Here is a 72,089-nt window from a genome sequence, read left to right on the forward strand (position 1 = left end):
TGGGATGGAGGTGGAGACCATGTGCAGGTTGGTACAGTCAAGGTCTCTCTCACATAGCAAAACGTGGTTGTAGTAATCACTGGTCAGGTGCATAGGATAATTAAAGTGTCAACCCCCTAACCTAGTCATTGATGCTTTCCCCTCGTCATTGATGCTTTCCCCTCTGACCAGGTATAAACTCCCGGTGGTCATCATCGTGGTCAACAACAACGGGATCTACAGCGGCGTGGACGCAGAGACGTGGGAAATGATGGGGAAGATGGGAGATCTCACCACTGTGTGAGTACAGAGTGGTTTGGGTTTAAAGGTCAATTTGGGACTGGGCCTACTCTGACTGGTTATGTCAAGGTCAGGATTCCCTCTTGTGAAAGTATGTTGGTCATCTTGTCCTCGGTTCTCCCCCCTCTTCTCTCCAGAGCCCCCCCTGTGACCCTGCTACCTGAAGCCCGCTATGACGAGGTCATGAACGCCTTCGGAGGACGAGGGTTCCTGGTGCGGACAGAGGAGGAGCTACGTAGTGCCTTACAGCTCAGCCTCAGTGACTGGGAGAGACCTAGTCTCCTCAACGTCCTCATAGACCCCTCCTCAGACAGGAAGCAACAGGTAACTACAGGACAAATCTGACATGATGCCCCATTCCCTGGTCTACACCATGCAAATTCAAATCTGGACGTCAAAGCCAGTTCGACTGACTGTCCATGGTCTGTCTCTGTCTGTGTCTCTTAGGAGTTTCCATGGCTAACTCGCTCCAACCTGTAGGCCCGAGAGGAGAGGTCTGCTGTATGGGACAGTGAGGAAGACCTGCTTTCTTCTGCTACCTGATGGAGAAATTGGGTACATCCCAAATGGCAACCTCTTCTCTATAAATGTAATTCTCTATGGGCCCTGATCGAAGTAGTGCACTAAATAGGGAATATGGTGCCATTTGGTATGCAGCCCTTGTCAGTGAAGTTTCTCTCTATAACATGGTGTTTGGAGACAATGACAGCTCCTCTAACATGAGAAGGCTGCATGTGTTTTTGTATCTAAAAAATAATCATGTTTCTATGAAATGTTTTAATCAAGTCACATTTACTACACGGTAGTATTACATTTTCGATTTTGGAAATTTATACCATGATTAAGATGTAGATTTGTGAGAAAATGTCAGGTATAATATTTGTCTTTGGCTTGTTTACTATATTTGTACAAGTGTCCTTGAAAATAAACTTTGTTGCAGACAAACTGAAAGATATTAGTAGTTATTTTAGAAAATTATAAGTGATGTCAATGTCTTTCAGAGCAGTAGACTAGATGACGCTTTGCCACTTCCTTTCGGAGTAAGGGAAATTATTGTTATCTGTGTCCTGTTCATCTCCCCAGTCAGTGTGACTTGTCTCCAACAATACCCATGTAACTGCTGATATTACAATGGTATGGCTCTCCAGCTGAAAATAAGCACATGTGTAGCATGTGGTCAACGCAACTCCTTCCTCAAACTAACCTCTTACCCCTCTTCAGGGTTCCTCTGTCAAGGAAACATCATGGCTGACATTGGTTAATGAGAAATGTGTGCCATGTCAGTCTGTTTGACATTGGGTTGGAATCAGTGGAGGCTCCTCGGGAGGAAGGGGAGGACCATCCTCCTCAGTGAATTTCATAAATATAAACAGTGAAACATTAAAGTGAACCTTTTTAGATAAAACTATACTAAATATCACCAAATAGTCTATTAAAACACAGTTTTGCAATGAAGGTCGACAGTAGCCTTAACAGCACTCTGTAGGGTAGCACCATGGTGTCGCTGGAGGACAGCTAGCTTCCTCCTCTGGGTACATTGACTTCAATAGAAAACCTAGGAGGGTCGTGGTACTCACCCCTTCCATAAATTTACAGAAATTCCAGAGGACTTCCTTCAACCTATCGGAGCTCTTGCAGCATTAACTGACATGTTGTTGACACAATCAAAGGATCAGAAAATTAATCTAGTACTGAAAGCATAAGCTACAGCTAGCTAGTAGTGCATAACATGTGGTGAGTCGTTGACTCAAAGAGAGAGACAGTAATTGAAGTTAAACAAAGGAAATTCTTTAAAAAATTAAACGAGAGAGCTATATCGTTTTTTCCACTTTCACTTACTTCGCTAGCTAGTTTAGCCTACTCAAACACCTGGCTCAAACAGAGAGGGATGCTATGTTACCTAGCTAGCTATGGCTATCCAACACTGGAACTCTTCCAAGTCAAGGTAAGCTTTTGGTTTTATTAATTTATTGCCACTGGGGCCGCCAGTGTAACTGCAAAACTGCTTGCTGACTATACACTGTAGTGCATTATTGTAGCGGGTTTACTAAAGTGTTAGTTTTAGTAGCCATGTTGACTTGACGTGAGCTAATATGGTGACAACGATGTAGGCTGTATGTAGCGGTTATGATTTGAAGGTTTGGCTTGGAATGTTTTTTTTTTTGCCTGACAGCTGATGTGTTGTGCACTGGAGTCCACAAGTGAAGGGAAAAGGTGAGAGGAGGAGAGCGCATAGATGCGAGAAGGAATTAGCCAACGATCAAAGTCACACTGTGTGTGTATGGCTGCTATGGAAGTGAACTGTGTTTGTGTGTGCGGGTGTATTCATTCCGCCTACTCTGTTGAAAAACATTTCCCAAACAGAACGAAAAGGGGATAAACATACCTGAATTTCTCCAATAGAACTCTTGTTTGCAACTGTTGGACTAATGATTACACCCTAGATCAGCTAGATGCAGCCAAGAGTGTGCAAGGCGGTATTGAATGTGTCACTGTCTGTCACCTTGATTACTGAAATTTCTCTCGACCTACATTGTTAGCTTTCCCTCATAGGCTAGGTTGTAGCAACCTCATGATGGCTATAGGGAAAATGTGAGTAGCCTAAACCTATCAATGTTACATTGAGATAGGTGAACGGAATATGAATGGCAGTCATCCAATATGCTGTAATGGAAAGAAAAAAAATCATTCCTCATCTTAAACAGCATCGACCGCCACTGGTTGGAATAAGGCCTGTGTGTGTGTGTGCGCGTGCATGCGTGCATTTTCAATGTGTGGCCGTGTCCCCGCCTGGCCCACAGCACCCTGCATGCCTGTCATTCCTCTTTATAGGTCAGGGATTTCCACTGGGACTGGGAGGACAGCTGGGTCCCTGCCTGCTTCCTGCCCCGAGGCCTCCCCAGCCCAGCGTCACCACCCCCCCACGCCCTCCTCCCCTTACAACCTTAACTCCACCCCAACATGCACTCAAATAACACATTTTCTCTTTTGTGAGGAAAAAATGATGTATTCACCTTGTTGGATATGTAACAATTGTCCTGCTAATGCTGTGTTTTATGGCCTCCACTCTAGCACCCTGCAGCCAGTCTGGGTGTTGAGGACATGGGTTCTACTAGAGACAGCTTGAAGCTGACAATTGACTTGTGTTGGTGATAAAAACCTAAAAGCTAGCATTCTATAGACAAGATGTGGTGTGTGTGACTCGAGATAGAGAGCCTGGAAGAATTAAGAATAATGCCTCATTGTCTCATCTTCCTGGCATCTGGGAAACTAAGTAAAAGACCATCCTGTGTAGATAACCAAAGTGGCTTATGGGAAGGTTAGAAGTGACTGACTAAGCAATCTTGGTATCAGCTATATAAAAACTGTGCATCGTCTGTAAAGGCTAGACTATCAGCCTAACAGTCAGTCAAGACTGGTGGGCTAACGGTCTCATTATTGCAATCATTAATCAATATTATATAAAGATGATTGTTTGAAGAAATGACTAAGACCAAGTCTCTCTCAGTACTGAATTTCCACGACACTTTTCTCTGGGAATGAAAAGCCAGTGACTGTGTTCATTATTTCATGACCCGCCACCACTCCTGTCTCACTCAGGCATCCTGATGGGTCAGAGGTCAAAGCCCCCCCCCCCCACCCAGGATAAACTGATGAAGGTCACCCAGACTGTCCGTCTCAAATGATATTTTAGAGTCACACAGAGCACAAAATGGCTTTAGGGAAAAATGTCTCTGTATTCTTTTGTCAACTTCAGAACTCTTCATTAAGATAATAGAATGGGCTGCATTTGCCGCTTCATTTCTAAAGGCATCTACAGAGACATCGGTACTCTGCCCACAAATCACATTGGTCTGGTTAGGGAACCCAGAGTGGTAGGACAAAGAAAAGCATAAGTAAGCTTTTACTTGGGCATCTCTGCAGGCAAATGAACCTTAATGAAATCATGGAGTGAAATATGACATGGTAATTGAGTTACGGAGAGGGGAGGGCAGAACTGCAGCCAACTCCTACCTACTCCTGTCCTGCACCCATGGCTCCCTGCCACGACCTGAGCCCTCAATCTTCTGCCTCAGGTGTGTGTGTGTGTGTGTGTGTGTGTGTGTGTGTGTGTGTGTGTGTGTGTGTGTGTGTGTGTGTGTGTGTGTGTGTGTGTGTGTGTGTGTGTATAAATATATACACACACACACACACACACCCCTCTCTCATTCTGAGAGATCATACAATATAGTACAAAATAGTCCCAGAATAATGTTACTGCTCGTGAGGTAGACCATCAGGCTGACTATAGAACACTAGGCCAAATCTGGGAGGGTTGATGACAATTCTAGCTGTGGTGTGTTCAATTCAAGACTCTGTCTCTCTGAGGATATTTATGCCCTGCCAATACATGAAACAGTACAGACAGACACAGCACTTTGTCAGCAGCTGCCTGCTGACAGCGTCTTTTCTCTGCTTGATGTAGGTCCACTGCTGTGCAGTGTGTTCTCTTCCTTCCTGAGAGAACGTCAACAGAATTTCCGGAACTGTCAGTCTGCTCCCCACCACACACCAACCATCCAATCACTGTCAACGACCGAGGAGACTCCTCTACTCAGGGATGCTGACAAACCTCTGACTCCCAGCCCCATGTCAGACCAACCAGATGCCCTGACACTAACTAGAGAGTATTGACTCTGGTCAAAAATGTGTATGCAACCAATTTTTTACATTTGATTTGAGCATTTAATGTGAGTTTCTAGGCTGAGTAAATAGCTTGTAACAGTCAACAGCTTCCATTTTCTCATCTTTATTTTGTTCTCAATAATGCATGACTGTGTCAAACATGTCTGTGTCAAACATGTGTTAATTATGAAATCAGAGGAGTTGTGAAATGCTGATATGCGAGCGCATTGACCACCACCAAGCGTTGTGTCATGTTACCACATGCTACCAGTGTACCTACAGCATACAGTACACTCATATTAGCCAAACAAATGGATATTTAATGTGTTTATACACGGTGCAATGGATAATACAGTTATACCTGTCATATAAAAGTTGACATAATATTCAGTCATTACAGTTATACAGTTACATTAACAAGAACCATCAATATTTCTTTAAAAGCATATACCTTGTCGAGAGTTGACTAATATTTACTTACAGCATGTAGGCTTCATTCACAGCCTCCTTTGGCAAATGGGTTGCATTTTCAACTTGTAAGTTACAGTACCACTAACATGCAGATGTAACATTTAGAACAGTCTTGAAATTACATATTTTCATACATCCACTTTTACATGAGCAACAATATTTTCCTAAGTGTGGGTGAGGTTAAAGGTTGGCCTCCGTTGGCACGGCGACCTATAGCTTGTGGTAAAGAACAGCTTATCCTGAAATGTTATCTTAAACTACTGAGGGAATACAGGAAGTAATGCAGACTATAGTGTTCAGTTCTCCACTGAGTGGTGCAGTAGTTCTGCTCCAGTTATTTAAGCAGGCGGGCTGGAGGTATCAAGAGGAGTACTGCTATAAATACCAGACAGAAAGATGTCCAGAGCTGATGCACCGTAGACTGTCATAAGGTTTCCCACCCTAACTATCGGAATTCACTTCCCACCAAATAGCAGCTAAAAACGCTTCCTGTTCTGCAATGAGGAAATGATTTAAGAACATGTAGTAGTAGCAGTCATAATAACAGTTTGCCAGCCTTCACGTGTCATTTCTCCCTGCAGACAGTAGTTCACTGGTCCTCCTCTTTACCTAGAGGACTGATGGCATGAGTCATCAACGTGTACAGTAAGCACTTCTGAGTGAGAAGAGGGATAGTGTAACAGTCAGTGTGCAGCACAGACTGGGTGGTCTCATCTGTGTTCTACAGTGGATATGAGGGAGGATTTCTCTGAAAACCGCAAGCTACATTTTGTTAGTGGTTCCTGAGTTAAACCGTGGAAATGTCAATCTAAACTAAAGCAAAGCTGACCTTGTCCACAATGTCCAGATTCTGAACGGCCCTCTTCAACTACAGTACAGTGCCATCAAAAGCTAATAGAGCTCACGGGCCTGGCTGTCCAAATGGCACACTATCCCCTATATAGTGCACTACTTTTAACCAGGGCCCATTGGACTCTAGTCAAAAGTAGTGCACTACATAGGGAATAGGGTGTCATTTGGTACAAGTCCACTGTTCAGTTCTACCAGAAGGTGAGGGTTCCCGGTCTATCAGCTTGGCTGCTATTTCCACAGGCAGCCATCTTGGCTAAATGCTACTACTGTACAGTACATAGCTTTACTGTTCTTCTGAAGAGGATCTGACCAAGGCTTAAGATCTGCCTCTTCAGGACAGACTGACCAAGGCTTAAGATCTGCCAAATTCAGTACAGACTGACCAAGGCTTAAGATCTGCCAAATTCAGTACAGACTGACCAAGGCTTAAGATCTGCCGAATTCAGTACAGACTGACCAAGGTTTAAGATCTGCCTCTTCAGTACAGACTGACCAAGGCTCTCAGAATCCTCCTGAATACTGTATTATTATAACATGCCCCTCCTGTCCTGATTAGTAAAATTATGATATACAATATACTCCCTACGTACAATTGGAGACGTATACCTACTATATATACACAGTACGAAGCTCATGACAACGATAGTAAGTATTGTGATTGGTTAAATGCCCAGGTAGTGACATCTGTAGCCATGGTCACACAGCAATTTCAGCCTCATGCAACTGCTACAGTACATGACGTCATTGACGTTGCAGTAAAATACACAGCACCCTGCTTCTGATTGTTCAGACCTGGTTCTCTTTTCTTTAACAGTGCTACGTCGAGGTAAATATGGCTTCCGGCTCCACCCACGAGTCGCTCACTTTATCAGAGCTTTCCCATTGGCTGTCTCTCACTTCCTGGCTGTCTCTCATTTGACCGCCTCTCATTCAGCGGCTGGTCCTATCAGGTGGGCAGAACCTCTTCAGTCTTGGGTTGAGTTTTATTTAAGACAAAGTGAAATTGTCCAGTGCGAATGGATGAGGGGGCGTTTTACTGGCCCCGGCCCCCCTCCTCGGGAGCTACATGGCTTCAGCAGCGATACAACAGAGTTAGTGTGTGTAGTTTTAGTTATTTTGTCAGGTTTAGTCCAGTTTGTCAACACTTCCTTTTTGAGTCTCTTGTTTGCAGTGTTGTTGTTGATCTTTTTTTTTGCATTACCGTCATCCTGTTCAGTACCAAAGCAAACAAGACAAGAAGCATCCCACTGCTGTGTCCAGGTTCCTCCTCATGTGAAATACTTGCAGTTTGTAGAGTCAATGACACAGTACGGAGTGCATCTGAGACGACCATAAGACCTGGGAATCAAGGAGAATTAGAACCCTCTGTCAACTAATCATGACAAAAGCAGACAGTTACTGCTTGATAGGGAACACAAAGTTACATACAGTAAGATATGGAAAGCAGACAAGAATGGATCAAGCCAGTCAGCCTACTAACCCTGGGAGATATGAGTTGCATGTCTGATAGCCAAAGTCCTTTCCATCACATTCCTCGGCACCGTCATAGCGATAACCATCTCCACAGTAAGCATGTTTACACTCTGAGGAGGAAGAGAGGGGGAGAGAGAAACAAAGGGAGAGAAAAACAGAGACACACGTAGAGAGACAGACACAGAGAGACAGATAGAGATCAATAGCCATCCAAACCAGACCGGTGCTTCTGTATGTCATCAATAGCATTATCATTTAACAAGTTCATTTATTCAAATCAACTTCCCATGCGGTAATCCAACCGACAACACCAGGATTCAACAAACGGAACCATCAGCAGAACCAAATCACGAATCTGGTTCATCCACTCTGATAACGTGACTTACTGACGCAGCCGTCGGTGACAATCCTATTCCCGTCGTCACATTCCTCCCCGTTGGGAATCTGAACGATCCCGTCGCCACAGTAACCCTCCTGTTCCGGAGCATTCTCCGTAGACTGGAAAGGCGTCAGCTGGAAGAAAGAAGTCTTTTACAGAGATTAGAAACTAAAACTAAGAAAATGAAATAAAACTGTAACTTAAAGATGAACCTTGCCAGGCAATACTGTAAGCACTTAGACATATCCCGTTTAGAAGATAGCGTATCAAGTGAGGTACCTGAATGGGCAGCCATCCGTTGGTGTCTTTGAAGTAAAGCGATCTCTGGTCTTTCCGGAAGGCTAGGGCATTGTCTGTATGAAGACCATCTAGTTCTTCTTGATTGTTTACCACAAATATCTGTACGAGAAACAACAAAAGAAACATCTGGGTGAGACACAAAGACTAATTTGGCCTATTAAGTGCCTTAGCTGAGGCAAGTTTCTGATTGGCAGTAAATGTTGATCATGTGTTAGTTGTGTTGCGTGCTCACCGCTGGCACTTTGGCGTAGTCGCTCCTGGAACTATGTTCATCAAACTGTGGACTCTTAACACTAATGGAGTTACAGCTGCAAGGTCCAGGAAGACCTGGTAGCCCCCTCTCACCTTTCGTTCCAACCACGTAGAGTCCTGAACAAGAAATAAACATTTAGATTATATATTATCAATGCAGGCATATGTACAAAAAGTGATGTACACATGACACCATCTCTATATCACAGAGAACCACATTCAGAGACAGCCATGAGCGAGGTCACAGGGACTATATGTTATAAATACCTCAATTGAATTGCACTATCCTGGCCCCCTCGTCTATCTATCAAGTTGGTAAAGCAATCAACTTAATTTGTGCAGACACCTGAACAAGACACCGGCTGTAACAGTTTAATTACATGGTGACATAATGTTTGTAAATATGTAAGAAGCTTCTTGGCCCACTATGAATTCGTTTTAAGGACATGATGTCATGGCTTTAGCATCCGTCCCATCCCAGTCACCCCCGCCACCCCCCTCATGGTATCTGTTTCACCTCAGGAGGGGGGGAGAGGGGCGGTGATCAGGTTCCTCTGAACCTAAATAAGCTCTCTGGTGTTACCTCCTGCTGTGTTTTAATGTCTGCTTCCTTTCACTGATGCTGACACGGGAGGCTGCCTGCCTGAAGCTTCTCACACCCATCCCTGAAGCTTCTCAGACCCATACCTGAAGCTTCTCACACCCATACCTGAAGCTTCTCACACCCATCCCTGGAGCTTCTCACACCCATCCCTGAAGCTTCTCACACCCATCCCTGAAGCTTCTCAGACCTATACCTGAAGCTTCTCAGACCCATCCCTGAAGCTTCTCAGACCCATCCCTGAAGCTTCTCACACTGACAGGACCCCATATTAAACCTCAAAATGTACTTTCCAGTGAGATTCTCCATTGGGCATTTCTTTTAATTACAGGACAAGGTTTAATAATCTAGGTCTGAGAAACTAGCCTTCAGAGTCCAGAAAATGGGCAGAGCCTCCAACAAAGAACAAACCAATAACTCTAAATCTGACTCGATGTTCTTCCCTAGAATTCATCCAGCTACACACTCAGCCTGCATATACACAGACTGGCAACAGATTAGCATGTTAGCCCAGCCACACTCCCTAGCCCTACAGCGGTCTCTAAAGAAGCGAAGCTCAGATGGGAGAGCCTATGTAGGTGGAGTCCTTACCTGAGGCTGGGAGACCTGGGGGACCAGGGTGGCCTGGGGGCCCCTGAGGACCTGCTGGACCTAGAGGGCCGATAATCCCATTGTCGCCCTTCCCTCCCTGATTAATCAGACAAGATAAACACCACATGTAAAAACATCAACTGACAAACATATGGTAAACCTTCAGTGGTCAAAACATGTCACCACATCATAGTGATTTGAAGTTATAGTATGTTGCTCAAAGAGGGCGGCAGGGTAGCATAGTGGTTAGAGCGTTGGACTAGTAATCGAAAGGTTGCTAGATCAAATCCCCGAGCTGACAAGGTAAAAATCTGTCGTTCTGCCCCTGAACAAGGCAGTTAACCCACTGTTTCTAGGCCGTCATTGAAAATAAGAATTTGTTCTTAACTGACTTGCCTAGTTAAATAAAGGTTAAAAAAAATAAAAGATCGGAATAACTTTTTTAAACACAGCTTCTAACAGCATATGATATTATATCATTAAGATCCAAGTAAGATCCTAATACAGTACCTCTCACCTGTTTAATACAGCTTCTAACAGCATATGATATTAGATCATTAAGATCCAAGTAAGATCCTAATACAGTATCTCTCTTACCTGTTTACTAATCAAGTATATCTCTCACCTGTGTACTAATCTAGTATATCTCTCACCTGTGTACTAATCAAATATATCTCTCACCTGCTTACTAATCAAGTATCTCTCTCACCTGTTTACTAATCAAGTATATCTCTCACCTGTTTACTAATCAAGTATATCTCTCACCTGTTTAATAATAAGATATATCTTTCACCTGTTTGCCCCTCTTCCCTGGTCTGCCCGTCGGTCCTCTATTCCCTGAGATTCCAGGTTCTCCCTTTGGACCCATTTCACCCTGAGGACATAAACCACAGCACTCCATCAACAACATATTCCGGTACATCATATAAATAACTGTGGTCCAATTTAGAATTGTGTTCTTGAGTTATTATGGAGGGCCAGTTGATTCTGCTTTTATCCTGTTGTTCAATGAACCTCCAATACACGTCACCCTACAATGACCTCCTCCTGCTCCTCCTGCTCCTCCTCCTTCTCCCCTTCCTTCACATCAACCCCAGCAGCGGATAAACATCAGATAATGTCTAGATCAAGAGATTACAGATGTATGTCTCACTTTCTGTCCAAGCATTCCAGGGAAGCCCATTGTGCCCTTGTCTCCCTTCATCCCGCTCTCACTACGGTCACCACGGGAACCCTGATGAGACAGACAGGAGACAAAACAACTGTAAACAAAACATCCATAAACAGGAGACCTGATCAGGCAGATACACTAAAAACACACACATGTTGTTGAACCAACCCAGAGGAACTAAAATATGGTTTGTAATGTAATAGAATAAAAGAAAGCAGTCAAAAGCATCAGCCTCATCACCCACCTTTTCTCCTTTGTATCCAGGTAAACCCTAGGAAGGAAGATCAGAAGTCTGAAGTATAGAAATTATGAATAACATTATGGTTGAAATCAGACAATTTTCTTGGTGAAAGATGAAGGGTCACAGACCTTAGGTCCAAGAGGTCCTCTTGCTCCAGGTATTCCCATCAATCCACCATCTCCCTTCTCCCCCTGCCAGACACACACACATACACACACGGCTCTCCTTATTTAGACAACACAGTCTTCATCTACCTTGACAAATAATATCATACAGACGTGGTATCTTAATTTGATCACTCTGTTGTCACAGAGAATTTTCCTGCACCGTAGGAAATTCAAATGAGCCTCATGATTGACATAAATTCACTGAAAATCCACAGTTCTCTTTCTCTTACTCGATCTCACTCCTAATATATAGCCTGCTGTAGCCTATCAAAACTACAGTCCTTTCTCATTAGAAATTATCACTTAAAAAAAATAATCAAATCCTCCTGCTGCAAGATTATTTTACTCCTGCGACGAAACTGGTCAAATTAAGATCTAACACCTGTAGGTACAGGAACACACATACCATCTTATCTTATTACATAATTTGTTTTCTATCATTTTTTCCCACCATACTATGGTACGGTATAATAATCATATTGACATATGGGCACCATGAAATAGGACTTACTCACCTTGGGCCCATTTGGTCCTGGCCACCCGGCTGGTCCCTGGCGCCCCGTGAGACCTGGAGGACCCGTCCGACCCTAATGGGCCACAACAGCATTTCTTTAGCACAGGGTTCCCAAATTGTTTTTTGCATGGGGGACCCCTTTTGTGATAGCAAATTCATCAGCGAACACCTCATAATATCAGAACACAAGTCCTACTTCAGAGTGGACTATAAATAGCATACAAGCAGTTTTACTATGACTTCAGGTCTTGGGCCCCGGGAAATACATCTTTAAAGGCCCCCCTATTAGCATCAGAGAAGAAAAGCTCATTACTTGTAATTCTACACATGTTTCCTTTGTGCATAGAGGCCCTTTTGCCACTTTAAAGCTAACTTCTTGCAATTCTAGCACCAGTGTAAATTTCGGCAACAATAACTATGACAAAAAATACTTGACGACTTATTTTTCCTGACTAAAGCTATGATAACGAGACGCCCTGGGAAGAAAACGATAACTGTAACAAATTAGTTTTCATTTTAGTTGACACAAATGTGACCAGATGAGAATTCCACATGAGACTAATGAATATTTAATTTGACATGAAGCTCCTTTTCATCTGTTTTGTCCAATCAGAAGAATGCAGAATATTTCATGCAACCCTCTCATTGGCAGAGTTGACATCTTTCAGTTGTGCGATCTGATTGAGCTGATCTGTCCGTCTCTCCCACAAAGCTCCCAGGTGGTCTCTTCAGTCCATCTTTTGAACTGATGTGAAGCCAGGACACTTCACTTGTAACTAATCTTAACTAGAAACAATCATGTTTATTCTCTCTCTTACTTTCATGTAGAATATTTTTACTTTGATATCATCAGAAGCTCTATTTTCCTAAAACAATAATATTTCTGGAAAGCTAAAATTCTCCCCTTCAATGAAACAATTGTTATTTACCCCTTCAAAAGTCATGATGGGGAGAAAATCAGAGCTGTACATTTGATTTACCTGCAGTTAAGCCTTTATGGTTAATTATGGCTGGCTTTGGTTACAATCTGCCACAATATCAATGTAGCCAGCTAAATTATACGAGGGGATAGTAGGCCTAGTGGGACAAGGCTACCTGAATGTAATCTACACCTCGATTAGGTTGATATAAGCCAGTCGCATTCCGCTTCGCTCCACAGGTAGTATTACCATTTCATTTTCATTTTCATTTTCATTACAGTACAACGGTTTGATTTGTTTGATCTTAGCTAGCTACATAGCCGTCTTTGTATCAAACATAATTGTGTAGTTATTGAGGTTCGCTAGCCAGCTATTTTCGTCCTAACGTAACGCAACGTAGCCAACACTGCTAGCTAGCCAGCTAGCCACCGAATAGCAGCATTGTAGAAGCGAGTGCATTACAACGGAACGACTTGATTAGTGTAGTGTTAGCTGGCTACACAGTTGTCTTTGCTATCTTTGATTTGTTTGATCTTAGCTTGCTACTTAGCTGGCTACATAGCCGTCTTTGTATCAAAGATAATTGTGTAGTTATTGAGGTTCGCTGAGGTTCGCTAGCCAGGTATTCTCGTCCTAACGTAACGTAACGTAACGTAGTCAACCCTGCTAGCTAGCCAGCTAGCCACCGATTAGCAGCACTGTAGAAACGATTACATTACAACGGAACGACTTGATTAGTGTAGTGTTAGCTAGCTACATAGTTTTCTTTGCTATCTTTGTATCTAAGATAATTGTGTAGCTTTGAGTAATTATCGGTTAGCTAGCCAGCTATTTTCGCCTGCCGCGCTGCCGTCCTCCTACCTAGCCAACACTGCTAGCTAACACTGCTAGCTAGCCAACTTATACCGAATAGCAGCACTGTAGAAACTTACATTACAACGGAACGACTTGATTAGCGTAGTGTTAGCTAGTTGTCTTTGCTGTCCTTGTATCCAAGATAATTGTGTAGTTTAGAGAAATTTAGAGAAAGTGTCGAGGTTACCTAGCCAGCTTCACTTTCAACAACGCAGCCACTGCTAGCCAGCCTACTTCACCAGCCAGCAGTACTATATCATTTTAGTCAATAAGATCTTTTATTTTATTTTTTTGCAACGTAAGCTTAACTTTCTGAACATTCGAGACGTGTAGTCCACTTGTCATTCTAATCTCCTTTGCATTAGCGTAGCCTCTTCTGTAGCCTGTCAACTATGTGTCTGTCTATCCCTGTTCTCTCCTCTCTGCACAGACCATACAAACGCTGCACACCGCGTGGCCGCGGCCACCCTAACCTGGTAGTCCCAGCCCGCACGACCCACGTGGAGTTCCAGGTCTCCGGTAGCCTCTGGAACTGCCGATCTGCGGCCAACAAGGCAGAGCTCATCTCAGCCTATGCGTCCCTCCAGTCCCTCGACTTCTTGGCACTGACGGAAACATGGCTCACCACAGATAACACTGCTACTCCTACTGCTCTCTCTTCGTCTGCCCACGTGTTCTCGCACACCCCGAGAGCTTCTGGTCAGCGGGGTGGTGGCACCGGGATCCTCATCTCTCCCAAGTGGTCATTCTCTCTTTCTCCCCTTACCCATCTGTCTATCGCCTCCTTTGAATTCCATGCTGTCACAGTTACCAGCCCTTTCAAGCTTAACATCCTTATCATTTATCGCCCTCCAGGTTCCCTTGGAGAGTTCATCAATGAGCTTGATGCCTTGATAAGCTCCTTTCCTGAGGACGGCTCACCTCTCACAGTTCTGGGTGACTTTAACCTCCCCACGTCTACCTTTGACTCATTCCTCTCTGCCTCCTTCTTTCCACTCCTCTCCTCTTTTGACCTCACCCTCTCACCTTCCCCCCCTACTCACAAGGCAGGCAATACGCTTGACCTCATCTTTACTAGATGCTGTTCTTCCACTAACCTCATTGCAACTCCCCTCCAAGTCTCCGACCACTACCTTGTATCCTTTTCCCTCTCGCTCTCATCCAACACTTCCCACACTGCCCCTACTCGGATGGTATCGCGTCGTCCCAACCTTCGCTCTCTCTCCCCCGCTACTCTCTCCTCTTCCATCCTATCATCTCTTCCCTCTGCCCAAACCTTCTCCAACCTATCTCCTGATTCTGCCTCCTCAACCCTCCTCTCCTCCCTTTCTGCATCCTTTGACTCTCTATGTCCCCTATCCTCCAGGCCGGCTCGGTCCTCCCCTCCCGCTCCGTGGCTCGACGACTCATTGCGAGCTCACGGAACAGGGCTCCGGGCAGCCGAGCGGAAATGGAGGAAAACTCGCCTCCCTGCGGACCTGGCATCCTTTCACTCCCTCCTCTCTACATTTTCCTCTTCTGTCTCTGCTGCTAAAGCCACTTTCTACCACTCTAAATTCCAAGCATCTGCCTCTAACCCTAGGAAGCTCTTTGCCACCTTCTCCTCCCTCCTGAATCCTCCTCCCCCTCCCCCCCCCCTCCTCCCTCTCTGCAGACGACTTCGTCAACCATTTCGAAAAGAAGGTCGGCGACATCCGATCCTCGTTTGCTAAGTCAAACGACACCGCTGGTTCTGATCACACTGCCCTACCCTGTGCTCTGACCTCTTTCTCCCCTCTCTCTCCAGATGAAATCTCGCGTCTTGTGACGGCCGGCCGCCCAACAACCTGCCCGCTTGACCCTATCCCCTCCTCTCTTCTCCAGACCATTTCCGGAGACCTTCTCCCTTACCTCACCTCGCTCATCAACTCATCCTTGACCGCTGGCTACGTCCCTTCCGTCTTCAAGAGAGCGAGAGTTGCACCCCTTCTGAAAAAACCTACACTCGATCCCTCCGATGTCAACAACTACAGACCAGTATCCCTTCTTTCTTTTCTCTCCAAAACTCTTGAACGTGCCGTCCTTGGCCAGCTCTCCTGCTATCTCTCTCAGAATGACCTTCTTGATCCAAATCAGTCAGGTTTCAAGACTAGTCACTCAACTGAGACTGCTCTTCTCTGTATCACGGAGGCGCTCCGCACTGCTAAAGCTAACTCTCTCTCCTCTGCTCTCATCCTTCTAGACCTATCGGCTGCCTTCGATACTGTGAATCATCAGATCCTCCTCTCCACCCTCTCCGAGTTGGGCATCTCCGGCGCGGCCCACGCTTGGATTGCGTCCTACCTGACAGGTCGCTCCTACCAGGTGGCGTGGCGAGAATCTGTCTCCTCACCACGCGCTCTCACCACTGGTGTCCCCCAGGGCTCTGTTCTAGGCCCTCTCCTATTCTCGCTATACACCAAGTCACTTGGCTCTGTCATAACCTCACATGGTCTCTCCTATCATTGCTATGCAGACGACACTCAATTAATCTTCTCCTTTCCCCCTTCTGATGACCAGGTGGCGAATCGCATCTCTGCATGTCTGGCAGACATATCAGTGTGGATGACGGATCACCACCTCAAGCTGAACCTCGGCAAGACGGAGCTGCTCTTCCTCCCGGGGAAGGACTGCCCGTTCCATGATCTCGCCATCACGGTTGACAACTCCATTGTGTCCTCCTCCCAGAGCGCTAAGAACCTTGGCGTGATCCTGGACAACACCCTGTCGTTCTCAACTAACATCAAGGCGGTGGCCCGCTCCTGTAGGTTCATGCTCTACAACATCCGCAGAGTACGACCCTGCCTCACACAGGAAGCGGCGCAGGTCCTAATCCAGGCACTTGTCATCTCCCGTCTGGATTACTGCAACTCGCTGTTGGCTGGGCTCCCTGCCTGTGCCATTAAACCCCTACAACTCATCCAGAACGCCGCAGCCCGTCTGGTGTTCAACCTTCCCAAGTTCTCTCACGTCACCCCGCTCCTCCGCTCTCTCCACTGGCTTCCAGTTGAAGCTCGCATCCGCTACAAGACCATGGTGCTTGCCTACGGAGCTGTGAGGGGAACGGCACCTCAGTACCTTCAGGCTCTGATCAGGCCCTACACCCAAACAAGGGCACTGCGTTCATCCACCTCTGGCCTGCTCGCCTCCCTACCACTGAGGAAGTACAGTTCCCGCTCAGCCCAGTCAAAACTGTTCGCTGCTCTGGCACCCCAATGGTGGAACAAACTCCCTCACGACGCCAGGACAGCGGAGTCAATCACCACCTTCCGGAGACACCTGAAACCCCACCTCTTCAAGGAATACCTAGGATAGGATAAAGCAATCCTTCTGCCCCCCCCCCCCCCCTTAAAAGATTTAGATGCACTATTGTAAAGTGGCTGTTCCACTGGATGTCATAAGGTGAATGCACCAATTTGTAAGTCGCTCTGGATAAGAACGTCTGCTAAATGACTTAAATGTAAATGTAAATGTAATGATATACACTGAGCGTACGATACATTAGGAACACCTTCCTAATATTGAGTTGCACCCCCCCTTTTTTCCCTCTTAACAGCCTCAATTCGTCAGGGCATGGAGTCTACAAGGTGTAGAAAGCGTTCCACAGGGATGCTGGCCCATGTTGACGCCATTACTTCCCACTGTTGTGTCAAGTTGCTGGATGTCCTTTGGGGGAGTGGACCATTCTTGAAACACACAGGAAACTGTTGAGCGTGAAAAAGCCAGTTGTATTGCAGTTCTTGACACAAACTGGTGCGCCTGGCACCTACTACAATACCCCATTCAAAGGCACTTAAATCTTTTGTCTTGCCCATTTACCCTCTGAATGGCACACATACACAATCCATGTCTCAATTGTCTCAAGGCTTAAAAATCCTTCTTTAACCTGTTTCCTCCCCTTCATCTACACTGATTGAAGTGGATTTAACAAATGACATCAATAAGGGTTCATCACCTGGTCAGTCTATGTTATGGAAAGAACATTCTTCAAACAAAAGCATAGTATTCTTTCACTGTAATAGCAACTGTAAATTGGACAGTGCAGTTAGATTAACAAGAATTTCAAGTTTTCTGCCAATATCAGATATGTCTATGTCCTGGGAAATGTTCTTGTTACTTATAACCTCATGCTAATCGCATTAGCCTACGTTAGCTCACCCTTCCCGAGGGGGACCCACCAATCCTGTAGAGGTTATGGAAAGAGCATAATGTTTTTCTGTAATGTTTTGTCCACTCAGTGTAAATTCTTATTATGTTGTTTGAGTGTCATTTGTAAATAGCCTAGACTTTCTCATTCAGAACCTCTGACAAGAGGAATGGATGTGGCTTGGTGAACATGACCACATGAGCAGCTGCCTCTCACCGATGTGACAGCTCTAACAGAGTTACACCTCTGACACTGCCAAAACATCAGCTATGCGGGTGTCAGCTATCGCCTGATCTGATTAAATCTAGGTCTAAGACTAAAACAGCTGACCAAATTAGTTCTACCCATTTTGCCATGGACACAGAGAAAATGTTGCAGTTTTTGGCTTAAATTACAGCGCCATTATGTTCAAAACAACATTTTGGGGAATACAAGACGAATTTAGTTAAACAAATGTATAATTGATGGAGAACTGTGGATACCTACAGTGGGGAGAACAAGTATTTGATACACTGCCCGATTTTGCAGGTTTTCCTACTTACAAAGCATGTAGAGGTCTGTAATTTTTTATCATAGGTACACTTCAACTGTGAGAGACGGAATCTAAAACAAAAATCCAGAAAATCACATTGTATGATTTTTATGTAATTAATTTGCATTTTGCTGCATGACATAAGTATTTGATCACCTACCAACCAGTAAGAATTCCGGCTCTCACAGACCTGTTAGTTTTTCTTTAAGAAGCCCTCCTGTTCTCCACTCATTACCTGTATTAACTGCACCTGTTTGAACTCGTTACCTGTATAAAATACACCTGTCCATACACTCAATCAAACAGACTCCAACCTCTCCACAATGGCCAAGACCAGAGAGCTGTGTAAGGACATCAGGGCTAAATTGTAGACATGCACAAGGCTGGGATGGGCTACAGGACAATATGCAAGCAGCTTGGTGAGAAGGCAACAACTGTTGGCGCAATTATTAGAAAATGGAAGAAGTTCAAGATGACGGTCAATCACCCTCGGTCTGGGGCTCCATGCAAGATCTCACCTCGTGGGGCATTAATGATCATGAGGAAGGTGAGGGATCAGCCCAGAACTACACGGCAGGACCTGGTCAATGACCTGAAGAGAGCTGGGACCACAGTCTCAAAGAAAACCATTAGTAACACACTACGCCGTCATGGATTAAAATCCTGCAGCGCACGCAAGGCCCCCCTGCTCAAGCCAGCGCATGTCCAGGCCCGTCTGAAGTTTGCCAATCACCATCTGGATGATCCAGAGGAGGAATGGGAGAAGGTCATGTGGTCTGATGAGACAAAAATAGAGCTTTTTGGTCTAAACTCCACTTGCCGTGTTTGGAGGAAGAAGGATGAGTACAACCCCAAGAACACCATCCCAACCGTGAAGCACGGAGGTGGAAACATCATTATTTGGGGATGCTTTTCTGCAAAGGGGACAGGACGACTGCACCGTATTGAGGGGAGAATGGATGGGGCCATGTATCGCGAGATCTTGGCCAACAACCTCCTTCCCTCAGTAAGAGCATTGAAGATGGGTCGTGGCTGGGTCTTCCAGCATGACAACGACCCGAAACACACAGCCAGGGCAACTAAGGAGTGGCTCCGTAAGAAGCATCTCAAGGTCCTGGAATGGCCTAGCCAGTCTCCAGACCTGAACCCAATAGAAAATCTTTGGAGGGAGCTGAAAGTCCGTATTGCCCAGCGACAGCCCCGAAACCTGAAGGATCTGGAGGTCTGTATGGAGGAGTGGGCCAAAATCCCTGCTGCAGTGTGTGCAAACCTGCTCAAGAACTACAGGAAACGTATGATCTCTGTAATTGCAAACAAAGGTTTCTGTATCAAATATTAAGTTCTGCTTTTCTGATGTATCAAATACTTATGTCATACAATAAAATTCAAATTAATTACTTAAAAATCATACAATGTGATTTTATGGATTATTTTAGATTCCGTCTCTCACAGTTGAAGTGTACCTATGATAAAAATTACAGACCTCTACATGCTTTGTAGGTAGGAAAACCTGCAAAATCGGCAGTGTATCAAATACTTGTTCTCCCCACTATATATACCCATGAACCTCCCAGTCCCCGGCTCTAAATCTAAGATTTAACAGAAATTGTGGTTGAATAATACATTGTATTGTATTGCACCCTCTAGTCTAAGCACTTTTCACAGATCCCTTCTGCAAAATGTGTTTAACCGGTTGTTGCCAGCAATATTAATTGAAAAACATTTTATTAAATTAATGTATTATTATTGTTAAAAAAATAAGAATCATGCCGCAGACTCCCTGCAGTACCTCCACTTTGGGAATGCCTGATTTAGCAGACTCCCTGCAGTACCTCCACTTTGGGAATGCCTGATTTAGCAGACTCCCTGCAGTACCTCCACTTTGGGAATGCCTGATTTAGCAGACTCCCTGCAGTACCTCCACTTTGGGAATGCCTGATTTAGCAGACTCCCTGCAGTACCTCCACTTTGGGAATGTCTGATTTAGCAGACTCCCTGCAGTACCTCCACTTTGGGAACGCCTGATTTAGCAGACTTTTTACAGTTATCACAGTACCACAGGAGGTTGGTGGCACCTCAATTGGGGAGGACGGACTCGTGGTAATGGTTGGAGCGGACTTTGTGGAATGGTATCAATTACATCAAACACACGGTTTCCATGGTTTCCAGGTGTTTGATGCCATTCCATTTGTGCCGTTCCGGATGTTATTATGAGCCGTCCTCCCCTCTGCAGCCTCGTGTGTACGGTACATAGGGTGTGTGTGGGAATAGCTGAGCCATATCAGAACCGTTAGAACACTACTTTAACCAGACCACAAGTTCTGAACTGACTAGAAAACACAGGGCATAAAGACGGCCATATAGAAACAATGACCAGCTGACCTAGCATCATTTAAAAAAGCATTATTGAATGAATCAGCAGCTATCCATGTAAGCTGTGTAGTGTACAGTATCATATGTCCATGTGTAATATCATAGAAGTAACATACAGCAGGAGTTACAAACATGGCTGTTCTGAATAGTTAGAGAATTCCATAAGCCGGCCAGGATGTTGACATGACAACCTGTGTTCTGTTTTTACCCTGGTCCGCCATGTGGAGAGAGAGAAGGACTTTAACAAGGTCTGTCACTCTGTCCTCTTTAATTAAATGATAGGCCGTATATATAGAACAGGACGGCCCTCTGCTTGTGGGAAATAAAATGATTTATGGTCTGGCTCGAGCACTAAGCTAAATTGCACTGCAATGCTGCTGCTGTACACAGCCAGCCCTGCAGCTCAGACAGAGCAGGGCAGTGACTGATGGGCCCTGGCCAAAAGCAGTGAACTATAAAGGGAATAGGGTGCCATTTGGGACGCAGGTTGAAGCTCTCCCAACGGAACTGTTTTAATACATAACTGCAGCCACCAATTGATTAGGACCACACTTCTCTTCTGACAGGTCTCACTCCTCCCCTGTCCCTCCGACAATCATCTATTTTCTATGCTATACATCTCTATGTGAAGGTGCTGTAACGCTGCACCCTCCTGAACAGGGCCCAGTGAAGCTGGATAGGTTTCAGGAGCTAACAGGGTGACTATATGTTCCTCATCTGTTGGGGATGGGGTGGGAGGTTCATCCACTCTCCTCTCCAACTCAGCAGAATGATTCTATCCATCTTCTACCTCAGCGGCTCTCTCTGTATCCTAGCTGTCCTGGCATCATGTCCAGGTTGTGCTGTTTGTCTTTCTCTCTCTGTATCCTAGCTGTCCTGGCATCGTGTCCAGGTTGTGCTGCTTGTCTTTCTCTCTCTGTATCCTAGCTGTCCTGGCATCGTGTCCAGGTTGTGCTGCTTGTCTTTCTCTCTCTGTATCCTAGCTGTCCTGGCATCGTGTCCAGGTTGTGCTGCTTGTCTTTCTCTCTCTGTATCCTAGCTGTCCTGGCATCGTGTCCAGGTTGTGCTGCTTGTCTTTCTCTCTCTGTATCCTAGCTGTCCTGGCATCGTGTCCAGGTTGTGCTGCTTGTCTTTCTCTCTCTGTATCCTAGCTGTCCTGGCATCGTGTCCAGGTTGTGCTGCTTGTCTTTCTCTCTCTGTATCCTAGCTGTCCTGGCATCGTGTCCAGGTTGTGCTGCTTGTCTTTCTCTCTCTGTATCCTAGCTGTCCTGGCATCGTGTCCAGGTTGTGCTGCTTGTCTTTCTCTCTCTGTGTCCTAGCTGTCCTGGCATCGTGTCCAGGTTGTGCTGCTTGTCTTTCTCTCTCTGTATCCTAGCTGTCCTGGCATCATGTCCAGGTTGTGCTGCTTGTCTTTCTCTCTCTGTATCCTAGCTGTCCTGGCATCATGTCCAGGTTGTGCTGCTTGTCTTTCTCTCTCTGTGTCCTAGCTGTCCTGGCATCGTGTCCAGGTTGTGCTGCTTGTCTTTCTCTCCCTGTGTCCTAGCTGTCCTGGCATCGTGTCCAGGTTGTGCTGTTTGTCTTTCTCTCTCTGTATCCTAGCTGTCCTGGCATCGTGTCCAGGTTGTGCTGCTTGTCTTTCTCTCTCTGTATCCTAGCTGTCCTGGCATCATGTCCAGGTTGTGCTGCTTGTCTTTCTCTCTCTGTGTCCTAGCTGTCCTGGCATCGTGTCCAGGTTGTGCTGCTTGTCTTTCTCTCTCTGTATCCTAGCTGTCCTGGCATCGTGTCCAGGGTGTGCTGCTTGTCTTTCTCTCTCTGTATCCTAGCTGTCCTGGCATCGTGTCCAGGTTGTGCTGCTTGTCTTTCTCTCTCTGTATCCTAGCTGTCCTGGCATCGTGTCCAGGTTGTGCTGCTTGTCTTTCTCTCTCTGTATCCTAGCTGTCCTGGCATCGTGTCCAGGTTGTGCTGCTTGTCTTTCTCTCTCTGTATCCTAGCTGTCCTGGCATCGTGTCCAGGTTGTGCTGCTTGTCTTTCTCTCTCTGTATCCTAGCTGTCCTGGCATCGTGTCCAGGTTGTGCTGCTTGTCTTTCTCTGAATTTCATAATGCTCATAACCAGGCAGCGGGGGGACAGGCAGGCAGCGGGGGGACAGGCGGGCAGCGGGGGGGACAGGCGGGCAGCGGGGGGGACAGGCGGGCGGCAGGCGGCGGGGACGTGAGTTACAGCCCACCAGACAGACTGAGGAGGGACTGGATCTCATTTTTCAGCAAATCCACTTAGCAGAGCTAATAGAATGATCAATGGGTGCTCTCACCTTTTGTCCAGGTCGTCCCAGTTCTCCCTGGCAACAAGTTCGTTGGATGGAGGTGGAGAGAGAGAGAGAGAGAGAGAGACAGAGAGAGAGAGATATAACTGCTGCTATTTTATACAAGGCCTTTCCGCTTCGTATAATGGTAGTTTTCAATCATTCACTAAACATCTAATGTAAAAAAAACTGTTTATAAATGACACTTACCTTTTCACCTTTTGGTCCCTTCAGACCTGGTAGACCAGCTGGACCCTGTAGAAGGTCAACAATAATCAGATATCTAACCAATCGGAACATGGGCTTTTTCTGTCTTTATGCCATCAACTGATTATTTACAATCCCAGTAATATTCTAAGTATTATTTCCCTTCACAGTGTCATTTCAATGAGCAGGTACAGGATCCATACTGACACCAAATGTGTTTGTTGTAGTGCCATACTGTATAGGCTAAATTGTGTATGAATACAGATGTGAAAAACATATCGGAAGAGTCTACCAATCCTGCTCTCCTCTCCCTGATAGAATGCCATCTAGGCAAGCGGCCATTTATAGGACTCTGGAATTACTATAGGATCTGCTGCATTACAACACCACCACCACCACCCACCCAAACTCCATCCACCCTCCTCACAGCAACACCACCACCCACCCAAACTCCCTCCACCCTCCCCACAGCAACACCACCACCCACCCAAACTCCTTCCACACAGCAGCACCACCACCCACCCACACACACGGCAAAAACACCACCACCCTCCACACACCAACACCACCACCCTCCACACGGCAACACCACCACCCTCCACACGGCAACACCACCACCACCCTCCACATGGCAACACCACCACCACCCACCACACGGCAACACCACCACCACCCACCACATGGCAACACCACCACCACCCTCCACACGGCAACACCACCACCACCCACCACATGGCAACACCACCACCACCCTCCACACGGCAACCACCACCACCCTCCACACGGCAACACCACCACCACACTCCACACGGCAACACCACCACCACCCTAAACACGGCAACACCACCACCACCCTAAACACGGCAACACCACCACCACCCTAAACACGGCAACACCACCACCACCCTAAACACGGCAACACCACCACCCTCCACACGGCAACACCACCACCCTCCACACGGCAACACCACCACCACCCTAAACACGGCAACACCACCACCACCCTAAACACGGCAACACCACCACCACCCTCCACACGGCAACACCACCACCACCCTCCACACGGCAACACCACCACCCTCCACACGGCAACACCACCACCACCCTAAACACGGCAACACCACCACCCACCCTCCACACGGCAACACCACCACCCTCCCTCCACACGGCAACACCACCACCACCCTCCACACGGCAACACCACCACCACCCTCCACACGGCAACACCACCACCCACAATTCACACGGCAACACCACCACCACCCTAAACACGGCAACACCACCACCCTCCACACGGCAACACCACCACCACCCTCCACACGGCAACACCACCACCACCCTAAACACGGCAACACCACCACCCACCCTCCACCCGGCAACACCACCACCACCCTCCACCCGGCAACACCACCACCACCCTCCACACGGCAACACCACCACCACCCTAAACACGGCAACACCACCACCCTCCACACGGCAACACCACCACCACCCTCCACACGGCAACACCACCACCACCCACCACATGGCAACACCACCACCACCCTCCACACGGCAACCACCACCACCCTCCACACGGCAACACCACCACCACACTCCACACGGCAACACCACCACCACCCTAAACACGGCAACACCACCACCACCCTAAACACGGCAACACCACCACCACCCTAAACACGGCAACACCACCACCACCCTAAACACGGCAACACCACCACCCACCCTCCACACGGCAACACCACCACCACCCTAAACACGGCAACACCACCACCACCCTCCACACGGCAACACCACCACCCACCCTCCACACGGCAACACCACCACCACCCTCCACACGGCAACACCACCACCCTCCCTCCACACGGCAACACCACCACCACCCTCCACACGGCAACACCACCACCACCCTCCACACGGCAACACCACCACCCACAATTCACACGGCAACACCACCACCACCCTAAACACGGCAACACCACCACCCTCCACACGGCAACACCACCACCACCCTCCACACGGCAACACCACCACCACCCTAAACACGGCAACACCACCACCCACCCTCCACCCGGCAACACCACCACCACCCTCCACACGGCAACACCACCACCACCCTAAACACGGCAACACCACCACCCTCCACACGGCAACACCACCACCACCCTCCACACGGCAACACCACCACCACCCTAAACACGGCAACACCACCACCACCCTCCACCCGGCAACACCACCACCCTCCACACGGCAACACCACCACCCACCCTCCACCCGGCAACACCACCACCCACCCTCCACACGGCAACACCACCACCACCCACCACACGGCAACACCACCACCACCCACCACATGGCAACACCACCACCACCCTCCACACGGCAACACCACCACCCTCCACACGGCAACACCACCACCACCCTACACACGGCAACACCACCACCACCCACCACATGGCAACACCACCACCACCCTCCACACGGCAACCACCACCACCCTCCACACGGCAACACCACCACCCACCCTCCACACGGCAACACCACCACCACCCTCCACACGGCAACACCACCACCCTCCACACGGCAACACCACCACCACCCTCCACACGGCAACACCACCACCACCCTAAACACGGCAACACCACCACCCTCCACACGGCAACACCACCACCACCCTCCACACGGCAACACCACCACCACCCTAAACACGGCAACACCACCACCCTCCACACGGCAACACCACCACCACCCTCCACACGGCAACACCACCACCACCCTAAACACGGCAACACCACCACCCTCCACACGGCAACACCACCACCACCCTCCACACGGCAACACCACCACCACCCTAAACACGGCAACACCACCACCCACCCTCCACCCGGCAACACAACCACCACCCTCCACACGGCAACACCACCACCACCCTAAACACGGCAACACCACCACCCTCCACACGGCAACACCACCACCACCCTCCACACGGCAACACCACCACCACCCTAAACACGGCAACACCACCTCCACCCGGCAACACCACCACCCTCCACACGGCAACACCACCACCACCCTAAACACGGCAACACCACCACCACCCTCCACACGGCAACACCACCACCCTCCACACGGCAACACCACCACCACCACCCTAAACACGGCAACACCACCACCACCCTCCACCCGGCAACACCACCACCCACCCTCCACACGGCAACACCACCACCCTCCACACGGCAACACCACCACCACCACCCTAAACACGGCAACACCACCACCCACCCTCCACACGGCAACACCACCACCACCACCCTCCACACGGCAACACCACCACCACCACCCTCCACACGGCAACACCACCACCACCACCCTCCACACAGCAACACCACCACCACCACCCACAATTCACACGGCAACACCACCACCCACAATTCACACGGCAACACCACCACCACCCTCCACACGGCAACACCACCACCACCCTCCACACGGCAACACCACCACCACCCTCCACACGGCAACACCACCACCACCCTCCACACGGCAACACCACCACCACCCTCCACACGACAACACCACCACCACCACCCTCCACACGGCAACACCACCACCACCCTCCACACGGCAACACCACCACCACCACCCTCCACACGGCAACACCACCACCACCACCCTCCACACGGCAACACCACCACCACCACCCTCCACACGGCAACACCACCACCACCACCCTCCACACGGCAACACCACCACCACCACCCTCCACACGGCAACACCACCACCACCACCCTCCACACAGCAACACCACCACCACCACCCACAATTCACACGGCAACACCACCACCCACAATTCACACGGCAACACCACCACCACCACCCTCCACACAGCAACACCACCACCACCACCCTCCCTCCACACGGCAACACCACCACCACCCTCCACACGACAACACCACCACCACCACCCTCCACACGGCAACACCACCACCACCCTCCACACGGCAACACCACCACCACCCTCCACACGGCAACACCACCACCACCCTCCACACGACAACACCACCACCACCACCCTCCACACGGCAACACCACCACCACCACCCTCCACACGGCAACACCACCACCACCACCCTCCACACGGCAACACCACCCCCACCACCCTCCACACGGCAACACCACCCCCACCACCCTCCACACGGCAACACCACCACCACCACCCTCCACACGGCAACACCACCACCACCACCCTCCACACGGCAACACCACCACCACCCTCCACATGGCAACACCACCACCACCACCCTCCACACGGCAACACCACCACCACCACCCTCCACACGGCAACACCACCACCACCACCCTCCGCACGGCAACACCACCACCACCCTCCACACGGCAACACCACCACCACCCTCCACACGGCAACACCACCACACGGCAACACCACCAACACCACCCTCCACACCGCAACACCACCACCACCCTCCACACGGCAACACCACCACCACCACCACCCTCCACACCGCAACACCACCACCCTCCACAAGGCAACCACCACCACCACCACCCTCCACACCGCAACACCACCACCCTCCACAAGGCAACACCACCACCACCACCCTCCACACCGCAACACCACCACCCTCCACAAGGCAACACCACCACCACCACCCTCCACACCGCAACACCACCACCACCCTCCACACGGCAACACCACCACCACCACCCTCCACACCGCAACACCACCACCCTCCACAAGGCAACACCACCACCACCACCCTCCACACGGCAACACCACCACCACCACCACCCTCCACACGGCAACACCACCACCCTCCACAAGGCAACACCACCACCACCACCACCCTCCACACGGCAACACCACCACCCTCCACACGGCAACACCACCACCCTCCACACGGCAACACCACCACCACCACCCTCCACACAGCAACACCACCACCACCACCCTCCCTCCACACGGCAACACCACCACCCTCCCTCCACACGGCAACACCACCACCCTCCCTCCACACGGCAACACCACCACCCTCCCTCCACACGGCAACACCACCACCACCACCCTCCCTCCACACGGCAACACCACCACCCTCCCTCCACACGGCAACACCACCACCCTCCCTCCACACGGCAACACCACCACCCTCCCTCCACACGGCAACACCACCACCCTCCCTCCACACGGCAACACCACCACCCACCCTCCACACGGCAACACCACCACCCACCCTCCACACGGCAACACCACCACCCTCCCTCCACACGGCAACACCACCACCCTCCCTCCACACGGCAACACCACCACCCTCCCTCCACACGGCAACACCACCACCCTCCCTCCACACGGCAACACCACCACCACCACCACCACCCTCCACGCGGCAACACCACCACCCTCCACGCGGCAACACCACCACCCTCCACGCGGCAACACCACCACCCTCCACGCGGCAACACCCTCCACGCGGCAACACCACCACCCTCCACGCGGCAACACCACCACCACCACCCTCCACACGGCAACACCACCACCACCACCACCCTCCACACGGCAACACCACCACCACCACCACCACCCTCCACACGGCAACACCACCACCACCACCACCCTCCACACGGCAACACCACCACCACCACCACCCTCCACACGGCAACACCACCACCACCACCCTCCACACGGCAACACCACCACCACCCTCCACACACCAACACCACCACCCTCCACACGGCAACACCACCACCACCCTCCACACGGCAACCACCACCACCCTCCACACGGCAACCACCACCACCACCCTCCACACGGCACCACCACCACCACCCTCCACACGGCACCACCACCACCACCCTCCTCCACACGGCAACACCACCACCACCCTCCACACGGCAACACCACCACCACCCTCCACACGGCAACACCACCACCACCCTCCACACGGCAACACCACCACCACCCACCCTCCACACGGCAACACCACCCCCACCCTCCTCCACACGGCAACACCACCACCCTCCACACGGCAACACCACCACCACCACCCTCCACACGGCAACACCACCACCACCCACCCTCCACACGGCAACACCACCACCACCACCCTCCACACGGCAACACCACCACCACCCTCCACACGGCAACACCACCACCACCACCCTCCACACGGCAACACCACCACCCTCCCTCCACACGGCAACACCACCACCACCCTCCACACGGCAACACCACCACCACCCTCCACCCGGCAACACCACCACCACCCTCCTCCACACGGCAACACCACCACCCTCCACACGGCAACACCACCACCACCCTCCACACGGCAACACCACCACCACCCTCCACACGGCAACACCACCACCCTCCCTCCACACGGCAACACCACCACCCTCCCTCCACACGGCAACACCACCACCCACCCTCCACATGGCAACACCACCACCCACCCTCCACACGGCAACACCACCACCCTCCACACGGCAACACCACCACCCTCCACACGGCAACACCACCACCACCCTCCACACGGCAACACCACCACCACCCTCCACACGGCAACACCACCACCCTCCACACGGCAACACCACCACCACCCTCCACACGTCAACACCACCACCACCCTTCACACGGCAACACCACCACCCTCCACACGGCAACACCACCACCCTCCACACGGCAACACCACCACCACCCTCCACATGGCAACACCACCACCACCCTCCACACGGCAACACCACCACCCTCCACACGGCAACACCACCACCACCCTCCACACGGCAACACCACCACCACCCTCCACACGGCAACACCACCACCACCCTCCACACGGCAACACCACCACCACCCTCCACCCGGCAACACCACCACCACCCTCCACCCGGCAACACCACCACCACCCTCCACCCGGCAACACCACCACCACCCTCCACACGGCAACACCACCACCCTCCACACGGCAACACCACCACCACCCTCCACACGGCAACACCACCACCACCCTCCACACGGCAACACCACCACCACCCTCCACACGTCAACACCACCACCACCCTCCACACGGCAACACCACCACCACCCTCCACACGGCAACACCACCACCACATGGCAACACCACCACCCACCCTCCACACGATAACACATTGCAACTAATCACATGCAGCCTAACCAGGTTGTTGTGTACACAGGGCGATACAGGAATTGAGTCGCTCCAGTCAATATGTCTTTCCAAGCAGACCGGGCTGTTTGGGTTGTTTCTAAGAATGGTGTGTGGAGGGACGGAGAGTCGGCAGCCAGTGGAAAAAGGCTATTTGCGTCGTGTCTAAATGTGGAGCATTAATGGGCTGCTGTGTTGCAGAGCTCCATGTAATCCCCGTCCCCGTCCCCGTCCCCGTCCCCGTCCCCGTCCCTAGCTCTAGAGGTACAACAGGAAGGGAAGAGGAGGAACTGACACGGGTCTCAGATGGTAAAGAGCTGCTAGAGGCCTATAGAGGACTTAACCAACCCCCAACACCTGTATACTACCATTACTGACAAGTAAGGAAGCTCAGGCAACTAACTATTGTCTCCACCTGATAAACCCTGATTAAATACTCTTCCAAATATCTGCATTATAACTGCATTATAACTGTATTGGCCAAAATCGGCTTAAAAATATATATTGAATTGATGAAGCCAGTGGGATGACAGAAGACTCCGGGGTGGCGCAGTGGTCTAGGGCACTGCATCGCAGTGCTAGCTGCGCCACCAGAGTCTCTGGGTTCACGCCCAGGCTCTGTCGCAGCCGGCCGCAACCGGGAGGTCCGTGGGGCGACGCACAATTGGCATAGCGTCGTCCGGGTTAGGGAGGGTTTGGCCGGTAGGGATATCCTTGTCTCAGTATGTAAAATGCAATAAAATGTATGCACTCTACTGTAAGTCGCACTGGATAAGAGCGTCTGCTAAATGACTAAAATGTAATGTAAATGTAAGACAGTTGGAGGTGGATAGGTTTACCTACCTGAGGACCGGGGGGTCCGCTGGGGCCAGGGGGGCCTGCGACACAGCTGGGACCTTTCAGCTCCGTCCCTGTTTCTGGATCTTCTCTGTGATTTCCCCTCTTACTGGACTCCTCATTCTAAACCAATCACACAAAAACACTTCCATTCAATCATTGCTTTATTTTATAATAAAATGATCAGTAGCCGTTTGTGGTACTGAAGTACAATTACAATGCAGTTAAGATTGTGGATCACTTGTACACTACTTGCCAATCAAAATGACAGCTGTGTGTCATGTCATCTGTCAATTTGAATTTCAGATTCTACACAATCATTCAGCGTCAACTTCTGCTCATCACCCCTCTTGAGTTTACAGTCTAGGCTCTAGACCAGGGGTGTCAAACTCATTCCACGGAGGGCCTAGTGTCTGCAGGTTTTTGGTTTTTCCTTTCAATAAAGCCCTAGACAACCAGGTGTGGGGAGTTCCTAACTAATTAGTGATGTTAATTCATCAATCAAGTACAAGGGAGGAGCGAAAACCCGCAGACACTCGGCCCCCCGTGGAATGAGTTTGACACCTGTGCTCTAGACTGAGGGTTGTATCTCTGGGAAAGGGAAGGGGAAAGGGTGATACCTAGTCAGTTGTACAACTGAATGCATTCAACTGAAATATGTCTTCTGCATTTAATCCAACCCCTCTGAATTAGAGAGGTGCGGAGGGCTGCCTTAATCGACATCCACGTCATCGGCGCCCGGGGAACAGTAGATTAACTGCCTTGCTCAGGGGCAGAACGACAGAGGACCCTCTAACAGGATAGACAGAGTTGTATCTCTGAGAGGACCCTCTAACAGGATATACAGAGTTGTATCTCTAACAGGACCCTCTAACAGGATATACAGAGTTGTATCTCTGAGAGGACCCTCTAACAGGATATACAGAGTTGTATCTCTAAGAGGACCTTCTAACAGGATAGACAGAGTTGTATCTCTGAGAGGACCCTCTAACAGACAGAGTTGTATCTCTAAGAGGACCCTCTAACAGACAGAGTTGTATCTCTAAGAGGACCCTCTAACAGGATATACAGAGTTGTATCTCTGAGAGGACCCTCTAACAGGATATACAGAGTTGTATCTCTAAGAGGACCCTCTAACAGGATATACAGAGTTGTATCTCTAAGAGGACCCTCTAACAGGATAGACAGAGTTGTATCTCTGAGAGGACCTTCTAACAGGATATACAGAGTTGTATCTCTGAGAGGACCCTCTAACAGACAGAGTTGTATCTCTAAGAGGACCCTCTAACAGACAGAGTTGTATCTCTAAGAGGACCCTCTAACAGACAGAGTTGTATCTCTAAGAGGACCCTCTAACAGACAGAGTTGTATCTCTAAGAGGACCCTCTAACAGACAGAGTTGTATCTCTAAGAGGACCCTCTAACAGACAGAGTTGTATCTCTAAGAGGACCCTCTAACAGACAGAGTTGTATCTCTAAGAGGACCCTCTAACAGACAGAGTTGTATCTCTAAGAGGACCCTCTAACAGACAGAGTTGTATCTCTAAGAGGACCCTCTAACAGACAGAGTTGTATCTCTAAGAGGACCCTCTAACAGACAGAGTTGTATCTCTAAGAGGACCCTCTAACAGACAGAGTTGTATCTCTAAGAGGACCCTCTAACAGACAGAGTTGTATCTCTAAGAGGACCCTCTAACAGACAGAGTTGTATCTCTAAGAGGACCCTCTAACAGACAGAGTTGTATCTCTAAGAGGACCCTCTAACAGACAGAGTTGTATCTCTAAGAGGACCCTCTAAGGTCGTTTCCCCTCATCAACCCTGATCTGCAGTCAGCACTCGTGGGAGACACGTTAATCCATTGCTTCCTGCACACACCTACTATATCATCAGAAATCCCTACTGCTCTTAGTCAGTGGCGGAGGAGGGCAAGAGTGAGGCTAAGTCACAAATGACACGCTGTTCCCTATACATTATAGTCCACTACTTTTGACCGCAGCCCTATCAAATGTAGTACTCTAAATAGGGAATAGGGTGCCATTTGGAACGTAACCAGGGAGTGAGGTTTGGACAGCACCCAAGGACAAATCAACAATCATACACTTGTCACATGGGCAAGTCACATGACTTTGGACTCACATGACCACCGCGGTGCCACAGTGAGGGAGGAGGGAACAGGGGGGGTGGGGGTGGACTCAGTAAACAGCAGGGGTTGAATTTCCTCTGCTGGTCCAAGGCAGGTTGTTGTTGGAGAGCTGAGGAAAGTAGTGGACAGTACGGTAAGTCAGTCACATGGGAAATAAATACACACCGACGCTGCAGAGGATGCCCTTGTAATAGAATATTACATTTGTTTGTCATGTTGACATCAGTGGCAAATGAAATGAATAGAGTCAAAACTAGTTGAAGGGGCTTAAAGAAAACTCAATGTTGGCTTATTTCTAACAGCATCAGAGTGGATGGTAAGGTGTGTAATAGAATCTGTATGTTACTGCATCCTGCAGAGGCAGAGAGCAGACAACACCTCACTAACAAGCCATAAAGTAAAAGCTCCTGCATTGAGGCATTGCCAAAGAAGTGGTGTTGCAGCTGCCAAGTTCAAATCCACTCAATCAGCAGATCCTCCCCTTCACAACAAACATCAGCTGAACTGAAAGTCATCTGTAAATGTACGGTCTGGTAGGATATTGACAACACTAGACGCTACAACTGGTATCTACATAGATATACAGCAACAAGTAAAATAGCTCTACAAATCTAACACATAATAACTAGAATACAATAAGAACAGCAGAATATTCAGACTGGGAGCTGTAACATGATACGTGTGGTCCTCCACACTGGAGAGAGCTGCTCCTGGCTCTGGCTGAATACACATATGAAGCACCATATGCCCGCCTCCCTGTCAGGAACTGTCGACAGAGGCTATTTATAGAGACATTTCCATTCTGACAGCATTTCGTATTCCATAAATTAAGGGAAAATACACAGGAACACACACTTCTTCAAAGTGCAAAGACAATCAGGATAAGACATGACATGGGGTTTACCCAGGGTCGGACTGCAGCTTGTCAAAACCGTGCATGACATATTCCTGCACGCACACACATAAACACACACACACACATAAACACACACACATAAACACACACACACATGCATGAGTATGCGCATGTACACACACACAATATCTTACCTGCTGGGAATGAAAGAATATTGTCCAGGAAAGAGGACTGAGACAAGACATAACAAAACAATAGTGGAAGATAGAGTCCAAATGTGATAAGGATCATGCTGCTGTCAATACAATGCCCTGTCTGTCTCTAACTTGGGTTTACTGAGGAGCCACAGCAAAACGACTCCACTCTCACTCTCTCTGACTCTCTCTTGCATACTGCCCTCAACACCCCTCTCTCTCCTCTCTCAGTCTCCCTGCGTCTTTAGGAGGGGGGTGCTTGCCAACCATTGCCCGTTAAATCTATCTCCTGCATCAGTGTGCGCTAAAATTACAGGAGGCGCAGCCTGTCAGCTGCCCTTTGTGACAATATTAGAATCTTACTACTGCAAGGGATGCCTTAATAGTTTCCCCTCTCCTCTCATAAGGATACAAGACGACAAAATATACTACATGGCTGGAATGCCATTGGACAGACAAAGACCATACTATGGGGTCACTTCACAACTGTAGAAAAATAAACAGAACACATTTTCACAAGCTGTATGATCTTGTACATGTTGCACAACACAAGGAAAAATAAACACGGTTCTGTCATGAATGCCTGCAAATCGCAATGCACCTGTGGCGGGTTGTCACCGTAAAAATATATAATCTAAAACATTTGTTAGATTATACGATTATTATCATTAAAATAAGGTTTAGGTATTAGAAGCGCACCACATGGATACGCAATGAATAGGACTCCACTTGTGTCACACAGCATTCACTACAACATCGGTCTATAGGATATATCGATTAGACCACCACATCAACGTATCAGCCTCTACCGCAACATTAATGGCCAGGCATTTACAAAGAGGCACTTGGATCTTGGGCTGGCAGGGGAGCAATATAGACGCCAGTATCAATTTAAATAAATTAATCTAAAAGTTTGGAATTATATTTGACATTTTCTCCCAATTAGAGCAATCAATTATTTGCACATGTAGGTGATTGCCATGACTTGAATTTTACGTTCAGTTTTATCGCCCCAAATTTCACGTGCACAAATAAATTACTCTCACAAATGGACATTTCCTCTTTCCATGCCTGCTTGGTGTAATTTATTTCCTCTGTTATAGCTAAACTATCTACACTCTTTGAAGAAGAGGTAGATAAGTGTCTAGTTAACTAGATAATTAGCCCAATAATGAACTAAAGGAGCCTGTCGATACTCCTTATAGTCCACCTTACATGTTCCGTTTAAAGATGAATTGTCTCGAAGCCAAAACAGCAGTCAGGGAAATGGTTCCTATCGTTTTTCCACTAGTGGATTTTAGAAACACTTAAAATAAGGGTTGTGCTTCGTGAAGGTTTACCCTGGTGTGTAAAATCTCTCTCAGACAAGGTGACTTTTATCAATATATTGCCTATATTTACCCCCAACGAATGAAACGCGAATTAGCTGGTAATGTGGTTATCATAAAGAACTCCACATGCCATGATGATCTGGCCAAGACTACCGAATCGAGGCAAAGGTAAGAATCTCTTACCTATAATGTTACCTAAATGTAGTAAATGAATAATTGGCTACGTTTCTTTAAATTGACAATTCTGTGAAGTGTCTGGGGCAAGTTTTAAATTGATACAATACCTGTTAGCAAAGATGTCGGCTACAGATGTTTTGCATTATGTCTACATTGATGCTAATTAGCATTTTCAAATTAGAGTAAACAGAGCCGAATATGTTGCTAAAAGTCACCTTGTCCATGAGAGATTTACATGGTTATAAAAATGTTACACCAGGGTAAACCCACATGAAACACAGCCCTTGTTTTAAGTGTTTCTAAAATCGCCTATGGGAGGGAGGGGGGAACGATTGGAATCATTTCCCTGTTTGACCTAGGTTTTCTGGGTATTCACCCCCCCACTGTGTGGCTCTGTGGAAATATGGCCTTGTGGGAACCCTAACCCTACAAAGGGTGTGTATCAATTTAACCTTGTTTGGCAATTATTTCTCACTGATATGAAACGTCCTTATGCTTCCAAAACCATGCTCTCAACAAACTCAGTGTCAGGACTCTTAAGAAAACCCCATGGAGAAGATGCCTTCAGCCAATGACTTCTGTGTAATGGAGAGTCATCATCAAGGGCTAGGAAGATATAGGTTGATAGAGAGTGTGTATAGGAGGGGAACCCGAGTCTTAGAAGGTTGGGATTCCACAGGGTTGGAATGGAAACTGAAATGCCCAAGGTAAAAACACCATCCAAATGACCAAAACGTACCCATTCATCATTTCATCAAGTTTAATACATATGTAAAAATGCCATCTTATGTACATTCGTATAAATTGTGTTCTGAAATTGTGAGATACAATAGCATAGCAAAAACATTGGCATAGCAAAAACATTGGCATAGCAAAAACATTAGCATAGCAAAAACATTAGCAGTAACAGCAGAAATGATTCACAACAAGGAATCAGCCTATTGCACATCGGTCAGATCTTCCTGCTTTGTTCAAATGGCTCAGTGCATCTATAACAAGACTGAATTCATGTCCAGAATGAAGAGGCCAAAGTTAGACTGCCTCTGATAACCACTGTATTATCATTAACCCACACCATCAGTTAGGCCATCAGTCACAGAGAGGAAAGTCAGCTAATAGACTAACAATCTATCCATCATCATGATTGTTAATACATTTTCAATCAAGGCCTTGCTATATATATATTCCACTTCAGTTGGCACCTCAGTCGAACCCTATACATTAAAACATGGACATTTCCATCCATCCATATAGAACATGGTTTATTCCATAAGTTACTCAAAGACTACATTTAAATGATTAAAATAACGAGGAAAATACTAGTTCATGTTAATGTCACTTGGTAAACAATACATTTGTAGATGAGACAATATGCTAGAATGAGAAGGGTTCTAGAGGGAGGGAGGAGGTGGGTTCTAGAGGGAGGGAGGAGGTGGGTTCTAGAGGGAGGGAGGAGGTGGGTTCTAGAGGGAGGGAGGAGGTGGGTTCTAGAGGGAGGGAGGAGGTGGGTTCTAGAGGGAGGGAGGAGGTGGGTTCTAGAGGGAGGGAGGAGGTGGGTTCTAGAGGGAGGGAGGAGGTGGGTTCTAGAGGGAGGGAGGAGGTGGGTTCTAGAGGGAGGGAGGAGGTGGGTTCTAGAGGGAGGGAGGAGGTGGGTTCTAGAGGGAGGGAGGAGGTGGGTTCTAGAGGGAGGGAGGTCATCCATGTAGATACAGTATATTGGTGTATGAGTTCAGCAGGGATCAATACTAACACTGCTACATTACTCTTCAGTGGTGTATGCAGTTCATTACATACAGCCTATGTAAGCTGTCAAATAATGCTGTCAATTATAACAATATCAGCCTCAATTTAAAGTAAAAGTTCATATTTGTGCATTCTCAGCAACCAATGGTGCAGCTGTTCATAATGGAAGTCACAGGAGGGAAAAGAGCCTGAGTCTAAAGTACTGTACACTACATCAAGTACAGTCAGTCACTATAACGAAGTGAAGTGTGCATCCGTCGTCAGGAAATGTGCTCCGTCAGAAGACCACCATTTGTACAACAGTGCACCCTTTGTAATTGGAAGTACTAAGCGTAAACCACTAGAAGGAAAACCTGAAAAAGTCCTCCCTCCAAAACCTAGTCCCTCTACGGCCATTAGGCCTTGCATTGTTCCAGAGTTAGTAATGTGAGACAATACCTCATCTTACACCGAGCATGCTCACACTCAATCACGCCCCTCCATCCTCCGGATGGCTCCGATTGGCTAATCTAGTGAGCAGGCTACCTGGGGCTTGACCCTGTTCTCGGGGAGCAAACCAACTAAGCCTACACCTCCAGGGTTAAAGTTTCTGCATCCTGAAGAGGGTTCTCCTCTCCCTCCACACCGTCCTCCTCTGTCAGTGTATCCCAGATGGTCTGAGTCTGAGGGCTCTCTTCCTCCTCTGGTAGTGTCCCTCTCAGGCCACCAGTTGGGATCTCGTCTCCTCCTCTCAGGCCACCAGCTGGGGTCTCGTCTCCTCTTCTCAGGCCACCAGTTGGGATCTCGTCTCCTCCTCTCGGGCCACCAGCTGGGGTCTCGTCTCTTCAGGCCACCAGTTGGGATCTCGTCTCCTCCTCTCAGACCACCTCATCTGACTCCAGGTTGTATTCTTCATACAGGGCATCCAGGATGGCCAGTTGGTTCTCCATGGCAGGCAGGTAGACCCCCAGGTCCCGGTGCATGCCTGTGTTGAATCCTTCTTTCAGTTCATCCCCCTCTCTGGACACCAGAGCCGCCGCAAAGCTGCTGTATGATGGCGCTGCTCGGAGGGCCAGCTGGGAACGGAGAGATGAAAAATGTCAATAAGTCTCACACACGAACACACCAAGGTTATTATAGGTTTGTACTTAAACTACTGGCCAAAAGTTTGGGGTCACTTAGAAATGGCCTTGTTTTTGAAAGAAAAAGCACTTTTTTGTCCATTAAAATAACATTGTTTATGTTGTAAATAACTATTGTAGCTGGAAACGGCAGACTTTAATGGAATATCTACATAGGCCCATTATCAGCAACCATCACTCCTGTGTTCCAACGGCACGTTGTTAGCTTATCCAAGTTCATAATTTTAAAAGGCTAATTGACCATTAGAAAATCCTTTTGCAATTATGTTAGCACAGTTAAACTGTTCTGAATAAAGAAGCAATAAAACTGTCCTTTAGATTAGTTGAGTATCTGGAGCATCAGCATTTGTGGGTTTGATTACAGGCTCAAAACAATGTGCTTTTCTGGAATTTTGTTTTAGATTGTCTCTCACAGTTGAAGTGTACCTATGATAACAATTACAGACCTCTACATGCTTTGTAAGTAGGAAAACATGCAAAATCGGCAGTGTATCAAATACTTGTTCTCTCCACTGTATACTGTACAAAAATAAACGCAACATGAAATAATTGAAATGATTTTACTGAGTTAGTTATAAGGAAAATCAGTCAATTGAAATAAATTGCTCATCTTGCTGAGTCATGAAAAAGAGATTAAATCTCAATGAGCCCGGTTAAATAAAAAATTCATTAGGCCCTTATCTATGGATTTCATGTGACTTGGGCAGGGGCGCAACCATGGGAGGGCATAGGCCCAGCCACTTGGGAGCCAGGCAAACCCACTGGGGAGTGGCTGGTTTCAGACAATCCCACAGGTGAAGAAGCCGGATGTGGACTTCCTGGGCTGGTGTGGTTATACGTGGTCTGCGATTGTGAGGCCGGTTGGACGTACGGCCAAATTCTCTAAAATGGAGGGGGCTTATGGTAGAGAAATTAAGATTAAATGCTCTGGTGGACATTCCTGCAGTCAGCATGCCAATTGCACACTCCCTCCGCTTGAGACATCTGTGACATTGTGTTTGACAAAACTGCACATTTTAGTGGCCTTTTATTGTCCCCAGCACAAGGTGCCCTTGTGTAATGATCATCCTGTTTAATACGCTTCTTGATATGCCACATCTGTCAGGTGGATGGATTATCTTGGCAAGGGAGAAATGCTCACTATCAGGGATGTAACCAAATTTGTGCACAAAATTTCAGCGAAATAAGCTTTTGTGCCTAGGAAAAATCTCTGGAAACTTATTTCAGCTCATGAAACCAAAACATTACCTGTTGCATTTATATTTTTGTTCAGTATACTATTATTTCAGTTTGTGTGATATGGGTTATATACATTATAAAGAAAACATTTTTTATAAACAATGGCAACACTGTCATGTTGATCTGAGCCTGTTAGAGAACTACATTAGTGTCCGACTTTCGGCTGTCGCAAATGCGATTGACTTCCATCTACAGTTGGTTGTTTTAGACTTACCACTCAAACCCCCCCTTGACTTCCATCTACAGTTGGTTGTTTTAGACTTACCACTCAAACCCCCCCTTGACTTCCATCTACAGTTGGTTGTTTTAGACTTACCACTCAAACACACCCAATATCTGCAGTGCTGCTCCTCAGTCTCCCTTTGACTTTATAATTGAATCTCAATGTGATCCACCAGATTCAGAAGCTTGAAAACACCATTAGAAAAAAATCCTTAAACCCCATTTTTGCCTCCCCAGAAAAATGAACATAATTCATGTTCTTATTGTAGTTGGTTTTGGAGTCAGAGATAAGTTTCAGTATAGTTTTTCAAACAGGTTTGTTAATTATTTTATTTCTGTTTACTAAATAGTTTTTTTCCTTGATTACTTTCTTTCAGTTGACTATAATAGCCTTAGTGCCCGCCCGCCCAAGTGGGCATGATCTTATGTTGGGATACTTTTTCCAACTATAAACTGCTTCCTTAAAAAAAAAAGAGCTTGAAGACTGATTATCAAGTATTACTCACAGCAAATACACCTCGCACAACCCATCCATGATACTGCCGCAGACTCCGTCCATAAGCATTACCTGAATGAACGAGGGAGGGGAGTGTGTTAGGAATACAGAGGACATCATGTAATACACTATATGACATCAAACCAAAAGAGGACTATCACCTAACCAGTGTGTGTGTGTATCACGGTGTTGCAATGCTAACTCACCCAGCGCTCCAGGGATATCCCTTTCCCCAGAGTTGACCAGGGACAGGAACTCCTTGAGGAACTTGAGTCCTCGTTTGAGCCACAGCAGGGCCTCGGTGGCTGAGTTGCGGACGCGGGCCACACCGGTCTGCACCTCATGGAGCACTATGGTCTGCAGTGTGGGGAAGCTGCCCGGGTCCGACGACAGCTTCTGGTGGATCTTCTACAGACAGCCACACAGAGAGACAGAAGGACTTGTCGTCATAAAGACAATGTCTGCCGACCAAATGGCACCCTATTCCCTTTATAGTGCACTGTGTGCCCTGGTCAAAAGTAGTGCATAGGGAGCCGTTTGTTCGCAGCCCCAGCAGTTCTTATAGGTTTCTAAATCTGGTTGGTCGTGTTGCCACTTAACAGGTTTACTTGTTCCATGACAACACTGGGAACCATAGCTTGTTATTTCTTGGTGGCGGTAGAGTAAAATACTTCTGTTAAAGCTCTGCTAGTGAAATGTTCCAGTGCTTTACACACAGCACTGCCTAATGACATATCACTTTCCCCTTCCAGCACAGCAACTGTTAGAACAGTCTTTGTTTAGAGTGTATTCTGCCCAACTGAAGAGCTCACAGGGCAGGTTAAGGACCCTATTCCCTCTGTAGTGCACTACTTCTGTACTACGCTACCGTATATAGGGAATAGGGTGCCATTTGGGACAGACCCGGTGGGTGTAAAAGTCAATTTGGTCCCATTGTAACTGCATGGAGGGAGGAGAGTCCCTCTTGTGGTAATTTAGAGAACTGTTGATACCAGACAGGCTTATACAACATCTACATCCGGAATGTTATGCTGATTTGAGCAGCTTTTTAAAAAAGGTAGGCTTTAGTAAACTTAATCTAACTTTAATTTCCTGTAATGTAAAAATCTAACATTGTTCTAAACTCAAGACAACCTTTCCTCTTACCTTGATGTTGCCCGTAAAATCCATTTTTACTGGACCAAATACTGTGGATCCTAGTTTGTCTGAGGAGAGAGAGTCCAATGTCACTTCAATGCTGGATATTTTTGTTACACTATTGTTTGTCTTTGTGGGGCGGTTTCACGGACACATATTAAGGCTAGTCCTGGACTAAAAAAAAACAGTTTGACAGAGAATCTCCATTAAATGCTTTTGCGTCAAGAATGTGTGTTAATCTGTGTCCGGGAACCCCACCCCCACCCCGGTGTTTTATTCCCCAGTAACCTTTACAAACTGATGTAGACTTCAATAGAAGAGTAAATTGACAAAACAACTAAGTATAACATGGAAGAGATCGTAAGCCTGGAGGATCCAGAGCAATGTGTATAACATACAATACATACCAGTAGCTGTCTATAGTTTATCACAGTGACATGCATTACGGTGGGTCGGATCACACGAACAATGGACAGAGAGAGGGATGTTGTATGACTTCAAGATGGATTACACACTCCAGACTCACATACAGACATTGCATTTCCAAATCATGTCCAATCAATTGAATTTACAACAGGTGGACTCCAATCAAGTTGTAGAAATATCAAGGGTGATCAATAGAAACAGGATGAACCTGAGCTCAGTTTTGAGTTTCATAGCAAAGGTTCTGAATACTTATGTAAATAAGGTGTTTTATAAGGTTTTTTATTTAGTAAATTATGAAAAAATTATAACCTGTTTTTGCTTTGTCATTGTGGAGTATTGTGTGTAGATTGAGGAATGTATATTATTACTTGATTAGTAAGAGAAGAAATGCCTCCAGTCAACCAGAGAACACATCCAATAGGATGATCAATTAGATGCAGACGAGGAGAGAACAGTATGAACGTGTGAGAGGAGACTGAAGGAAACATGATGGATAGAGCATGCACCACCAGGTGGAAAAGATTATTGACAACATGTTTCAGGAAAGATGGTATGATTGAAAAAAAAAAATGAAAAAAAGATGGACGAAGAGACAGATGAGTGAAGTGACCATCCTACCTAATACAGGCACTATCGCATAGCATGAGTCCAAAAAGGCTTGTGTAGGAATACCACTGTCACCGTCCAGTCTTATATCACTAAATCTAAAGGGAAGTCAGAGAGATTCAAACAAGGGGAGATATTAGTGAGGTCCAGCATCGATAACCTTTATTTCATTCAATCAAACCAAAACAGAAACAGATACAACCAAAGCCAAAGACAGCCTCCACACAAGACCATGCTGTCAGGCTATTAGGTGATTTGATACTTGTTTTGAGTTTGTCTCTAACTAAGATACACCTGTATCATAAATAATTCTAATGTATCAAAAGCATATCTGCTATGTTCCCCAACCTCTACGGCATTGTTCTAAGGATTTAATTTACACTAGTTCTGTGTTCGATGTTTACTGCACTTAAACACGTTAACACTGCTTACATTGTCTCTCCCCGTCACTGGAATACTGTAATATCACAACATCATGGTTATGATCATTCATATCACAGTTATGATCATTCAAATCCTATCTTAATGCTGAATAACACTGTTAAATAGGTGCTTTCAAATGTCATCCAAAAGAAAAGAAAGCGTTAAATGATTACCATTTTTTTTTTTTTTTTAAATCAGATGAGGGCATCTGTAATAGTCATGTGATCAACAGAGAACACACCAGTGTAAAACTTGTTATATGTTCAAATGGGTTTAAAAAGTCATAAAACTTGCTATGTTTTAACCTAGTCAGTCATTAACAGCAACAGAGTTGGCAAGAGCACAAAGATCTGGGACCAGGCTAGTTCTCCCTTTTTGTTTTCGCACAGGCATGGAAAAATGACCTTTGCCCTTTCATACCCAAAGCATTAGCATTGGACCTAAACAGTATATATCAGAGTAGCACAATTCACAGCATAATCTGATCACACTAAATACATTAATTTCAATAATAAATACCTCATTGTGTAATCAACATCATTACAGTACCTAGAATAATTATAGGAAACATGGGGATTAATCGATTAGTGTATGTGTTGGCCCTTGTTCTGTCTAGTTACTGCTTGTGAAATATTAGCATTGACCGCAGTAGTAAAACACCTACACTCTGGGGTGAAGTTTTCCCCGAGTTACAGATCTAGGATCAGCTTCCCCTCCCCCAATCCTACAATGCAAAAAGTGAAATCTAGGCAAGCCTAAATATCTTACGCTGACTTTTCCTTCTTTTTCCCCCGTACCAGTCTAATTGTGCATATTCTAACCAAAAACATGCTTAATACAAGTCATTTCTCTTATTTCAAGATATTTAGCAAAATATTTGACCTTAATACAATGTCTATGCGTTCAATATGAAGGAAGTTGGAGGTAGTTTCATGAGCCAATGCTAACTAGCTTAGCGCAAAGAAAATGTCTTCTGCAGCTAGCATGCTAGCAGATACCCAAGCCTTCCAGTCTTTGAGCTAACGCTACATTGCCAAAATCCCAAACTATCCCTTTAACCATTAGCGGGGGAAATGCAAAACTGACCACAGATCAGCATTCTAGGGTCAACTTCACCCTACACCGTAAGGTCTACAGTATGTGTCCCTCCTGCGGTGTGTCCCCATACCTGTGACTCATCGTACTGAAGAATGTGTCCACCTGCTCTGTCTCCTCCTCCTCCCTCTCTTCTTCCTGAGGCTGGGAAGGCTGCTCCTCTTCCAGCTTGGCTTCCTCTTGGTCAGTGCCAGCTTCCTGTTGGTTCTGGGTCACTTCCTGTTTCTCTTCTTGGGCATTCCTCATTTCCTGCTCCACCTCTTTGAATTCCTCCTCCTCCTCTTCCTGCTGCGCTGGTTGGTCGGTGTGTTCTGGGTCAGGGTTTGTGTGGGTGGTTTGGGTAGTGGCCTCCTCTTCCACTGCAGACTCCTCTGGGCCCTGGTGGTCTCCGCCGGCTGGGCTATGTTCTGTATGGCACAGAGACACACACACAGCATGTTAACAAGTGTTCTGTTCCAGTTGGCATGTATGAGCCATAGCAACTGGCATGTGAAACCCATTCAAGCAGAATTGTCAATGCCATTTCAAGGGGAACTCTAAACCACTACCTTAACAGTATCTAGGTGTGCCATATTGTGAAAGAAGCACTTTCTAAGTTCCACATTTATCATGTGCCAGTGATACATCTGGCTTCGTACATTGGGGTCCGTCATTTTAATCAACGTTAAGATAAATATAATAAAGCTGCTGGGCATCCATCATTGTCTCCCATCTAGAAGACATTACTTTACCAACTTCAGCTGGTCCTCTTTCTACAGAACTCTAGAAGACATTACTTTACCAACTTCAGCTGGTCCTCTTTCTACAGAACTCTAGAAGACATTACTTTACCAACTTCAGCTGGTCCTCTTTCTACAGAACTTTGTGTGTGTGTATGTGTACACGTACATTTGAAAGGGCAAGTGTATTTAAATGAGACCTGTTGGGGGTGTTTGGGTGGTTCTCTCAGGGAGCGTGTCTGGTCCGTCTCGTTGGTCTGGTCCCTCTGCTCCACAGTCAAGGCTCTGGTTGTCATGTGTTACAGATCCTCCTGAGATTTCTTTACACTCCCTGTGTCTGGAGAACAAGACAATAACCCCCTACATCCCAGAGAACAAGACAATGACCCCCCCACATCCCGGAGAACAAGACAATGACCCCCCCACATCCCAGAGAACAAGACAATGACCCCCCCACATCCCAGAGAACAAGACAATAACCCCCCCACATTCCGGAGAACAAGACAATAACCCCCTACATCCCAGAGAACAAGACAATGACCCCCCCACATCCCGGAGATCAAGACAATAACCCCCCCACATTCCGGAGATCAAGACAATAACCCCCCCACATTCCGGAGAACAAGACAATAACCCCCTACATCCCAGAGAACAAGACAATGACCCCCCCCACATCCCGGAGATCAAGACAATAACCCCCCCACATTCCGGAGATCAAGACAATAACCCCCCCACATTCCGGAGATCAAGACAATAACCCCCCCACATCCCGGAGAACAAGACAATAACCCCCCCCACATTCCGGAGAACAAGACAATAACCCCCTACATCCCAGAGAACAAGACAATGACCCCCCCACATTCCGGAGAACAAGACAATAACCCCCTACATCCCAGAGAACAAGACAATGACCCCCCCACATTCCGGAGAACAAGACAATAACCCCCCCACATTCCGGAGAACAAGACAATAACCCCCTACATCCCAGAGAACAAGACAATGACCCCCCCACATTCCGGAGAACAAGACAATAACCCCCTACATCCCAGAGAACAAGACAATAACCCCCCCACATTCAGGAGAACAAGACAATAACCCCCTACATCCCAGAGAACAAGACAATGACCCCCCCACATTCCGGAGAACAAGACAATAACCCCCCCACATTCCGGAGATCAAGACAATAACCCCCCCACATCCCGGAGATCAAGACAATAACCCCCCCACATTCCGGAGAACAAGACAATAACCCCCTACATCCCAGAGAACAAGACAATGACCCCCCCACATTCCGGAGAACAAGACAATAACCCCCCCACATTCCGGAGAACAAGACAATAACCCCCTACATCCCAGAGAACAAGACAATGACCCCCCCACATCCCGGAGATCAAGACAATAACCCCCCCACATCCCGGAGATCAAGACAATAACCCCCCCACATCCCGGAGATCAAGACAATAACCCCCCCACATCCCGGAGATCAAGACAATAACCCCCCCACATTCCGGAGAACAAGACAATAACCCCCCCACATCCCGGAGAACAAGACAATAACCCCCCCACATCCCGGAGAACAAGACAATGACCCCCCACAGAGTTATCATAGATACATATCTAATGCTGTAGTTTCAGCAGTTAGTGGACATGTAACAATTCATGGAAGATGGAGATAAGGGAGTGCTGGTGTAAAGGTTGAGAACGTGAGCAACAAGTTAGCTTCAAACCAAACTTCTGAAAAGAGAGCCACCTACTTTTCCTGATTTGATTGATTGACAGGTTTGACCTGTGGAACAAAGAAAATAGCACATTAGCCAAAGACAGAGCAGTTTGAAGATAAAACGTTGGCTAGCTAAGCTCATGTGTAGAATCACGGTCGTCTTGCACCAAACTGAGCATGTGCAGGCCGCCAAATCAAAAGGTAGTCCTTCGATAGATACGTTGTTTTTGACAAAAATGAAAACATCCTTTTGTCACGAGGTTGGAGTAATAACATGTTAAACTACTTAAGATATTGGCTCCAATCTAGGGTGAGCCTTTAGATTTCGAGAAAATTAACAACTAAAGAATCATTTTCCACTTCTCTCAAGACTTTTAAAAACACCCAATCCCAGCCTGGTCTGTTTGATCTGTTTCGAAAGCGTTCTCGGAAGTCTCACAATGTTGCACCTCTGGGTTTAGAAACTCTTAGGTCAATATGGATCTTACGGTCATTTCAGAATCAAACCTAGAATTGCCCTTATACCCATAGAATTACATAAAATAGAACCCTCAAATGGACATTGCACCGTAGCAACATAACTAAACATCTGCCATCTATCAGGATTTAAACTCTCTCCACAGATAGAACAACGAGACAGATATTTCACCGGATGTATAAATGTGAAGCATCCGGTTGGTGTTTCCACTCACTACCAAATACGGTGGTGAGAGGAAGCCCAGCGGCCGGCAGTGGGTGAAGACGGAACGAGATGGATTTTGGCCGACATTCTGCTCATTTTCTCATCAATTAAACATTTGATCTCAATACAGTTCTGTTACCAAAACTAAAATATGTTACAAACAGAGTGGACTAAGTTTTGTAGACTTTACTGTTTGCCAAAGTTTTAAAATTGTTGTTACTTAGGAGTGCAAATTCAAATTGAGTTGTTGCACATGCTCACTTCAGTGTGGGCGTTCCCTAATGCAAATATGCAAAGGAATGCTAGAACGCACCAATAGGATCTCGCTAGTTCGTGCTTGGCTCTGCCCACCTCCTTGCTTGTTCTGCCCACTGACTCATTTGTTCCCATTTGAAACGACGGGCTGTGGTCCATCTTGGTTTAGTTATAAAAAACCTTTGGTATCTCTATGCGTACGCTGGTACCTTCTGGGGTTTGATGGTTGCCACGGGAGGCGACCCGGGTGGGGTCTTTGTGGCCTGGTCTGAGCTGAAGGTGCGGTTGGCGATCAGCATGCACTCCTCCAACGTCTTGATGAAGGTGGTGCATGTAGACTTCACCATGGTGCCAGGGTTCTCCCCAGCCTGAAACAGACACACAGATATACACAACCATCAACTCCTAAGCAGATTGCTTATGCCATTGCTTATCCCTTGCTTGTGCTGTAAAAGTGACTGGCCATTTGCATAGCAACATAATCCACTGGCGCTTCAAACAGAGCAAACATACTGAACTCAGTGAGAAAAAGTTATGGTTGCACAGAGAGTAAATAGGCCATTGAAACCTCACCCCGCCATCTGTCTTACCTCCTCATTCTCCTCACTGTCCTTGATCTGGTTAACTTGCTGGAGGAGAAGGTCACAGTACAGCCTCAACTCTGACATCTTGGTCTTAAGAGCCTCTGTGTTCTCCTGGTGTTCTGATAGAGAGAGAGACATGTGATGTCACTTCTTGAAAATATCCTTTGTTGTGTTATGTGAATATTTAAGATGAATAAAGATCATATTCTCTGCATACATTTCCCTCTCTATAATACACCATGTCCAGTGTTCTGTTGGTGGCTCTCTATAATACACCATGTCCAGTGTTCTGTTGGTGGCTCTCTATAATACACCATGTTCTGTTGGTGGCTCTCTATAATACACAATGTTCTGTTGGTGGCTCTCTATAATACACAATGTTCTGTTGGTGGCTCTCTATAATACACAATGTTCTGTTGGTGGCTCTCTATAATACACAATGTTCTGTTGGTGGCTCTCTATAATACACAATGTTCTGTTGGTGGCTCTCTATAATACACAATGTTCTGTTGGTGGCTCTCTATAATACACAATGTTCTGTTGGTGGCTCTCTATAATACACAATGTTCTGTTGGTGGCTCTCTATAATACACAATGTTCTGTTGGTGGCTCTCTATAATACACAATGTTCTGTTGGTGGCTCTCTATAATACACAATGTTCTGTTGGTGGCTCTCTATAATACACAATGTTCTGTTGGTGGCTCTCTATAATACACAATGTTCTGTTGGTGGCTCTCTATAATACACAATGTTCTGTTGGTGGCTCTCTATAATACACAATGTTCTGTTGGTGGCTCTCTATAATACACAATGTTCTGTTGGTGGCTCTCTATAATACACAATGTTCTGTTGGTGGCTCTCTATAATACACAATGTTCTGTTGGTGGCTCTCTATAATACACAATGTTCTGTTGGTGGCTCTCTATAATACACAATGTTCTGTTGGTGGCTCTCTATAATACACAATGTTCTGTTGGTGGCTCTCTATAATACACAATGTTCTGTTGGTGGCTCTCTATAATACACAATGTTCTGTTGGTGGCTCTCTATAATACACAATGTTCTGTTGGTGGCTCTCTATAATACACAATGTTCTGTTGGTGGCTCTCTATAATACACAATGTTCTGTTGGTGGCTCTCTATAATACACAATGTTCTGTTGGTGGCTCTCTATAATACACAATGTTCTGTTGGTGGCTCTCTATAATACACAATGTTCTGTTGGTGGCTCTCGGGTTGATGGTCACTAGACTGGATGCTGTATGTTACGGATTAAACTCATATCTGTTGATAGTGATTGACGCCAGACTGGAGGTACAAGGACTAAACACACTGATTATTATTGTGTTGTCTGAAACACTGTGATTCTGTAGAAGCTGACAGTCACTGCCTTTTGTTTGGACTTCATACAAGCCTTCTGGGCTGGTGTTTACAGAACAGCTGTCTGCTGATTAGGATTTAGTCTCAGAGAAGGCCAGGTAGACATTTCCTCTGCTGCTGTGCTGGAGGCTATAACTTGTAATAAACAGGATTGCTTTAACTGAGACTGCTCTTCTCTTTTGTTTACCTGGAAATTCATTTTACTGGTTACATCCCAAATGACACCCTATTCCCTATTTAGTGCACTACTTTTGACCAGGGCCAATGGGCAAGTAGTGCACTATATGGGAATAGATGCCATTTGGGATGCGGAGGTTCTCACTTACTTGCTGTAGATCATCAACTAGTCAGCAGCGGAACAATTCTTTTATTGAGCGGGGCCGGAACATAATAAAAAATAATTTGTAGACTGAAAATTGATCGCAAGAATCCCCAAAATATATTTGACTAAAACATAATAATTTCAAACCTTGCTTACATTTTTACGATCACATCTCTATTATGCGTGGGAATACTTTGGACATGAGACTGTAAAATCAGTTCCAACAAATAAACACCTTGTTTTGGGGGTTTTTTGCTCAGAAAACTTTGTCCCTCCCTCGGGCCACCAGTTGAGGAATATAAACACATTCATTTCATGAACAGTTGGAAAGCTTTTAACAGGTCACCCATGTAGACCTACATGTCCATGACAGGCACCAGGCTACAACAGGTAAAACCAAGCCAAATTAAATACCCACATAAAAGCATGAAATCGTGTTTCACTCAAGCTATTGTGTGTTTTCAGACTTGTTTGGAGTAACCCAAAGCTATCATCTTACCTTTCTCTCTCTTGGTTCGGTTGTCTGTCAGACAGGCCTTTGCAGATCCCAACGCGACCAGCCATTTCTGCCTCTCCGCTGCGTTGATGGCTCGGAGGTAGAAGTACTGTTCTCCAGGGATGGTCAGGTCAACCCGTGTGAAGTCAGAGGAGTGGACTAGCAGGGAGAGATGGTGGAAGAGAGAGAAAGACAGAAAGTGGGTAAACCCCAGTTAACAGCAGGGGGTAGGACAGTGGTTCCCAACCTTTTTTGGTTACTGTACCACCAACTGAATTTAGTTCTGCCTGGCGTACCCCTGAAGTACCCCCATGTGTATTTTACCAGTAGGTCTATGGGCTCATGAGTCTTCTCAAGTACCCCCTGTGGATAGGCCAAGTACCCCAGGTTGGGAACCACCGGTGTAGGAGACATTTTGGCAATCATATGTGGTTGTTATGTTGTCTATAGTTTGTCTGCCTTTGTATATTCCACTTAATTTGTACACTAGAGCGGTTCTATATGTTGGGTCATGGGTCACATGTATATAGGCACACAGGTAAACAGGAAGTGGGAAAGAGTTTTTCCAAATGGAAGGTTTGGGACTACAACAATATAGATTAAGCTTCAGATAGGCTACACCCTACTGAAGAGTCAATCTAGTTCAAAGGACCGCAACAGTTAGCATGTTGTCATAATACAGGCCACTGTGTCTTTACCAAGCCAGTAATAGCTACCAAGTACCAACCTTGTATTTCACACACTGAGATCTTGATGCTTCCCTTGCATCCTTTCCAGGAATCCTCTTGCGAGTCATAGTAGGACAAAGTCCCTCCTTCCAGTACAAACCAGCGAGGCTGCCAACCTGGAAAAAAGGATGTTGATAACTATGACCACTGTGAAAAACAACTTTCACTATTCATTGTAACCTGTAGTAGCTAGCTAACAGAGAAAGACATATAACCATATGGCTCAGTGCCATCCAATGACAATTAGCTAACTAGCTAGCTATGGTTAGATCATGTTGTTTTTCTGGCTGATTACTTGTCCAGCTAGTTGTTAGCTAGCTAGCTAACAATCTGATTCAAAGCTGACTTATTCAGAAGCTCAGTTAGCTGCTTAGTTTCTACATACCACTTATGTAATTTGTCCACTTGTATAGGATTCCCTCCATTCTTCATCTGTTTCTGAGGTTCATTACTTGTTTATTAGAACAAGACGCCGGCCACAGCTGATCCTGGAGACTCAATTGAATTACCAAGTAAGATTTTCGGAAATAAAGGACCCGTTTCACTTGGCTACGACAGAAAAGTACGTAAGTCATACATGAATGGGGTTCCGTGAGATCCCGCCCAGTTATATGACGTCAAATGGATTTGCGTTTTAGGGCCTGTGGACGTGACAATGTGGGAGGAACTATGTATGTCCTCCAATGAACAGAAACTATTTAGAAATTGGGTGCGGCTTCCAAAAATTCTCTCCAATCGCAAAAAAGGTGGTCTCACAAATGAACAAGGGAAACATTTTGCAAGTACCCCTCTCAGTTTGACTGCCACGTAGCTATCAATTGATCTAGACTCCATGCAGGTTTGTTGCACACTTGTTAGTCAGGCGAAGTCTACTTAGTTGTGTACTCTGGTGTGATTAATCTATCCAACCAGAAAGCACTGAAATGTTACTCCTATATTTTGGTCAATTTTTTTGTGCTTTTTATATATGAATTGCGCTAAACTACCTGAACCAGAGGTGAAAATTGAGGTTTTGAATAAACCATTTGCCTGCTTTCAGGAAGTCGAAATATGGAGACATACTTCTTGTGCACTTCGAGGGATTTCTGGAGAGCAATGGCACCATGTTTCATTCCAGCTGACTTGTTGAAACCGATATGAAATGCTTTGTTGATTGGATAAGGTTCCGTTGCCTGTTGCTGCAATCTTAGTCGACTAACCAATGGTCAACCAGTCCATCATACTCAAGGGTTGAATTGGGATCTTGAAGGTGGCAATCCCCATGATCCCACTCCCATAACACCTGCACACCTGCATGTTTGTCGACATTGACAATCGATGTGTTTGTTTTTCTGATTAACCGGTTGGTTAAAGGGACAGTCCAATCGAAAACGATATTTTGTTAAATAGTCCACTATTAATACAATCTGAAAAATGGTGCATGTCAGCACTGTAATGATGTGTTTTTGCGTGTGAACTAGAGGAGGCTGGTGGGAGAAGCTATAGGAGGATGGGCTCATTTTAATGGCTGGAATGGAATGGTATCAAACACATCAAGCATATGGAAACCACATGTTTGACTCCGTTCCATGAATTCCATTCCAGCCATTACAATGAGCCCATCCTCCCATAGCTCCACCCACCAGCCGCCACTGGCGTGAACTAGTCCTTTAATTTAGTGGTTACTGATTTTTCTTTAAGAACACTATGATGGATCTGTGTGACTCTTGGCAGCCGTAACCACAGGGACAAGCAGCCAGTGTGGTTCACCCTGGGGATCCGAGAGGTGATCAAGGGTTGGGATAAGGGGCTGAATGAAGTACATGTGTTCAGGAGAGAGGAGGGATGAGGGAGCTCACTATCCCCCCAGCTCTGGCCTATGGCAAAGAGGGAGAAGGTATTACACATGTATTAACATATGACTCAGTAGCCTAGTGCTTACCTAACCCTTCATACCCAATTACAGAACTGATCGTTAGTGTGAACGTTAGTGTGATCTCCTGAAACACTGAAATCCATAATTACTTTAATTCGCTAAGTGATTCTTTTGTGTCAAAGTCAATGTCATCAGAAGCACCACAAATGGGACAATCTTTCCTAGTGCTTTACTTTTGACTAGAGCGCTCTGGATGAAATAAATACACTCGGGAATAGGATGGCATTTGGGACACAGCCATCGTGTCATATTGCTCACGTGTATTTTGGCAGTTAAAATCTCCCCTAAGAGTACGTTGATCTTTGACATTGAGATCATGGAGATTCAGAACGTTCCAGGAAATGGATCAAAACGATGACTGGAGGCTCTCCAAACCAGAGTTAGGCATCAGAGGACTCTACACACGGCAGGGATTAGTGGACCCTCGAGTCACAAGCTACATGGCTAACCTCACTCCCCATCTTGAAATGTCTCATGTTTTTGCGAGGCAGAGGATCACTGGTTCGAGCTCAGTAAGGGACAGGGTACCTACCTAAGGAAGGAAGTGATACTGTTACACCGGGATAAACTCAATCAAGCCCAGTATTTGAACCCAGATTGTTAATCTCCTGTAGGCAGATTATTTTACATCTGGGTTACAGAGAGGAGGTGTTTGTTAATGTGAGGGTTTTATGTTTTCTCTGTGAAGCCTGAAGAAAGAGTTTGAAAGACATCTTCAAGGCAGTTGGGGCAGTAGGTTGCCTAGTGGTTAGAGTGTTGGGTCAGTAACCGAAAGGTTGCTGGATCAAATCCCCAAGCTGGATTTGTTGTTCTGTTGTTTTGCCCCTGAACAAGGCAGTTAACCCACTGTTCCCCGGTAGGCCGTCATTGTAAATAAGGGATTTGTTCTTCACTGACGCACGTCATGAGGCGAGGATTGATTCATATCTTCTAGAGAGTTTACCTACAAACACGATGAGCTGTAGAAGTCTGAACTTCACGATATTATAAGGTTGGTTTACAGTAGGTCAAGCGACTGTCTGTGTCATTAGCCCAGGTATAAACCAGCCTTTAGTCCTTATTTTAACTATGTTCAATCAGTCCTGAATTTACAATTAAAGTGTTCTGAGGAGCGCTCAGGATTTACTGGCATATATTTATGTGATTTGGGTATTTTTCAAGGTTTTGCAGGTATGAAATTACCTTTTTTATGTTTTATTTAACTAGGCAAGTCAGTGAAGAACAAATTCTTATTTACAATGACAGCCTACCGGGGAACAGTGTTCAGAACAACAGATTTGTACCTTGTCAGCTCGGGGATTTGATCCAGCAACCTTTCGGTTACTGGCCCAACGCTCTAACCACTAGGCTACCTGCCACCCCAACTGCCTTGAAGACGTATCATAGAGAACACTAAATCTATCCACTGCATTTCTACCCAATGTACAGTTATTCACATTCATTTCAATGATTTTCTGTACAGATACATATTTTTGTGTTAGTCTTTAGTTCAAGTACAAGTCTTTAGTTCAAGTACAAGGCTGATGGTGAATGATGGGGTCACCAGTTTGTAAAGTATCATACAGTATTCCTAAGAATATCTGTATTTGTCAGCCACTGAAATAAAATCACTTTTCATAAATCTCTCAGAAGAGTCATGTACTCTTTTTATTTTTATGTATTTATTATTTTATTATTTTCCCCCCAACGCAAACATGGCCAAGTTGCAATTGTGCCAACAATGCCTTAATAAGGGAGAGGCACTGATAGTAGAGTACAGGATGAACAGCAGAGGGCGCTCTTTCTTCTGTTTTCATACTAATACCCAAAGTGTAGAAAAACTCCCTTGCTTACTTGGAGAGAACAATTGAAGTGAAAAGCTCACAGAAGCCATTCCATCACAAATATTTGTCCCCCTATTTCACACCATCTGTAACACGGGTGAATAAGCAGATTACATAGAGCAACGGGGAATACAGTATGTACTTCTGTGTGAATCTGAGTTGAAAAAGGATGAACCAGATCATTCCTTTATACTGTACATTTCACTCAATTAAGGTCGTCAGTCAACCATTATCAAGTCCTGGCACTGACATTAGCAACCATTATCATGTCCTGGCACTGTCATTAGCAACCATTATCATGTTCTGGCACTGTCATTAGCAACCATTATCATGTCCTGGCACTGTCATTAGCAACCATTATCATGTCCTGGCACTGACATTGGCAACCATGATCATGTCCTGGCACTGTCATTAGCAAGCATTATCATGTCCTGGCACTGTCAATAGCAACCATTATCAAGTCCTGGCACTGACATTAGCAACCATGATCATGTCCTGGCACTGTCATTAGCAACCATTATCATGTCCTGGCACTGTCATTAGCAACCATCATCATGTCCTGGCACTGTCATTAGCAACCATTATCATGTCCTGGCACTGACATTAGCAACCATGATCATGTCCTGGCACTGTCATTAGCAACCATTATCATGTCCTGGCACTGTCATTAGCAACCATCATCATGTCCTGGCACTGACATTAGCAACCATTAGCATGTCCTGGCACTGACATTAGCAACCATTATCATGTCCTGGCACTGACATTAGCAACCATCATCATGTCCTGGCACTGACATTAGCAACCATTAGCATGTCCTGGCACTGACATTAGCAACCATTATCATGTCCTGGCACTGACATTAGCAACCATCATCATGTCCTGGCACTGACATTAGCAACCATTAGCATGTCCTGGCACTGACATTAGCAACCATTATCATGTCCTGGCACTGACATTAGCAACCATCATCATGTCCTGGCACTGACATTAGCAACCATTAGCATGTCCTGGCACTGACATTAGCAACCATTATCATGTCCTGGCACTGACATTAGCAACCATGCCGTTCACATGAACCATAATGAGTTACAGTAGCTACCTCTAATCCAGTAAGGAGGAACTGGTCATTTGGATCTATCAATAATTGATTGTAATAAGCCTAGGTAATTCTGTTTATAATAATGGTGCTCTAAGAGGCAAGAATGTATGATTTAAAAATAACCCCAACAGCCCCAGGGAAGCTGCTGTCTAAACATGTCACCACACCCAGAGGCCTAGCAACAGAACAATGACAATGGCTACATCTATTGTGTGGTTCCAGGTCATGCATCCATTGATCTTCTAGAAACCAGAATAAACCAGAATCTTGAAAATTCTAAATGTATATAGACTAGGTGTATTTAGACTTTAATGTGTATTTAGACTTTTAGACTTCTAGACTTCCATCCTAACATGTATATATTTCTTAATCACATTATTTTACTTTTTAGATTTGTGTGTTTTGTATTGTTAGGTATTACTGCACTGTTGGAGCTAGGAACATAAGCATTACGCTATACCCGCAATAACATTTGCTAAATATGTATATGCGACCAATAACATTTTATTAAGATGTATTTAGACTTTTAGATGTATTTAGCTTTCTTCACCATATCTGTTATTGTTAAGTGAAAATAAAACAAAGTAAACCAAATGACATATTTACACATTTATTTACAATATTGTAGATGTTTTTTCTTCATATACATCTCTGAAGTAAACTTTTAGCAGACTGTAAACAATGATGCCAGTAGGCATAGTCCATTCAAAACAGAGATTTTGAGATCGTGACAAAATAGTAAATATATTATCCACAATAAATATGTAACAAAGGTGTATTAACGTCATATGTAATTCCTGAGTGAGTGTGTGTGTACGTACATTGCTATACTAAATGCAGATGTTTTGTTCTTTTTACATTTAAAATATTATGTGATGTAAACAACTAAATTTAATCTTAAAATCTCCTCAACACTAGCTAATGTACATGCTGGCATATCCTTCATTCACATCCACTGTAAGAGTTCATTACTGCAGTGGTTCCCAACCAGTGGTATTAGGACCCCTGGGGGTACCTGGTCTATCCACAGGGGTACTTGAGAAGACTCATGAGACCATAGGTCTACTGGTAAAATACACATGTCTACTTCAGGGGTACTCCAGGCAGAGCAAAATTCAGTTGGTGGTACAGTAACCAAAAAATGGTTGGGAACCACTGCATTAATGCATACTAGAACATAGGTAGCCTAGGACAGTATGAACAGAATCAGATTAATCCAGCATGATCTAAATAACGTTTGGTTGTATGTGAGTCCTTCATATCAAACCACCTCATGTCCTTCATATCAAACCACCTCAAGTCCTTCATATCAAACCACCTCTTGTCCTTCATATCAAACTACCTCTTGTCCTTCATATCAAACCACCTCTTGTCCTTCATATCAAACCACCTCTTGTCCTTCATATCAAACCACCTCTTGTCCTTCATATCAAACCACCTCTTGTCCTTCATATCAAACCACCTCTTGTCCTTCATATCAAACCACCTCTTGTCCTTCATGTCCTTCATATCAAACCACCTCTAGTCCTTCATATCAAACCACCTCTTGTCCTTCATATCAAACCACCTCTTGTCCTTCATGTCCTTCATATCAAACCACCTCTAGTCCTTCATATCAAACCACCTCAAGTCCGTCATGTCCTTCATATCAAACCACCTCTTGTCCTTCATATCAAACCACCTCTTGTCCTTCATATCAAACCACCTCTTGTCCTTCATATCAAACCACCTCTTGTCCTTCATGTCCTTCATATCAAACCACCTCTAGTCCTTCATATCAAACCACCTCAAGTCCGTCATGTCCTTCATATCAAACCACCTCAAGTCCGTCATGTCCTTCATATCAAACTACCTCTTGTCCTTCATATCAAACCACCTCTTGTCCTTCATATCAAACTACCTCTTGTCCTTCATATCAAACCACCTCTTGTCCTTCATATCAAACTACCTCTTGTCCTTCATATCAAACCACCTCTTGTCCTTCATATCAAACCACCTCTTGTCCTTCATATCAAACCACCTCTTGTCCTTCATATCAAACCACCTCTTGTCCTTCATATCAAACCACCTCTTGTCCTTCATATCAAACTACCTCTTGTCCTTCATATCAAACCACCTCTTGTCCTTCATATCAAACCACCTCTTGTCCTTCATATCAAACCACCTCTAGTCCTTCATATCAAACCACCTCTAGTCCTTCATATCAAACCACCTCTTGTCCTTCATATCAAACCACCTCTTGTCCTTCATATCAAACCATCTCAAGTCCGTCATGTCCTTCATATCAAACCACCTCTAGTCCTTCATATCAAACCACCTATAGTCCTTCATATCAAACCACCTATAGTCCTTCATATCAAACCACCTATAGTCCTTCATATCAAACCACCTCTTGTCCTTCATATCAAACCACCTCTTGTCCTTCATATCAAACCACCTCTTGTCCTTCATATCAAACCACCTCTTGTCCTTCATATCAAACCACCTCTTGTCCTTCATATCAAACCACCTCTTGTCCTTCATATCAAACCACCTCTTGTCCTTCATATCAAACCACCTCTTGTCCTTCATATCAAACCACCTCTTGTCCTTCATATCAAACCACCTCTTGTCCTTCATATCAAACCACCTCTTGTCCTTCATATCAAACCACCTCTTGTCCTTCATATCAAACCACTTCTTGTCCTTCATATCAAACCACCTATAGTCCTTCATATCAAACCACTTCTTGTCCTTCATATCAAACCACCTCTTGTCCTTCATATCAAACCACCTCTTGTCCTTCATATCAAACCACCTCTTGTCCTTCATATCAAACCACCTCTTGTCCTTCATATCAAACCACCTCTTGTCCTTCATATCAAACCACCTCTTGTCCTTCATATCAAACCACCTCTTGTCCTTCATATCAAACCACCTCTTGTCCTTCATATCAAACCACCTCTTGTCCTTCATATCAAACCACCTCTTGTCCTTCATATCAAACCACCTCTTGTCCTTCATATCAAACCACCTATAGTCCTTCATATCAAACCACCTCTTGTCCTTCATATCAAACCACTTCTTGTCCTTCATATCAAACCACCTCAAGTCCGTCATGTCCTTCATATCAAGAAAACAAACACACAAAAAGCAATTCAAACAAATGACAAAATCAGTAATTTACCCTGGTTGGATATATTTGTAACATTAGATACCATGTGCTTTAGGCTGTGTGTGTATGAAATATGAAAACATACTTGAAAATCAATATTGTAGGAGACCTTAACCCACACCTAGTGAAGTGGGATGGTACCTATGAGGCCATCGGAGAGGCGTGTACACATGAGAGAGACTTGGTATAGAGAAGTGTGGGGACACTCTCCTGAAGGAAGGTATATATATATAGTAACCTTAACCCAGAACTCTTGGCATTAAGGTCTATGGCTTGACAGTTACCGGACCCTGGTTTGTGTCCCGGACGGATCTACTTCCCGATTTCACTATAAAATGATTATGAAATCATTCTTTACAATTATTTGATACTTCATAACTATTCCGTATCCATCCTTCATTGGCCTAAACATATTATGAATTAGGTGTATACCTGGTGATAGGCACAATTGATGAACATTTATGAAAGTTATATCTTTAAAAAATGCCTCAAAATGTATTCAAATTTCATCATCATTGCTCCATGCTCCATAACAGGTTGCAGTCTGGCAGGTAGAATGGTAATGGTATAGCCTGGACTACTTGGCAACAGCAGTCGCAGCAACACTTCCACTGAAGTTGTTATTGTCAGGTATGGTCCCCCGTACTCTTCTGTTCTCCTTAAAACGTCCAGAACGTGACACTTTGAGATTCCGTCTACAAGTTTTCTCATTGAACATTGGCTCAAACTCTGCATCGTCAAAGGTTTCTGCATCTGGAAATGTTTCGTTTCCCTTTGAGTCCGGTGTAGATTTGGAGGAGATAGGAGACATCTTCTCCTCAGAAGGTTGGGTCTCACCAGATTCTTGGGTTGTTGGAATACTCTTCCTTGTCACAAATGCTCTCCACCAAGGGAATCTCACAGGCGCTGCCATATCTGGAGGATCACGTTTCACCTGCAAGATACAGTTCTGTATGTCAATATGGCCAAACTGGTTTTGAGAAAAAAGAATCAATCATACCATAAAAATTCTGTCAATAATAGAAAATATAGGAAATCATGTTCATATAGCTGTCATGTAAACATGCTATACGTTTGTGATCAGCTATGATGGATAATATGTCATACACCTGCCACCAACTCACCTGTATGTTTTCAGCCCTCTGGTGTCTCTTCTAATATCTCCAAGGGGGTTCAACGTGAGGTCAGTCCTCGGCTGAGGACAACATGACCCGCACACAGACCTTCTAAGACAGTGTAGATTCCAAGTTTTTTCCAGCTGCATCCACTTGGAAGATTCAATTTACAACATCCAATCAAGGCTTGAATTTACCCGACTGTAAATAACCGAGTTCTGATATAATCCCTGTCGCTGAGAGGCAACAAATGTTACAGGCATCGGAATACAGCTGTCTATATCGCCTACAAACAAAACCCCACCCATGCACACCTGATTGGTGCACGTAAAACAGGGAGAGAAGTTACCTCCCTGGAAGCCTGCAGGAAGAACACCTGACCTGACAGCCAGAGTAACACATTATCTGAGAACTAGACACACAGAAGAAACAATACATGCAAAGTCCTCCACACCCTTACATTTAGAAACAGGGTGACTAATCATGTCTGAGTCCCAAATTCGCACCCTATTCCCTACATAGTGCACTACTGTTGACCACAGTCCTATGGAACCTGTTCAAAAGTAGTGCACTATATAGGGAATAGGGTGCCATTTGAGACACATTCCATGTGTGTACCCTCAGGTACAGGGCGTCCACCATTGTTGCTCTCTTCAGCACCAGCGCTATTGCGCCATCGTTGTCCTATTGAAGGTGTGGTAGAGTACGTGTGTGTTGTGATTGCATTGCACCATGACGCAGACATTGCTTTGAGCAATTGAATTGTAGCCTATCCTAAACGTACACATAAAAGATTGAGCAAAATGTCATTTTACATCCTTTTAATAAATCAGCATTTGATAAATTACAATCTTAATTGCACCCATCACAAAAATACTTTTAATAAAATGGATTCGTAGAAAGGATTTCAATTATTATCAATAACGGAAAACAGAGAATGTGTAAACTCTGTCGCCATGACGTTGTTTTGAGTGGGTGAGTTCCACAGCACCTATAGCTGCTCCAGGCAGTTTTATAGGCTGAACATTTAGACTTCATGTTTCCTGACTTTAGTATGTGTCAAATAGTGGCAGAACACTATGAGGTCTAGTCCTTACCCAGACTAGATGTTTGGCAGTCTACGAGTAGCTATTACTGAACAAAAATATAAACGCAACATGTAAAGTGTTGGTCCCATGTTTCATGAGTTGAAATAAAAGATCCCAGAAATGTTCCATTTGCACAAAAAGCTAATTTCTCTAAAATGTTGTGCACAAATGTATTTACATCCCTGTGAGTATTTTTCCTTTGCCAGGATAATCCATCCACCAGACAGTTGTGGCATATCAAGAAGCTGGTTAAACAGCATGATCATTACACGGGTGCACCTTGTGCTGGGGACAATAAAAGTTCACTCTAAAATGTGCCGTTTTGTCACAACACAATGCCACAGATGTCTCAAGTTTTGAGGGAGCGTGCAATTGGCAAGCTGACTGCAGGAATGTCCACCAGAGAATTGAATGTACCATAAGCCGGCATAATTTTAAAGAATTTGGCAGTATGTCCAACCGGCCTCACAACCACGTGTAACCATGCCAGCCCAGGACCTCCACATCCGGCGTCTTTACCTGCGGAATCGTCTGAGACCAGCCACCCGGACAGCTGATGGAACTGAGGAGTCTTTCTGTCTGTAATAAAGCCCTTTTGTGGGGGAAAAAACGAATTCTGATTGGCTGGGCCTGGCTCCCAAGTGGGTGGGCCTATGTCCTCCCAGGCCTACCCATGGTTGCGCCCCTGCCCAGTCATATGAAATCCATAGATAAGGGCCTAATTCATTTATTTCCTTATTTGCACTGTAACTCAGTAAATTCTGTTGAAATTGTTGTATGCTGCATTTAAATTTTTGTTCAGTGTGTGTATATGTATATATATTACCCCATGGTATTCCCCATGGTAAGTATGAATATTAATATATATATTATATTCATTAATTTACCCATTCCATGTGTCAATTTAAAAGAATGGGAAGTTTGATTCAAAAGTTCTGTAAACATTTAGGCTCAGACACATTTCACCCAAACCATATACTATAACTCAGCCTATTTTTCTAGTACCAGCAAACAGTTGCAGATGGAACTTCAACAGTGCCACTCAAAATATGTTTCTAAGCATTTCCCTACAAGTTTAACCTGCTCTGTTTACCAATTCATTTAGGGTTTTGTTGTATTTTGACAATGGAACATATCGCAGATCCTTGACAACCTATCAGCTTCAGGGGATAAAAAGCACATGATGCTGAAAACTTTTGCAAAAAAAAATCTTCACAAAATAAATTGATCTGCACAGTGCTTCATACATAGACCATCCATCCATATCTCACCCTACAGGATCACACAGTTACTGAGTCAATAGTCTCTGAGTCATGAGACTCATTAACCAATAAGCACACAACGAACACACTTGAGCAGACAATCACTATACAGACAGACATCAACCAGGAAGAATGTGTTAGTGTGATGATGCTAGATTTATGAAAACGTGTTTTTATTGTCACAGACACCGGAAAAAGGGGCAGTGAAATGTGTTGTTTTACAGGGTCAGCCATGGTAGTACAGCGACCCTGGAGCAAATTAGGGTTAAGTGCCTTGCTCAAAGGCACATTGACTTATTTTTAACCTTGTCGGCTCGGGTATTCAAACCAGCGACCTTCGTTTACTGGCCCAACACTAACCGCTAGGTTACTTGACGCCATGAAAGGTGTGTGGAAATGCTGGAATCAATGGCTTTTTCTAAAATGGCACCCTACTCACTATATAGTGCACACTACTGTGAACCAGAGCCCTATGGGGCCGGTTCAGAAGTAATGAAAATAGGGTGCCATTTGGGACGTATCCAATACCTTGTTCCTCTTAAGGAGAATATGGCAGAATGTGACAACCTTTGACCTTACTGTAACAAGACATGATGTCTGACTGACGTACCACAGACTCAACTTCAACTGATACAGTCATGCTTATGGGAGAGAAGCAATGGAAGCGCAAATCTGACCACAATAGAAACATTTAGGAATTTTGCCACTTCATATGATGACAGACATGATGGCTTGAGATTCCTCTGGTATGGAGTAAATCAAACATCCTATTCCTGCCCAGCAACAGACAGGGCTCCATCCTATTCCTGCCCAGCAACAGACAGGGCTCCAGCCCTTCCTGCCCAGCAACAGACAGGGCTCCAGCCCTTCCTGCCCAGCAACAGACAGGGCTCCAGCCCTTCCTGCCCAGCAACAGACAGGGCTCCAGCCCTTCCTGCCCAGCAACAGACAGGGCTCCAGCCCTTCCTGCCCAGCAACAGACAGGGCTCCAGCCCTACCTGCCCAGCAACAGACAGGGCTCCAGCCCTACCTGCCCAGCAACAGACAGGGCTCCAGCCCTACCTGCCCAGCAACAGACAGGGCTCCAGCCCTACCTGCCCAGCAACAGACAGGGCTCCAGCCCTACCTGCCCAGCAACAGACAGGGCTCCAGCCCTTCCTGCCCAGCAACAGACAGGGCTCCAGCCCTTCCTGCCCAGCAACAGACAGGGCTCCAGCCCTTCAAAACAAGACGTCTTCATGCTCTATCAGGAGCTGTATGATGAGTTTCTGATGCCTCATGTCGTTCAGAGTGGCCAGGGCGTTCTGTTCAGGCGGCTGCATTAACGTCGGACCAAACACAATCCCCAGGTTCTCAGAATTCATGAAATTGTCCTTTTCAAACATGGTGACCCTGTGAGAAAGATGATTATTATATCAGTCAGAAAGGTGAGAAACAACATATGTGTATTTGTAAGACTACATCACTGATTCAACCCCATGAAGATCAGATGCAGTGTGTGTGTGTGTGTGTGTGTGTGTGTGTGTGTGTGTGTGTGTGTGTGTGTGTGTGTGTGTGTGTGTGTTATCACTTCTTGAGATGCATCATCAGGTAGCGTAGGGTCTCGTAGTGGGCTGGCGGGAGCTGCAGCAGCCCCTCGTGGATAGCCTCCAGTCTGGTGTCTGGGTTGGGAATTTCTACCAGGAGGAAGTACTAATGTTAGTTACGTTCACCTGATAAATAACCGTGCCTAAGACCTGAAGATTTTTCTTAGCTCCCCAAGCTAGTGCCTAGCCTTTAGCTCAGTACGCCATCAGTCATTGCGCTGGAGACCCAAGGTGCATTGAGCTAATTGTGGGAATAAATACGGGAGTACGTACTTGCAGCTTGTATGAATCTGGAGTACACGTGGAATGTGATGACTGGAATGGGCAGGTCTCTCAGATAGAGCTTCAGAGCTCCAGCGATGATGTTGACGTCATTGTACACATTGGCACTGATGTCTGCCTTCTCGCCATCTGCAGAGATGACCAGACACATTACGTACCGACCAGACTGCAGTATTTTCACTACAATTACCACAATGCAACAAATATGCCCTTTACACCTCACATAACGACATCCGGCAGTCTGATACAGCTATCCTGTGCTTTTCATTTGAACCTATGGACTTTCATGTCTCATAACCTTAAACCAGACCTAAGCACTGAGGCAAAGGAAATTAAGTTAACACAAACCTCGGTCAAAGGCGAGCCTCACGTCCTCAATGTGCTCTGAGAAGCCAGACACTCTGTAGAGGCCCTCAGACTGCAGACCTGCAAGCAGCAACACAGAGAGTCGGTTATCTCTACTCCCTGTACCCTCTTTCACCCCCATGCAGTCTCTACTAAATAAACTCAACAAGCTCTTTGGATCAACAAAATTATTCAACAAGGGTGGCCTTTATTTCAACCAATGGAGCCTTGAGGCAGATTACAGTACTTTGGGGAAATTACATATTTTGATTAAGTGTATTACATATATTTTAGAAATAACACATCCAGTTGAAATAACCCTTTTGAGAGTAGTTCAACACAGTTCAAATGGACAATTTTCTTTCACTAAATGTAGCAATGTGGAACAGCCTAAAGAGGACTGGCCACCTCTCAGAGCCTGGTTCCTCTCTAGGTTACTTCCTAGGTTCCTGCCTTTTTAGGGACTATTTCCTAGCCACTGTGCTTCTACATCTGCATTGCTGTTTGGGGTTTAAGGCTGGGTTTCTGTCTAAGCTCTTTGTGACATCTGCTGATGTAAAAATTGATTTATAAATACATTTGATTGATTGAATTTGATGCTAATTTAAAAGATTGGTTTACACAGCGCTTACTTTAGGAGCCTCCTAAGCCCTGGTCCAAGAGAGCCAATACATTTTAGTCATTTAGCAGACGCTTTTATCCAGAGCAATTCACAGTTGTGAGTGCATACATTAAAGTACTGGTCCCCATGGGAATCGAACCCACAACCCTGGCGTTGCTAGCGCCATTCTCTACCAACTGAGCCACACGAGACCAAATCACAGACATCCATTTTCACCTTGAAATTGGAATATTCTTTCAGTTTAGCGAACAACATGCAGGGTGCACCTGGCTTAAATGTCACAGAAACATTCTAAACTGAATGGCTTCTAAACAGTACCTCGTAGTTCTATCTCCTTGATACACATGTCCACCACCATGGGCCGTGTGGTGTTGTGGGCCTTGACCAGGGTAGTGAGGTCACAGCTGAACACCTTCTTAATCCTGCGCAGGTCTGGCTGACAGTCGCTGGGCACCAGCTTGGAACACTGCTTGTGTACGTTCAGCCCACAGTCTGGAAACCACAGGTCAGAGAGGTAGTCAGTGTTAAATACATACCCATACAGAAAGGATATATTCAAATCTTATAATCTGACATGATTATGGTCGACTTCTTCTAAAACAACATGTAACACATTACAGAAGGGTTAGAGATAACAAGTAGTACATTGATTAACCCCAATCTCAGAGAGAAAGCCCAGCCAGCTACGGTAAGACCAGGCTGCTTCAATATGCCATGGTGGGCCACGTCACAGCGTATCTGTCCCCAGGGGCGTGTCGTCTTGGCTGTTTGGCAGTGTTGTGGTTTTAGTCACGCAGAGGGTCTTGGACAGATGGGGGTGAGAGAGCAGAGCACTACCTCTCTGTGTGGCATCACTGTCCCGGTCTGGCCTGCACACACACCGTGACGAAGAGAACAAGCTGCCTCTCTGGGAGATGCCACAGGAATGTAACCTAGGTTGAGGTTTCTCTGCCTGTAAACATACTGTACTTGGGAGTCTCCCTGACTCAATAAGAATATCCAGCTAAATCATTCACCACTGATCGTGGCGTTTTTACTACCAAGAAATACCCAGCATTATTGCTGGTCCGCTGACTGGGGTTCCTTATTCTCAGACAGATTAAAAACAGAGAAAAACAGAGGGAGACTGTCACACAGAAACAGATAAAGATGGATAAAGAGAGATAGACAGACAAGGAGATGGGATAGGGAGGAAGAGGACAGGCTAAGCATGCCAGATAAGAAGGAAGAGAGAGAGAACAGAGAGAGATGGGGACAGGGAGGAAGAGAGAGAGAACAGAGAGAGATGGGGACAGGGAGGAAGAGAGAGAGAACAGAGAGAGATGGGGACAGGGAGGAAGAGAGAGAGAGAGAACAGAGAGAGATGGGGACAGGGAGGAAGAGAGAGAGAACAGAGAGAGATGGGGACAGGGAGGAAGAGAGAGAGAACAGAGAGAGATGGGGACAGGGAGGAAGAGAGAGAGAGAACAGAGAGAGATGGGGACAGGGAGGAAGAGAGAGAGAGAACAGAGAGAGATGGGGACAGGGAGGAAGAGAGAGAGAACAGAGAGAGATGGGGACAGGGAGGAAGAGAGAGAGAGAACAGAGAGAGATGGGGACAGGGAGGAAGAGAGAGAGAGAGAACAGAGAGAGATGGGACAGGGAGGAAGAGAGAGAGAGAGAACAGAGCGAGATGGGACAGGGAGGAAGAGAGAGAGAGAGAACAGAGCGAGATGGGGACAGGGAGGAAGAGAGAGAGAGAGAACAGAGCGAGATGGGGACAGGGAGGAAGAGAGAGAGAGAGAACAGAGAGAGATGGGGACAGGGAGGAAGAGAGAGAGAGAGAACAGAGAGAGATGGGGATAGGGAGGAAGAGAGAGAGAGAGAACAGAGCGAGATGGGGACAGGGAGGAAGAGAGAGAGAACAGAGAGAGATGGGGACAGGGAGGAAGAGAGACAACGAGGATAGAAAGCCAGTCATCAGGTTGTGTATCTGTGTGTGTTAGAGAAGGACTGCTTCAGATACAACTGGAAGTATTAAAGAAGTCTTCTGATTGCCATAGGGCACAGGGCTGTCTGATGACACCACTGTTTGCCTGGGGCTTATAAGCATGGCTAATAACTGAACAACAAACCATCTGTCTACAGAGAAAAACAGCCACGTTAGTCCTCCTCTAAAACACATCCATGTCAGGATTGTGTCCAGGCCATAATAGAACCCTGTGTCTATCGCAGAGAGTTCAGGGACTTTCCAAACCTACTTGTCAACTAGCCTCAATTGTGCTATAGTCTTGCTAAGTTGTAAATGTCTGTAATGTATTTCTATTGTGTGTATGAACCCTATACTTCACTGCACCAGTGAAGTATAGGGCTGCAGGTAGCCTAGTGGTTAGAGCATTGGGCCAGTAACCAGCAGGTAGTCTAGTGGTTAGAGCGTTGGGCCAGTAACCAGCAGGTAGCCTAGTGGTTAGAGCGTTGGGCCAGTAACCAGCAGGTAGTCTAGTGGTTAGAGCGTTGGGCCAGTAACCAGCAGGTAGCCTAGTGGTTAGAGCGTTGGGCCAGTAACCAGCAGGTAGTCTAGTGGTTAGAGCGTTGGGCCAGTAACCAGCAGTTAGCCTAGTGGTTAGAGCGTTGGGCCAGTAACTAGCAGGTAGCCTAGTGGTTAGAGCGTTGGGCCAGTAACCAGCAGGTAGCCTAGTGGTTAGAGCGTTGGGCCAGTAACCAGCAGGTAGCCTAGTGGTTAGAGCGTTGGGCCAGTAACCAGCAGGTAGCCTAGTGGTTAGAGCGTTGGGCCAGTAACCGATAGGTTGCTGGAACGAATCCTTGAGCCGACAAGGTAAAAACGTGTCGTTCTGCCCCTGAACAAGGCAGTTAATCCACTGTTCCCCAATAGGCAGTCATTGTAAATAAGAAATTGTTCTAAACTGGCTTGCCTCGTCAAATAAAAAAATACAGTCTGATCTGTTATTCAGCCAACAAACATTTCAACAAGTTCACTAGGATACAACATTATTGATCAGTGGAATCATTAAGTTATCACAAGACATCTAGTGGCGCTTTTTGGGTATTTCAGATTATCACAGGTATCTGTAATTAACTCTGGCCCTCTGTGTGGCCTTATTACCTGTAAAAATATATAAAATAAGCAAACAATGACAACACTGTAAAACATGACCCTAAATATAAACCAGCAACTTAGTAAATACCATTGGTACCATATTAGGGTGTCAGTGTGACATACAGTACCAGTCAAAAGTCTGGACACACCCATTGTACTCATTACAGGGTTTATATTTTTACTATTTTCTACATTGTAGAATAATAGTGAAGACATCAAACTATGAAATAATACATATGGAACCATGTAGTAACCAAAAAAGTGTTAAATAAATCAAAATATATTTTGTATTTTATTTGAGATTCTTCAAAGTTGCCACCCTTTGCCTTGATGACAGCTTTGAACACTCTTGGCATTCTCTCAAACAGCTTCATGAGGTATGCTTTTCCAACAGTCTTGAAGGAGTTTCCACATGTGCTGAGCACTTGTTTCCTTCACTCTGCAGTCCAACTCATTCCAAACCATTTCAATTGGGTTGAGGTCGGGTGATTGTGGAGGCCAGGTCATCTGATGCACCAGTCCATCACTCTCCTTCTTGGTCAAATAGCCCTTACACCGCCTGTAGGTGTGTTTTGGGTCATTGTCCTGTTGAAAAACAAATGATAGTTCCACTAAGCGCAAACCAGATGAGATGGAGTATCGCTGCAGAATGCTGTGGTAGCCATGCTGGTTAAGTGTGCTTTGAATTCTAAATAAATCAGTGTCACCAGCAAAACACCCCACACCATCACACCTCCTCCTCCATGCTTCACTGTGGGAACCACACACGCGGAGATCATCCATTCACCTACTCTGCATCTCACAAAGACAAAATCTCAAATTTGGACACGTCAGACCAAAGGACAGATTTCCACCGGTCTAATGTCCATTGCTTGTGTTTCTTGGCCCAAACAAGTCTCTTCATCTTATTGGTGTCCTTTAGTAGTGGATTATTTGCAGCAATTCAGCCTGATTCACGCAGCCTCTTCTGAACAGTTGATGTTGAGATGTTTCTGTAACTTTAACTCTGTGAAGCATTTATTTGGGCTGCAATCTGAGGTGCAGTTAACTCTAATGAACTTATCCTCTGCAGCAGAGGTAACTCTGGGTCTTCCTTTCCTGTGGCGGTCCTCATGAGAGCCAGTTTCATCATAGTGCTTGATGATTTTTGTGACTGCACTTGAAGAAACTTTCAAAGTTCTTAAAATGTTCCTGATTGACTGACCTTCATGTCTAAAATTAATTATGGACCGTCTTTTCTCTGCTTATTTGAGCTGTTCTTCCCATAATATGGACTTGGTCTTTTACCAAATAGGGATCTCTTCTGTATACCACCCCTACCTTGTCACAACACAGCAGATTGGCTCAAATGCATTCAGAAGGAAAGAAATTCACACCTGTTAATTGAAATGCATTCCAGGTGACTACCTCATGAAGCTGGTTGAAAGAATGCCAAGTGTGTGCAAAGCTGCCATTAAGGCAAAGGGTGCCTACTTTGAAGAACCTCAAATACCTTCTGATTTGTTTAGCACTTTTTTGGTTACTACATGATTCCATATGTGTTATTTCATCGTTTTGATGTCTTCACTATTATTCTACAGTGTAGAAAATAGTAAAGAAAGAAAATTGGTGCCAAACTGGTGGCAGTTGTGACAAAAGTTAGAGTGTCACGGTTCATAAAAAATAATGTCATTGTTGATTAAATGCTTTTTGCATTATTATGCCGTTTTCTCTTCAACCATATGGCCTATCTACTAGAAACTCATGGACAATATGGTAACTTACCGGTAGCTTTGCAACCCTAAATATTACATAATTTTATCTGGCAGGAAGCTCCAAGGACAGCTACAGTACATGTGTCCCTTTTCACTCGATTTAACTTCACAATTGGAATGATATGAACAGTATTGTGATATTTTCCCAATGTACTGAAGCACTGAAACGGGTTAAAACCACTCCTTAAAAAAGATCCCCATTACAAAGCATGACGGCACGGCACGGCCAGACCAGACGGCACGATCAGACGGCACGGCCAGACCAGACGGCACGATCAGACGGCACGGCCAGACCAGACGGCACGATCAGACGGCACGGCACGGCCAGACCAGACGATCAGACGGCACGGCCAGACCAGACGGCACGATCAGACGGCACGGCCAGACCAGACGGCACGATCAGACAGCACGGCCAGACCAGACGGCACGATCAGACGGCCAGACCAGACGATCAGACGGCACGGCCAGACCAGACGGCCAGACCAGACGGGATTGTTTTGATCTCGCAGACTGGGACATGTTCCGGGTAGCCTCAGAGAGTAATATCGACGTATACGCTGATTCGGTGAGTGAGTTTATAAGAAAGTGTGTAGGAGATGTTGTACCTACTGTGACTATTAAAACCTACCCTAACCAGAAACTGTGGATAGATGGTGGCATTCGCACCAAACTGAAAGTGCAAATCACCACATTTAACCATGGAAAACTGACTGGGAATATGGCCAAATACAAACAGTGTAGTTATTCCCTCCGCAAGGTAATCAAACGAGCAAAATGTCAGTATTAGAGACAAAGTGGAGTCACAATTCAACGGCTAAGACACGACATATATGTGGTAGGGTCTACAAACAACCACGGACTACAAAAGGAAAAACAAAAACACCTTCTTTGCCTGCTTTGAGGATAATACAGTGCCACAGACACGGCCTGCTACCAAGGACTGTGGGATCTCCTTCTCTGTGGCCGATGGGAGTAAGGCATTTAAACGTGTTAACCCTCGCAAGTCTGCCGGCCCAGACGGCATCCCTAGCCGCGTCCTCAGAGCATGCGCAGACCAGCTGGCATGTTAACGGACATATTCCATCTCTCCCTATCCCAGTCTCCTGTCCCCACATGTTTCATGATGGCCACCATTGTTCCAGTACTCAAGAAGACAAAAGGTAACTGAACTAAATGACTATCGCCCCGTAGCACTCACTTCTGTCATCATGAAGTGCTTTGAGAGACTAGTCAAGGATCATATAACCTCCACCTTGCGTGCGTGCTCAGCCCCCTCCTGTACTCCCTGTTCACCCATGACTGCATGGCCATGCACACCTCCAACTCAATCATCAAGTTTGCAGACCACACAACAATAGTAGGCTTGATCACCAACGATGACGAGACCCCCCATAGGGAGGAAGTGAGGGCACTCATAGTGTGGTGTCAGTAAAACAACCTCTCACTCAACATCAACAAAACAAAGGAGATGATCGTGAACTTCAGGAAACAGCAGAGGGAGTACCCCCCTATCCACATCAATGGGACAGCAG

At 46.1% G+C, this 72,089-nt stretch overlaps 5 protein-coding genes and 1 non-coding gene across 8 annotated transcripts in view; 1 reads left to right on the top strand and 5 right to left on the bottom strand.

Annotated features, from left to right (window-relative positions):
- Positions 1-1,230, top strand: part of LOC129837272 (2-hydroxyacyl-CoA lyase 1-like) — a 1,397-nt gene extending 167 nt beyond the window's left edge. Inside the window, exons 1-4 of the mRNA XM_055903297.1 lie at positions 1-27; positions 172-279; positions 417-603; positions 727-1,230. The exon at positions 1-27 is cut by the window's left edge and continues 167 nt beyond it. Of these exons, the coding sequence (XP_055759272.1) occupies positions 1-27; positions 172-279; positions 417-603; positions 727-759 (355 nt within the window). The 3' untranslated portion in view covers positions 760-1,230. The remainder of the gene's footprint in view (positions 28-171; positions 280-416; positions 604-726) is intronic.
- Positions 1,231-5,052: 3,822 nt separating this feature from the next.
- On the bottom strand, positions 5,053-35,827 carry LOC129837345 (acetylcholinesterase collagenic tail peptide-like). 2 transcript variants are annotated; one of them, XM_055903441.1, is made up of 16 exons: positions 34,513-35,827; positions 33,456-33,571; positions 31,325-31,441; positions 23,313-23,357; positions 23,112-23,138; positions 11,958-12,029; positions 11,404-11,466; positions 11,279-11,305; positions 11,017-11,097; positions 10,657-10,737; positions 9,864-9,960; positions 8,652-8,788; positions 8,399-8,518; positions 8,127-8,268; positions 7,748-7,850; positions 5,053-7,605 (listed from the first exon to the last, which is right to left on the bottom strand). In XM_055903441.1, exons 1-16 carry the CDS (start codon positions 34,607-34,609, stop codon positions 7,536-7,538), a joined length of 1,395 nt encoding a protein of 464 aa, XP_055759416.1. In that variant the 5' UTR covers positions 34,610-35,827; the 3' UTR covers positions 5,053-7,535. The 2 variants fall into 2 exon arrangements, with proteins under 2 accessions (XP_055759416.1, XP_055759417.1); XM_055903442.1 differs by having other exon boundaries at positions 8,127-8,253; positions 34,513-35,826.
- Positions 35,828-36,766: 939 nt separating this feature from the next.
- On the bottom strand, positions 36,767-52,020 carry plekha8 (pleckstrin homology domain containing, family A (phosphoinositide binding specific) member 8). Its single transcript, XM_055903116.1, has 13 exons — positions 51,801-52,020; positions 51,415-51,531; positions 50,691-50,846; positions 48,495-48,607; positions 48,114-48,272; positions 47,002-47,033; positions 45,448-45,584; positions 44,602-44,935; positions 43,023-43,108; positions 41,988-42,046; positions 41,048-41,249; positions 40,852-40,913; positions 36,767-38,818 (listed from the first exon to the last, which is right to left on the bottom strand). The coding sequence occupies exons 1-13, from the start codon at positions 51,838-51,840 to the stop codon at positions 38,621-38,623; spliced, it is 1,695 nt and encodes a 564-aa protein (XP_055759091.1). The 5' UTR covers positions 51,841-52,020; the 3' UTR covers positions 36,767-38,620.
- Positions 52,021-56,846: 4,826 nt separating this feature from the next.
- Positions 56,847-61,231, bottom strand: LOC129837225 (uncharacterized). Of its 2 annotated transcripts, none has more exons than XM_055903218.1 (2): positions 60,531-61,231; positions 56,847-60,340 (listed from the first exon to the last, which is right to left on the bottom strand). In XM_055903218.1, exon 2 carries the CDS (start codon positions 59,358-59,360, stop codon positions 58,548-58,550), a length of 813 nt encoding a protein of 270 aa, XP_055759193.1. In that variant the 5' UTR covers positions 59,361-60,340; positions 60,531-61,231; the 3' UTR covers positions 56,847-58,547. The 2 variants fall into 2 exon arrangements, with proteins under 2 accessions (XP_055759193.1, XP_055759194.1); XM_055903219.1 differs by having other exon boundaries at positions 56,847-58,569; positions 58,642-61,231.
- A 96-nt stretch (positions 61,232-61,327) lies between these two features.
- LOC129837226 (beta-chimaerin-like) overlaps positions 61,328-72,089 on the bottom strand; it is a 13,052-nt gene continuing 2,290 nt past the window's right edge. The window contains exons 2-6 of the mRNA XM_055903220.1: positions 66,025-66,198; positions 65,088-65,165; positions 64,731-64,868; positions 64,442-64,547; positions 61,328-64,263 (exon numbers count right to left, since the gene is read on the bottom strand). Of these exons, the coding sequence (XP_055759195.1) occupies positions 64,092-64,263; positions 64,442-64,547; positions 64,731-64,868; positions 65,088-65,165; positions 66,025-66,198 (668 nt within the window). The 3' untranslated portion in view covers positions 61,328-64,091. The remainder of the gene's footprint in view (positions 64,264-64,441; positions 64,548-64,730; positions 64,869-65,087; positions 65,166-66,024; positions 66,199-72,089) is intronic.
- Positions 65,825-65,899, bottom strand: trnaa-agc (transfer RNA alanine (anticodon AGC)). The gene has a single exon. It is a non-coding gene; the product is annotated as a tRNA-Ala (tRNA).

This window comes from Salvelinus fontinalis, chromosome 38 (assembly GCF_029448725.1).
Source record: "Salvelinus fontinalis isolate EN_2023a chromosome 38, ASM2944872v1, whole genome shotgun sequence".
NCBI lineage: Eukaryota > Metazoa > Chordata > Actinopteri > Salmoniformes > Salmonidae > Salvelinus > Salvelinus fontinalis.

Bases quoted from the DNA above. Each gene is read 5' to 3' on its own strand.
- LOC129837345 (XM_055903441.1), bottom strand. From the start codon at position 34,609: ATGATCCTTATCACATTTGGACTCTATCTTCCACTATTGTTTTGTTAT. The intron at 8,519-8,651 runs GTGAGCACGCAA...TTTCTCGTACAG, and splicing joins ACTACGCCAAAGTGCCAGCG to ATATTTGTGGTAAACAATCA. The intron at 7,851-8,126 runs GTAAGTCACGTT...CTTCCTCCTCAG, and splicing joins TGTCACCGACGGCTGCGTCA to AGTGTAAACATGCTTACTGT.
- plekha8 (XM_055903116.1), bottom strand. From the start codon at position 51,840: ATGGAGGGAATCCTATACAAGTGGACAAATTACATAAGTG. The intron at 45,585-47,001 runs GTAGGTGGCTCT...CTTGTTCTCCAG, and splicing joins AATCAATCAAATCAGGAAAA to ACACAGGGAGTGTAAAGAAA. The intron at 42,047-43,022 runs GTAGGATGGTCA...CTCTCTCCTCAG, and splicing joins TGCGATAGTGCCTGTATTAG to ACAAACTAGGATCCACAGTA.
- LOC129837225 (XM_055903218.1), bottom strand. From the start codon at position 59,360: ATGAAGGACATGACGGACTTGAGGTGGTTTGATATGAAGGACAAGAAG.